The sequence below is a fragment of the Populus nigra genome, chromosome 1 (genome assembly GCF_951802175.1).
Source record: "Populus nigra chromosome 1, ddPopNigr1.1, whole genome shotgun sequence".
Lineage (NCBI taxonomy): Eukaryota > Viridiplantae > Streptophyta > Magnoliopsida > Malpighiales > Salicaceae > Populus > Populus nigra.
This window is the reverse complement of record NC_084852.1, coordinates 28,055,227-28,116,174: the sequence shown is the minus strand read 5'-3', so window position 1 is coordinate 28,116,174 and position 60,948 is coordinate 28,055,227. Positions and strand designations below refer to the sequence as shown.

Sequence of the window (60,948 nt, the reverse complement as noted above, 5' to 3'; positions counted from 1 at the left end):
TATATTATTTCTCATGTATATGGAAAATTATCCACTCACTTGACTCAAAAGCGAACAGGACTCAAAGGCAAATACCGAAGAAAATCCTAATGATGTCCCACGGGTAGAATTTTAGGATTATCTGAATATAAAAGGAGACATACTAAAAAACAACTCGAAAAGAACTTATAACTTATTTAATACACTTAACTAAGGATCTAACTCATAACCTTATATGTTTATGAACCAAACTAGTCATTTTTTTCCAAAAATCAAAAACTTAAACAGTTTTTCCAAAATTTAATTCATAAGGAAATAAATTATAAAACTTGATAATAATTTCAAACAACCCTTGATTATTCATCAAACCAATCTGAAAAGGTTAATATTACAGCTAGGGACCAATCATGAATTTTATCATATTTTTAGGGGTTAAATTGGAGGACCAAACTGAAAATATCATAAATTCATGACTATACTGGAAATTTTCCCATGATCCATCCTCAATTTTGTCTAGAATCTCGAATTTTCTCTAGGGACCATTCTAGAATTTTATCAAATTTTTAGGGGTCAAATTGTAATTTTGTCAAATTAGAGGGCCAAACCAAAAATATCATAAATTCATAACTATACTAGAATTTTACCTATAATTCATTCTCAATTCTATCCAGAATCTCGAATTATGCTCCAAGGATCATTATGTAATTTTTTCAAAGTCTTTCAACAAACCATAACTCAAATCATCATCATTACCTACAATCTTTCAAAATCAACTAAATAACTCATTATCCATAACAATTAACCTATAATATTCAAATCAATTCACCCATTAAACCCAAAACAAAATCTTCAAAACCCTAATTTTCAATAAAACAGAAAATCAAAGCGAAAAAAAAACACATTTATACACATCAAAATATAAATCTTACATTATAAATTTATTTTCTCTAACTCTCTTCTCCTTCCTTTATCTTCTCCTTTTTTCTCTTCTTTTTCTTCCCCCTTTTCTTCTCTCCCACTAGTTCTCACTCTCAATTTTAGATCCCTCTTTCCTTTTCTTTTATCCTATTTATACTTATCAGTTTTATTCAATTATCATAATACCCCTTATTCATTTATACTTACTTTAAGCCTTCATGAGCCTTGTTGCCTTTTCTAATTTATTTTTCAAAATATCATAAATTTATCTCAGCATCCTTTTCCTCTTTAGGTGGCACGTGTATGGTGGTTCAACATGGTTTAGTCCAAAATTGCTTTTCTTTTTTTCATTTCCTTCTTTTTTGTAACATCCCTATAATTATGGCATACTTTAAAAAAAAATTAGCAGAGTTTCCCTGTATTTTTAGATATCAAGTTATCAAATTTTCATCCACATTTTTCAATTATCAAATTTCACATAAGTCTCGAGGACTTTCTTATCTTATCACAATACCATTCTTCAATAATTAATTCACACACACATAAAATTAGGTAATTTAATATTACATATTATATTTAAATGTAATCAATGAATTACTCTACTAATTACAATTTAATTACATTACACCATCAAGAGTTTTGCAAATAGGAACAATGAAAGAAATCATTAATAAAATAAATACATAATTAAAGAAAAATTCATAATTTAAAATTTTGTTATAACATTAGAATTCGATAAACTATTAAAACGTTGAATTTGAAATTTATTTTACAAAACAAAATAACAAATCCATTAATTACAAGATGGTTTCCAAAAAAATATAAAGAATTATTCTACTGCTCAACCTGGTGCAGAAATGTACCGAAAAGTTTGTTTAACGCATAATTCAATTAGTCTAATAAAACATAATATCAATTAATTCTTTCTTTCCTTTTTATTATAAATGCTCATAAAACCATTAAATTAATTCATCCATCTCACAACACATCTTAATTAAAACTTTAATATAATACTCAATAAAAAATAATCAAGATATCAATTTTCAAGTAAGAAGAAATTAAATTCTAAACGTTACATATTAATCAAAAACATAATTCTTTTTAAAATTCATTAACCACGGCACTAATTTTACTCATAAAAAAATATTTTCATACCCACCCATTCAACAAAACACTAATTTCATTAACCTAGGATTTAGTCTATCAACTTGCCCATTCACTCATATAAAAAAATATTTTCATACCCACTCATTCAATATAGTACTAATTTCATTAATCCAGAAATTAGTTTCTCTTTGTGCTCATTCAACATGGCACTAATTCCACTAATTTAGGAATTAGTTCATCGCATCACATATTTGTTTTCCTCAAGAAACAATATAACTAATTGTTAATTAATTAACCACAACTCATAAAAATTAAAATTAAAATACAACTTAACCATTAATAAATTCAAGGCTTCACGTATGTATCTAATGCCTGAGCTCGTGCTGAAGTATCCTATTATGGTAAGGGTCTGGCAATCTTTCCTACATCCGCATGAACATCACATCATTTCTTCTTCTTTTTTTACAAGAAATCTCTAATTTAACTTTTTTTTTAATTCAAGTTCAACTTTTATTATCATTATTTTTGTAACAATCCTGATTTTTCTACATTCTTTTTTCGCAATATATTGGAAATTTTCAGGTTTTTTTGTTGATATACCAGTTCCATCAAAATTTTGTCAGAGTCTCCTCTATACTGGTAGGTCCTAAGTTATCGACATATACCCTGTTTACACTTCTAATATCTCACATCTCATAACTCAAAATCACGACCCAATCATCCTGGGTCTCAACCCAATTTATTATCATCAACACAACACATCTTATTCAATAACATCATATAATGTAGTTCAAATGAAAGATCCAATTTCAACTATAAACATGCATGGTCAAATAGGTACTAAGAGTTTCAACCATTAGATTAAAAACATACATTCAAATTTATGGATTAATATTACATCTCAAGTTTTAGGAGATAAGTCTTTTAATTTACAAATAATTTACATGGTTAAAAGCAAAAGATAACTAAACTAGTATTACCCTTGACGCGACCCTGATGAACCTGAAAATAAAAATTAACATGTACACATAAATAGAAAAGATAGTAACGAGCAATAACAATGGCAGACAATAATCTCTACGGAATTTCTTTTGATATATAAAATTAGGTTTAAACCTCTTTTACAACATATATTTCCCATCTATTACCAATATCCATCTAATATCCTATCTCATTTGCCAAGAATAATTCCATCTTGGAAATCTCAACACAACTTAACGGTTTGCGAACATCATCTCCTTATAAATCAATTCTCACTTGATACCAATATATTCCTCTCTTGGTATCATTAGCTTATCTCATTCTTTTGGAATAATCAATCAATATTTTCCCTTTTCTGAATCTGTTGCTAGAAGGTAATCGCCGAAACTAATAAATCTCATTAATATCATTAGTCTTCTAATATTGGGCTAGACTAATCAATTTAAGAAATACTGGCACCGATGAAACTTCATCGATACCATTAGCAATCCAAACCTGGATACCTAATCAATGCCATTTGATTCTTCCATTCATACCGAACCCCTTTCATTTTTCTTATTAACATCATATGCATTGTAACCACGGTTGCCAAATATCATTTGCACACAATGTTAGTTATTGACATTACGGTCACTAAGCATCCTTCACATACCTTAGTCACCCTCATCACCGTGCCAAGTATCAATTTATGCCCTTAGCCACCATCATTATGGTGTTAAGTATCATTGTAATGTATCCTTAGCCACCAACACCATGGTAACCAATTATCTATCAATTCCCCTCCAATCTCCAAATCATTGTGTCTACTCAATAACCACATTAATTAATTTACTCAATATCTTAGTCATATATTACTTATTTTACTCATAACATTTAGAATTTACTACTTCTAACTTCAATCAATTAATTCACATAATCTTTTCAAAACTTAACTATCCGGCTAACTCATCTCGATTGCCAATAATTCTGGTAATTTCATATAATTACCCACACATTTGATTAACTTTCCTCGGTTACTAGTACATCTGGTAATTCCATACGAATTACCCAGCCTCCAGCTAACTTCTTTTGTTAGTCAATCAATCCTGTAATTCCATACGAATTACCCCATATCCAGTTAACTTCCTTGTTAACCAATAAACCCGGTAATTCTCTTAATTACTCAAGAAATTTGGCTAACCCATCTTGGTTGCCAAAGTCAATCCAGTAATTCCATACAAATTACCTAGTATCCGGCTAACCTCTTTTGTTAGCCAATTAATCTGGTAATTCCATACAAATTACACAACATCCGGCTAACCTTTTTTGTTAGCCAATCAATTCGGTAATTCCATACGAATTACCCACATCCAGCTAACCTCTTTTGTTAGCCAATAAATTCGGTAATTCCATACGAATTACCCCATATCTAGTTAACTTCCTTGTTAACCAATAAACCCGGTAATTCTCTTAATTACCCAAGAAACTGGCTAACTCATCTTGGTTGCTACAATCAATCCGGTAATTCCATAGAAATTATCCAGCACCCGGCTAACCTCTTTTGTTAGCCAAATAATTTCGGTAATTTCTCTTAAATTACCAATAATTCGCATTTGTAATAATCACTCAACTTATTCATTTGTTTCATTCTTTTAACATCAATTAAACACACAATACAGACATTTAAGAAAAACTAATAATTACAAAATAAGATGATGAATCACCTACTTAGAATAGGTGCATGTGCTGTCACTCCATGCAATTGTCCAGTCCCCACAGCTTCCCCTGTACCACTAGGGATTCAATTTTTATCAACAATATAACCAATATCATATCTTCATTTAATTCTCATTCAACTAGTATTCTCAAACCAATCACAAGGAATTTTCTTTAAGATCTCATACTCTTACTCATTTTCATGTTTATATTCATTCTTATAATTTTGTTATCAAAACCATCACTCAACATCAATTCCAAGCAAAGATTAAAAATTGTCTAATTCCGATCAATTTAGTTCAACCAACCCAGAACACTATCTAGTGTCTTAATCATAACTGAAGCTATAAAACTCAGTTTTGGACATGATTTATCTCTATGAAAGGCTAAAACATGAAAATACAACTTTTATGAAGAAACCAACTCCAAATTATTTTGTTTTAAGGCTCAAAATCAACAATCACAATAGCCCCTCCTTTATAGCTAAAATTTTGGACAACGAGGATTTCCATTCCTAGGAAATCCTTTTCAACTTCCAACTTATTTTTATGTAAAAACAACGTCATCCAAGGTCATTTGGCATCATTAAATCACAAATTCAAACCAATTCTAAAGCAAAACATTCAAACAATTTCCTTTCCTCTATAATATAGCAAGATTAGACCAAAAATAAGGAAACTCATTCCTTTTGGGATTTCTCCAATTATTATTTTTAATACAACAAAATGATAAACTATTCATTTTCTTTTGTTTTTCTCCTCGTGCGATTAAACATATGAGGCAAACCTTAACAATTAATATTCTTAGATCATTATCGCAACAACAATTTCACCCTACTAGTTGGAATCCATGACAATGTTCATTAACTAATAAATTTGACAAAAATACTTAGGCTAGCTTTAAATATGTTTTATTTTCCAAATTTCTTTCATTTAAATTTCTTCATGGTTCCATCCCATTTATATCCACACAACCAATAAGTTAGCTTTGTATTCAATCAACATATTCATATAGCAATGTTCCTTACTATTCTTACACAATAATCATTCTTCCCCTCGTATAAAGATACACAATTAATCTATAATAATACTAATAACAAGAACTTATTTTACCATTACATCTTCCATAAAACCTACACCCACACAATTCTAGTTTCATCAAAACATGTATTTAATCAAGCTTACTACATTTTGCCAAAACTAGCAATAGATTCAAAAGGCAATAAGTCATCAACCTCTAATTATTTATTTAAACCCAACGGTCAAACTACATAACATAGAGTTGTGCATAATATATCTTAACATAATAATGATCCAATGGTTATATCTCTCTAGATCTGCATAAAACCGAGCTTACCTGAAAATGGACAAGCTACTATTCAACATGCAAGAAACCTTGCCGGAGAATAAGTTTCCGATCTCCACCGTCCATAATGAAGACAACATCTAGTCACACCACATATCCAAGAATGAGAATGATCAAACGGTGGAAGAGGGAGAATCAGCTGGAGACCAAACTGCCCTGTAGGTGCATTTCCTTTTTGTTTTCCAGGAACTTTCCGATGTTGATTTTTGTCAAATGGATTGTGTTCCTTCCAATCCCTCCGGTTATTTAGTATAAGAGTGTTATTAGAACAACATATCTAAAACACAGCATGATCCAACGGTGGATTCCAGAGATATGGCCACTGGAGCATTATCGATTTTTCTTCAAAATCTGCAGCTCTCTTTCTATCCGCTTTTCTCCTTTTTTTTTCTTTTTTTAACTGGTGGCCTCTTTGTAGTTTTATAGGCACTTTTTTTCCATAATTACAATTTTATCCCTCATTCATGCCTTTATGTATTTTATTTTATTTTTCATGTAAACTATTTGGTTTATTTCTGCTTAAATCGCTAGTCTTTACCAAACTCCGATTAGGATGAGATATGTAACCAAGGTAGGAGAACATATTAATAGACTTCATGCAAAATTTCATCCCGATTCAACAATTGGATTGAGAGCTCTGCTTCCTAATGTAAACTTGTTCAGTTCATGACCTTTCATAAACAATCTAGATTTTTCTTATTCAATCTTCACAAAAAATCATATCAATTATCCTTTTAAACCTCTAATGTCATTTTATTATTTTGAAAAGTATTCATTAATTTCCACCTTTATTTATTTATCGGGCTTATTACCGTTTCAAAATAACGTCACTGATTTTTAATCGGTGCTCGCACCTTCAGTCCTACCCTTTTTATTGCATTATCCTTTATTATAATGCATTCTTTATTACCTCACTTATTTCCTAAAAATATTTTGTCATTTTTCTCATTATTTTATCCATCAAAACACGTTACCAGTTTCTCTGTCCTTATGAATTCTAAACCAAAATTCATTTTACGGAAGTCATCTCTTCCATTATATATCATTATTTATCTATTATTTCTAATCTTGCTTTCCATCACTCATTGAAATATTACCACTTTCAGTCTTACGTTTACATGAGGGTTTACACATCTACATATTTAAATTATAAATTTTCAGGGTTTTCACAATTTTCAAATCACAATTCTCCACAAACTTGTTTTATATACATTAAATTTTCGATTTCCTTATTTACTCTCCATTTTACCGAAAATAAAAACTAAACAGATAACATAGAAGTTTCTTATTCCAATTATCAATTTAATATTATTTCATTACATTTCTATCAATTTCCTTCCATTACATCAAGATTCCTAATTTCCTGATTTTCCCTCTCTTGACCGAAATTATTTAATAGATGGAGGGAAAAATTGTATTTTTCTTTCATTCTCTAATTAATCATTTCTTCAATTAACCAATACTAATGCAACCTCGTGCTTATGAAGGCATCACTTAACAATATTTATTCACAAATAAATTCCCTAAAATCTCCCATCATTGGCCGACCACTAACTCTATTTAATTATCAACATTTTTACTTTAATTACAACAATTTAATCACTTTTCTCTAGTTTCCATATTATAACCAAAACAAATTACAATAAATTTTTATTTTCCTCAAATTTGTTTAAGAACCGCAACAAGTAATTAAATCAATTAAGGACTTTAAGCCATTAAAAATTAGATCAAGACTATTAAGAATGCTTTGCCAAGCAAGTAATTAAACTTTAAACACTTTTCAAATCAAAGCTTTCAACTCCTATTCTTCTTGGCTGAACTTCTTCTCTCCCTCTCTACTCACCCACACTTCCTTCCAATTAATGCTTCCTAAGCCTGTTTAATGTTCCCTCAAGATATCCTTTTAAGATTTTATGTTTCCTTTAAAATTTCCCACCTCTTTCACATGTAAATGGTGGGTTTTTTTTTCTTGTTGCTCGGGCACACATATACACACTTACACACACACACACACAAACTTTTTACCAAATTCTTTCCATATCCTAAATAGTAAATCTCATATTTTTGGGATAAAATTCTTGGATGTCAACCCTACCTATATGAAATTTTTTACTAATAATTCTCGGATCCCAGATCCCGATGAATTCAAATTTCATTAAGTTACGTACTGATGATTTTATTTACAGGTAATTCACCCCCAATAAAATTTTATTTACATTTATTTTTTTCGAGTATTTTATGTATTTTATTTTGATATTTGCACAAAACATTTTACTTTGAATTCTCAATTCATCATCATTCTTGTAATTTAATTATCATTTCCCCCATTTTTTATAATATTTTCTTCTATTATCATCAAAGATTTTACTCGGGGTTTTACATCTTTTTCCTTGGATTGCGTGTTGGTCATACAATAAATCATACCTACCCTTCAATTTATTTATTTTTCTTGATTCAGTTTTTTTTCTCGTATTTGTAATTGTTTAATTTACATTTATTATTTCTAATTAAATTTTATTTTTGATTTCATCCATCGTCATTTAATTTTTTTAATTTGTTTTCAAATATAGTCGTTATTCTTTAAATTGCTGTTTGTTTTGTTTTGAATCATTTTCCTTGATTGATATGTTTTTTTAGTTTCAATTCCACCACTAGGTATTCATTTTCATTTAATTTTTATAACAGATTTGGTCCTAATTCTTTTAATTGGTATTTGTTTTTTTTTTATCATTTTCTTAATGTATTTATTTTTTACAATTTCATCCCTAAACATTTAATTTCATTTGATTTTTCCTTAAACATTTAATTTCATTTAATTTTTAAGTTGAATTTAGTTCTAATCCCTTTAATTGCTATTTCTTTTTTTCTTTTTCATTTATTTAATTTTTTTCTCAATTTCATCCCTCAATATTTGTTTGATTAAGAATCTTGCTTTTTTTTTTTTCAGGTTTTAATGGGGTCACTTTGGTCTCATAACCCGGGTAATGGATATAAAGGATTACCCCCAAGTTGACTTTCATCTTTTTTAAATATTTTTTTGCCGGTATTTTTTTCGCTTTTCTATTTATAGGGCCATCCAATTTTTTGTCCTAGGTCATGTGTTTGATTTTCTTACTCAAGTTGGTTGTCGGGTTCACTAGAGGTTTTTTTTGTTATCTTTTTGTTTATTTAACAAGTTTTTAAAATTTATATTTTTAAATTGGCTTATAATAAAATTCTTGATAGTACCAGGATCCAGGTTTTTATAGGTTATAAGCTTTTTAAGATTTGATCATGTTTAAGATATTTGTCCGGGTTTGCTTGGTTTTTACAGATGTTTTTAATTTTACCCCTTATGATTTTTTTAATCTTTAAAATTTGATCTTTATTCTTTTAATTGATATTAATTTTATTTGGGATTATTTTTTTTATTTTTTTCATTAAATTGCATCCTCCTTGGGTTTTTTTCTATCAGATTTTATCTCAATTTTTTTTGTTGCTTTTGCAGGATCTTTTATTAATATTTTTCTACCAATCTCATTCTTCAAAATTAAATTGGTTGATAATTATGCTTCTTGATCAAATTTGAATCAAAACTTTTACGGGATGCAACTTTTAAAGATTATACTATGTTTTTTTTTGCTTTTGCTGGTTTTTTATTAGTATTTTTCTACCAATCTCATCTTTCAAAATTAAATTGGTTGATAATTATGCTTTTTAATTGAATATGGATAACAAATTTCACGGTGATGCGCGGGCAATATATCTATTATTTAACTATTTTTGTTCCTGTAATTAGATGACTTCCTTGAACTAAAAAAAATTTTATTTTACAATTTTGGTGAATTACTGTATCTATTTTGGGGTATGATTCTTTAGCAGTATGGTACTTGTAATGGAAAATAAACCAGAGATTGTTCTCTTATACTTGAATATTTTAGTTGCTACTATTTAAATAAGTGTAAAATTGTGTGGAATGATGTTGCCACTATCAATATTATTTTTTGATTACTAGTTTATTTGTCCGCGCTCCACCGCAGGCTGAACTATGTTCTTAAGAACATAAAAAATATCAAGAGCGCGGAAATTTTTTTGCAGTGCCATAAATCCGAGCAAGAGGATAAATCTTTAAATCTCTTATCTTAGATCTTTGCCTAATGCAAGTTTCTAATAAAATATATAAAAGAAACCTGGATGACTGTTTTTTATTTAAAAAAACTAATGTTGGACAATAAAATCATGAAAGAAATAAATAATAATAAAAAATAAAAGAGAATATAAAGCCACGTAAACTTTTTAAACCAATTACCTGGGATATTAGATGGAAAATACAATACATGAAAAATCAATGAAACTCAATTCCCAACAAATCTAACATTGAATGATGAATTGTCACTATTATTGTTCTAACTGCTATTACCACCACCACCATTATTACAACTATCACAACTATCATAACTACCATCACCACTACCACTACTACTAATATCACCCCCCACCACTACTATTGAAATAACAAAAATCATAAACTTGTTATTATTATGACTTGCTATTGTAAAGAGAGCTGGTCAGGGGGCTGGCGGTTGTTTAAGAGAGATGAGAAGAAGATGAAAAATAATGGGAGCTAGGTTTTTTTTGTTTATATGATACTCTATTGTGTTTTGAAAAGAAAATTTTTTTTAGTTATTATTTCAAATATAATATAAGTCTTGTAAATAAATATATATTTTTGTTGACTTTTTTTTCTAGCGTCAACTTCTAAGAATGTAAAATGTTATCTGCCTTTAAATTTCAGGTTGTAAAGTGAAAAAATGACAAAACTAAAGGATGCTCAGAGTAATTTATGAAAAAAAAAATTGATAATTGAGTTTTATAATTTGTTTAATTTTCTTTTTATGTGGTTATTATGGTCTAAAAAAATCCTAATATTGGTTTGATGCTTGATTTTACAAAAAAAAAATTATTTTATTTTTTTGTAGGTGCTCTTTTAGGTCCTTAATTTTTTTTCATTTTCATCATTCAACATCGCATTGATTGGAGATTGGATTTCATAATTTATCTCAATTTGCTTTTGATGCAATTATTGCAATCTCAAAATAATATTTTTTAAAGTGTGGTAATGATTGTTTTTTAAAGTGTTTTTTACTCAGAAATGTATTAAAATAATATTTTTTATTTTAAAATAATTATTTTTTACATCAGTATATTAAAATAATATGAAAATATAAAAAAATTAATCTAGAAAATATATATTTTTTAAAATACCTTTTAAATATAAAAACAAACAAGTCTTAAAAAGAGGAGGATTAAAACAATCTGGACTACCCCTTTCACTTACTGCCATTGAAATTCTCCCAAATAAATCAAACAAGGCTTTGCATCCAATATAGGCACGGGTGATAGGTATTTTTCTCTTCTTATAGACATTACAACCTTAAGAACAAACCATGACTGACTCGGGTGGTAGTCATGAGCGGAGTTGAGATTATTTGATAGGTGAAGCTAAAATTAATATAACAAGATATAATTTTTTATATGTAAAGAAACTAATATATAAAAGTAAATCTAACATAAAAAATGAGATTATTGCTTCCTAAAGAAAAATACTTACACTGAATTAAAATTAAGTATGTGCTTTTCAAAGAACTCAATTTGGTTAGAAAGATTTTGTCTAATTGTATATGGGACCTTGTGATAATAAGGTACATATGAGAAAAAATTGATAATTTTAACAGCTCTGTTAAAAACAAAACATAAAAAAATCCAAGTATAATCGAAACAAACCCATAAAATATATCAAATTAATTAGAAAAAACCAACCTTCACTATAACAAGAAATTAAAAAAATGGTAAAACTAGTAAATCTATTAAAAAAAAGAAAAAATAGCATATATATATATATATATATATATATATCAAATTTTTAACAAACATAAAAAAACAAAAGATTTTAAATTTGGGTCATAAATTACCTTGTTTTGATAAACAATGAATTAATTGACAGCTTTATTTTAACCTTTTCGTATTGTTTTGTATTATTATATTTTTTAGTTAGGACTCTAGAGAAGGAAGACAAAGAAACGGTAAAGAAATGTAATTAAATTAAAAAAAATTATTTGTTTTCTTTTCTACTTATAAGGAGAGATAATTTTAAATTTAAAGATAGGTAGTAAAATAATAATTTATTATTAAAAAGTTCATTACTTGTTATATTTAAATACTAAAAAAAATTAAAATATTTTGTAAAGATGTTTTGCAGGAACCCAGACCCTATTGACCACTCCTTGATTCTGCCTCTGGTGGTAGTCATGATAGTGGTAGAGGGATAACACCAGGTTCAACCTCCTATCTATCTAGATTTCCATGATCTTAAGTTTTGGATGAAATGAAATTTCTTGGATTTGGCTAATATTTAGGGTTTTTTTAGTCTATTTATGATCAATTTATTTCAACCATAACTAGATAGGTTCTCTGGTTTATATATTTTTTTAATCACGCAAGTATTTAAAAATTATTTTGGCAAAATGATCCACGAATAGTAAAAGGTGTTAATCAATTTTAATACATATTTAGTATTACAGTAGTTGTTCTATTTTTTAAAATGCTTTTTATTTTAAAATATATTAAAATAATATTTTTTAATTTTTAATATCAATACATAAAATTATTTAAAAATACTTTTAAAAATATATAAAAACAAAAGCAACTTCACTTCTAAATATAATATGTTATACACTTAACTTAAAAATTTAAAATATATTCAAACATAAACTTATTACTATATGCAAATTACACAACTGATTTGGATGGCCTGACACGAGAATCTTGTTTGAATGATAGATTAAGGTCTTGTTATTTGGCATGATAGTTTATCCGTGTTTTTAAAAATTTAATTTTTAATTTTTAATTATTTTTTTAAATGATTTTGTATTATTTTAATTTGCTAATATCCAAAATAAATTTTAAAAAATATAAAATATTATTATTTTAATACATTTTCAAATAAAAATCTCATTAAAAAACAACCTATATACCTCCAACCCTAAAAACTTAATTAATATACAATATTAAAATAACTCAATCACGAATATAATTACATGTTCGAAAAATACCCATCATATGACAATAAATCAAGCCATTAACCCGAGGGTTAATAAAAAATAATTTATTCTAAAAGCGTATTAAACAAAGACCAATTTTAAAAAAAGGAAAACCCCAAATAGAAGGAACATTTTTATTCCAAACAGAAACGACCCTTGTCCGAGCTGAGTTGATAAAAAAGTAAAACAATAGACAGGTGGCATTCATAAGTCGTCATCACTTTTTTGTTGCCTTGTCAATTAATAATTAAACTAGAGTAAATTATAACCTAGTCTTTTTAGTTTTATTAAACTAACAATTTAGTCCTTCTAGTTTTAAAAGTAATTGATCAGTCATTTGACTATGTTTGACTTCAAGCTAGGATGTAGGAAAGGAAAACGGTGCCAAACTCTGTATTTCCAAAGCAAGTTTACGTGCATTTGTTTTTAAAATAGCCAGGTTATGGTTTTAAAAAAATATGGTTATGTTTGGTTAGTTAAATTTAAAAATTATGGTTGAGGTTTATGTACAATAAAAAATATGTATAAGATGTTTGGTTGTGGTTGCTTTTCAAAAGTGTTTTTTACTTGGAAATGCATCAAAATAATTTTTTTTATTTTTTAAAAATTATTTTTTATATCAACGAATTAAAATGATCTGAAAATAAAAAAAATAATTTGAAGTAAACAAAAAAAATAAAAAAATTTTAAATTTTAAAAAAAGTGATTTTGAAACGCAAAAATAAATAGAGTTTTACGAAACTCAGTTAAAAATACATGTACAAACTATTTTATAAAAACTACATTTTAAACTCAATTTTTTGATAAATCCCACGGTATAAAACATAATTTAGTGTATTATCAAATATCTAACTATATTTTTTATACCGCAAACACAAAAACTAAGACTAAACAAAAACACTAGAGGTACAAAGAGTCATATGTTTTCAAAAAATAATTTCTCATATTTAACGAGTTTTGCAAAATATAGTCAATATAAAATCACTTATAATCGGACCATAACAATCATCATGCTCCAACATTTACGAGGACTGCATCAATAAACTAATTAAAAAAATACTTTTTAGTAACTTTTTAAAATTTTATATCTAAATAAAAAAAACATAGCAAAATTTATATTTAAAGAACTCAAAACCAAAATATATTTATCATATAATTATAATTATTATTCCTCGTAATATCTAATATAATCTTGTGTTGATTTTTAATTTAAATTTGTTTGTATTTTTATTTAATATTTGAAAAAGATTAGATATTAAATACTTGATAACTTCCATCTACATATCATTTTATAGAAAATTATTTTCCAAATAAAGATTAATTAATCAAGGGATATATTAATTACTTGTTAAACTAAAGGGACTAATTATCTGTGTTTCAAGAGTTTAGTGACTATGTTAAATTCACCTCTCAACTCCAACTGTTATAACCAAAAAGATAAACAGCACCACCATCTTCGACACAACCCGAACACACAGATCTCTATCTCAATCATTGCTTCTTTCCTTTCTTTTCTCTTCAACACCAGCCCTAAAATCCTCCAAATGACTCCAATTACGTCGGAGAATGGCGTCGATGGCGACGACGAGCGAGAAGAAGAAGAGGAAGATGATGATGATGATGAAGAAGAAGAAGAAGAAGAGGAGGAGGAGGAGGAGGAGGAGGAGGAGGAACCAAGACTCAAGTACCAAAGAATGGGAGGTAGCATACCTTCTCTTTTATCCAATGATGCGGCATCGTGTATTGCTGTAGCCGAACGCATGATTGCTCTCGGCACTCTAGACGGCACCGTTCACATCCTCGATTTCCTCGGCAACCAGGTCAGACCTCACTACCGCCCTCTCTCCCTCGCTCTCTCTCGATTTTTCATTAATTCTCAAATTTTTGCGTTTCAGGTTAAGGAATTTGCGGCACATACAGCGGCGGTTAATGATCTTAGCTTTGATATAGAAGGAGAATATATAGGAAGTTGTTCAGACGATGGCACTGTTGTAATTAATAGTCTTTTCACCGACGAGAAGGTTTTGAAGTTTGAATATCATCGGCCGATGAAGGCAATTGCTTTAGACCCTGAATATTCTAGAAAAATGTCTAAAAGATTTGTTGCTGGTGGTTTAGCTGGTCAATTGTATTTTAACTCCAAGAAATGGCTAGGCTACCGTGACCAGGTATGTACTAGTATGGTTATGGTGTAGGTGCTTGAGGTCCCGGATTTTGTTATTGAATGCTGTGAATTATTTTGTTTGATTAGGTTTTGCACTCTGGGGAAGGTCCGATACATGCTGTGAAGTGGAGAACGAGTCTCATTGCGTGGGCTAATGATGCGGGTGTGAAAGTTTATGATGCTGCTAATGATCGAAGAATAACTTTTATTGAAAGACCGCGAGGGAGTCCGCGTCCGGAGCTTTTGCTCCCGCATTTAGTTTGGCAGGTTAGTTAAAGAGTTGATCCCATCATTTGATTGAATAGCTTGAACTGTCATTTTTGTCATTGTTATTAGATTTTTGAATGTTGCTGTCTTTGAAATCTATGGCTTTGTAACATTCCATCACGTTCAGGATGATACTCTCTTGGTTATTGGGTGGGGAATGTCTGTAAAAATAGCATCGATAAGAGCAAATCAGCAAAAGGGAGCTAACGGGACATATAGGGATGTTCCGGTGTCTAGCATGAACCAGGTGGATATTGTGGCTTCTTTTCAAACCAGCTATTATATTTCAGGAATTGCTCCATTTGGTGATTCTTTGGTTGTTCTAGCTTATATTCCTGTGGAAGAAGATGGAGAGAAGGAATTCAGTAGCACCATTTCATCAAGACTGGTATCTTCTCTTTCATACTATCCGGACTTTGTTGAAATATAAACTTTTGACCTGCCTCTTGCTACTTTTGAAGTTAATCTGATTTGAATTGAAAATGAATTTTTATATCTATTTATTATGAAATTAGGTGTTCACCTGTTCAGTGCCATGATAACAGGAAAAACATTTATTAGAGGAGTAAATTCAAAGTTAGTATTCTATCTGTTGAAAATGCTAGCAATAGCCCTTTTTTATGTCATAGAATTCTTTTCTTCCATGGGCTCAAGGGTTATGCTCTTTTGGATCCTTTCTTTTTTCTTCTGAAAAATATTTGTTTTCAGGAAGAGACTTATTGTGTTTTCTACAGATGTTTTATCACTTGAACAAGTTTTTTTCTTTTTTTTTTCTCTGAATTGATCTTGTTCTCCTCTGCTCCTAATGTTTGCTTTTCTGTGCCTGTCTCCATTTTCGTTACATTTCATTTATGTTTTCAGCATGCTTATGATTGGATGTTGATTAAAACATGGTTCTTTTCAATGTGATCGAGCTGCTTTCTGCCAATATTTTTATTTTTAAAAGATGAAAACATGCTTGCAAGTCTCTTTAGTGGAAATAAATAGATACTTTATTTGCTGAATTATCTTTTTTAAGCAGGGCAATGCACAGAGACCAGAAGTACGAGTAGTTACATGGAATAATGATGAACTTGCAACAGATGCCCTACCTGTACATGGTTTTGAGCATTACAAGGCGAAAGACTATTCCCTTGCGCATGCTCCTTTCTCAGGTTAACATGTTGGATTATTTGAAATTCATGGTCTTTTGGACTTGAGAACTACATTTAAATAGCTTGATACTTTTTCCATGTGAATACAGGTAGCAGCTATGCTGGTGGTCAGTGGGCTGCTGGTGATGAACCATTATACTATGTCGTTTCCCCGAAGGATGTGGTGATTGCAAAGCCTAGGTTATTATTGATTCTTACTTGTATTTTAGCTTTTAAATAGAGTCGTTTTATTTCTTTGCTTGCATTATGAACTCCCCGATATTGGTGGTTCGGATGGTGTTCTGAATTAATTTTAGAACACCTTCTAGTTTGAAGCTTGAAACAATTTTTTTTTTTAAAAGGGCTGCTTGAAGAATAATTCTCTTCTCTAATGTATCAACACTGTTTTAAGTGCCTACTTCGTTCATTTAACACTGCAAACTCAGTCACCCCTCCAAGTTGACACCTTATGACATGAGAACTTAAAAAGCACGAACTTATCATGGACATTATGTATTAAGCATCTGAGTTTGCATGTATCAAAACAATTAAAGTTTTACAACCCTCCCCTGTTCACCAGCCTGGGCATGCACTTGTTTATGTATTCTCTATTGGTTTTCCAGAGAAATTAAGGCTGGTGAACTTATCATGGACATTATGTATTAAGCATCTGAGTTTGCATGTATCAAAACAATTAAAGTTTTACATCTCTCCCCTGTTCACCAGCCTGGGCATGCACTTGTTTATGTATTCTCTATTGGTTTTCCAGAGAAATTAATGTAGTGGGCATGCGTTTGTTTATGTATTCTCCATTGGTTTTCCAGAGAAATTAATGTAGTGGGCATGCGTTTGTTTAAGCATCTGAGTTTGCATGTATCAAAACAATTAAAGTTTTACATCTCTCCCCTGTTCACCAGCCTGGGCATGCACTTGTTTATGTATTCTCTATTGGTTTTCCAGAGAAATTAATGTAGTGGGCATGCGTTTGTTTATGTATTCTCCATTGGTTTTCCAGAGAAATTAATTTATTTATCTCTGTTAGGGATGCTGAAGATCATATTGCGTGGCTTCTAGAACATGGTTGGCATGAAAAAGCGTTGGCAGCAGTTGAAGCAGGCCAGGGTAGGAGTGAACTCGTTGATGAGGTATTTTGGCTTGTTTATCTGGTATACAGCTTTAAAAGATGCAGAGGTGTGCCATGTCTCGCACAACAACTGCAACATTGAACTTCTGTTATACTTAAATAATGACAATGTTCTGTCTGAACTTGATTGTTGAGGAACATGTTTGTGCTACAGTAAAGAAGCTAAATTTTTTCCAGGTTCTTTTTCGTTAAGTATTCCTTTATGAATTACTAATTTCTGGATATAATTTGGTGTTTCTTTTTAAAAATACTGCTCCCCCTCCTCCTTTTTTCTCCCTTGTCAGCGTACAAATGATCAAAAGAGTTTTGTTTCAGTTATCTTTATGGTTATAGATCTGGTGTTTTTTTTTTCTTCTGCATATGCTTGTAAGTTTCAATAGTGACATGTTATATGTTACACCAAAGCATTCAGTTTATGTAAGTGCATGGTTTTCAAGATTTTAAAGATCATTCAAAATTGATTAGTAAATGGTTCTTGTGGATAATGGTTTCTTCAGTTTGTGTAGTGCATGTAGTATATAAAGACTTAAGCATTGTTGTGCTCCTGTCTTACTCATCCAATTCTTTTCCTCAATGTGTTATTTCAATTTATGGCTATGAAGTTTCATGCTGCAGTTACATGTAATGATCATTTTCCATTTTAGCAAAAAAGAAAAAGTATGCTTAAGTGGTCCTCCTTTGAGATCCATGTTATTTTAAATTAAGTAACGGCTTAACTTTTTATGCTATAACCACAGGTGGGATCCAGATATCTTGATCATTTGATCGTGGAAAGGAAATATGCTGAAGCTGCATCTTTGTGTTCCAAATTGCTGCGAGGGTCTGCTCCAGCATGGGAAAGGTAAGAAAAGCAACTATTTTGATATCTTCTCTGCATTCCTTGTTAATACTGACCAGATGCTTTCTTTTGCAGATGGGTTTTCCATTTTGCTCATTTGCGTCAGCTTCCTGTGTTGGTCCCTTACATGCCAACAGAAAACCCTAGACTTCGTGATACTGCTTATGAGGTTAGCGGATTGAAAATGTCTTCATGCAGTTTTCCTTTCATAACTTTTCTATTGTAGTGGCTCATGATCAAGGCATCTTGTTTGTTTTTGATTCACAGGTTGCTCTTGTAGCTCTGGCAACAAATCCATCTTTTCATAAAGATCTCTTGTCAACTGTTAAATCTTGGCCACCTTTGATTTATTCTGCATTGCCTGTTATATCTGCTATAGAACCTCAGCTAAATACTTCTTCTATGACGGATGCACTCAAGGAGGTTAGTCAAAGAACTGGTGTGTGCTGTTTGATTTCTGAAATTGATGGCACATATCACTAATCGGAACTCCTTTCTATATCAGGCACTAGCAGAGTTATATGTAATTGATGGGCAATATGAGAAAGCCTTTTCACTTTTTGCTGATGTGAGTATTTTCTGGTACACCATGTTCAAGTGAATCTGCACACAAAGACAAGCACTGTTTGTTTAAAATGATTCAGGAAACAAGTTGCTGTATTAATTTTATTTGACATATCTTTCTTATTTGTTTTTGTTGTTGGCTTTTACCTTTCAGCTCATGAAGCCAGATATATTTGATTTCATTGAAAAGCACAGCTTACATGATACCATACGTGAAAAGGTATGACTGCAGGATAAGGTGAAATAGTTGTATGTTAGTTGCCTTTTTGTGGTTTTCTTTCTCTTTTGCCATTGTTACTTAAGATCAGATTTGTATCTCCATTTGAAATGTTAAGTTTCAACCGAAATTTAGTCTTTGAAAACAACATTTTAGATATTTGCTATTTTCCAGTAGTTCTGCTGACATTTAGACACTCTCACGAATATGTATTGCAAGTAAATTGACCTCAAAGGATCCCCAGTATTGATATTTGGAATCTGAAATTTCATGCTTTGTCCATGTTATTGCAAAATATAGATGGTTTTTCTTTTTGCTTCAAGGTTCTGTACTATTTAGGCAGTTCCATTTCATCATATGATTGGCCCACTCTTAATACTGTTGCTTGTGCTTGTTCAATTACAGGTTGTCCAACTGATGTTGCTTGATTGCAAACGCACAGTTCCTCTATTGATCCAGAACAAAGACTTAATTTCTCCACCTGAAGTTGTCTCGCAACTGTTGACTGCCAGCAATAAGTGTGATTCAAGATATTTCCTACACTTGTATCTTCATGCATTATTTGAAGCAAATCCACATGCAGGAAAGGATTTTCATGATATGCAAGTATGGAGAAGGCTGACTACATATTTTTTTTTCTCTGTTTCTTTTTCTATCTACAATTTGTTAAATTCATGGGCAGTTCCTTCTGTAAAGGTTTTGGTTTCCTTTGCTAGTAGTAGTAGATAAGGACATAATAACACTGTGACCTGGAGTGTCAAAATTGAAGTGACATGAACACAGATTTACTTTTACTCTCATTAAAGTGGTTTTTACATCCTAACATTCCAAGAAAATGTGTTTTGGATGCCATGGATGCATGTACGCTGCACACACCCATTTTCACAATATCATTGCTGTCTTAGCTGTTTTGTCAGCTAATTTGAATTTACCTGCCATCATGATCAAGTCACTCATCTAAAAGGAGCCACTTGTTATGCCTTTTGTTTCGAAGCTTCAGTTTAGTAAAGGTTATATTTTATTCTTTCTACTATAAGATCCATTTTTAACTGCTGAGAGGAACCATAACCGGGGTTTCTCCCCAATGATCCATCCTGTTCACCTTGTTGACAATTATTTTGGTCGCAAGCTGCTCAATAGCTCATGTCTGGTTTTTGCCTGTGTGCATATCTCTGCAGTCTTCAATATATAATGATTGCTGTGAGCTTTATTTTCATTGAGACAGGTAGAGCTTTATGCAGATTATGATCTGAAAATGCTACTACCTTTTCTCCGGAGCAGCCAACATTACACCCTTGAGAAGGTTTGAACAGTCAATAAATGGTCAATTATGACGTTTCAAGTCAATGTATGTCAACTCTTCCTTCAGTAATTCACTAATGAATTGATCGGTTGAACTCTTACATCTCAGGCATATGACATTTGTGTCAAAAGAGATCTTTTAAGAGAGCAAGTCTTCATACTCGGAAGAATGGGAAACTCAAAAAAGGCGCTAGCTATCATCATAAATAAATTAGGGGACATTGAAGAGGTATTTATCATATTTGGTTGAAACCATCGGATTTATTTTTATGTTGGGAGTATTGGCAGAAATAAGAAAAGTTTTATTGTGGGTGCAGGCTGTAGAATTTGTAACCATGCAGCACGATGATGAGCTATGGGAAGAATTAATTAAGCAATGTCTTCACAAACCTGAAATGGTACATTTTGGACTCGTTCTACTGATTGCTGTTCTTCTTCAAACATCCTGTGATTCAACATATCCATATGTTCATTGAGTTTCCTTCTCTTTTCTGCAACATGGCAGGTGGGGGTATTGTTGGAGCACACTGTTGGCAATCTTGATCCTTTATACATTGTAAATATGGTGCCCAATGGCTTGGAAATACCCCGGTTAGTATGTCTGATTACTTGTTTTGTTTAATTCCTTATTAATCCTCCCCTGTTCTTAAATGAAGGTTTTGCAATCTAGTTGTTTTGAAAAACACAATGACAACATTTAATAATCCAAGTTATTTGAAAGTAATTTATCCATGGCTTAGAATCCATGAGATTAGTTTGCAAATAACCTTGTTAGGAAGAAATAAGAAGGGGTATAATTGAAGTCCGAATTTTGTTTGTCTGAAGTTGGTCACCAAAAACATATTTTACAGTCTGTGGGATACATGGCTAAACTTCCAACATGTTATTACTGTGTCTCCTAGTGAAAACCGATTCCAATAGACCTTCCTAATAAAATCCAATGTGAAACAGCCCACCCAAGATTGCCAGTTCTCTTAAGTAGAATTTAAGGAACCACAGTCCTAATCAAATTAGAATACTATCTATTCTCCTTTTTTGGTTGCAAAATTCGTTATAATTTAATCAGTGTTACATATGAAGTAGCCTAGATACATTCTAGACTGCAATGTTTTTTTTTATTTAGCATTAACCACCAAGCTCTGAGTGACTACCAATAAGTAAGCTGTATTTTTGCCCATCATGTTTGATGATATACTACTTCCTAGCTTCCTTATAGTCTGTCCTGGTATGGAGATGCTACTTTTTCTGTAAATGCTAATTAGATTATGCTTCAAGATGACATTTTCCCAGAGTTGCAGAAAAGTTGCAAATGTAACTTATGAATTGGTTATTGTTCGTTGTGTAATTTCTTATCTTTATACAATGTTATTTCAGGCTTAGGGATCGACTAGTAAAAATTATCACCGATTACAGAACTGAAACATCTCTGAGACATGGGTGCAATGATATTCTTAAGGTATCATGCTTCATGTGCCCTTTCTTTTCATCTAAATAGAGACAATATTTGCTAGTTGTTAACATTCTGATGCTGTTTTGAGACACACAGGCTGATTGTGTAAATCTTTTGGTCAAATACTACAAAGAAGCGAGAAGGGCAATTTGCTTAAGCAACGAAGAAGATGCTCGAGCAAAAAGGGATGGCAGTAGGGATTCACAAGCAGCTGGGAGAACAGCAAGTGCAAGAACCATGGAGGTTAAGTCAAAAACCAGGGGAGAAACAAGATGTTGCATGTGTTTTGATCCCTTCTCTATACGAGATGTATCAGTCGTCGCATTCTTTTGCTGTCATGCTTATCACATGTCTTGTCTTATGGATTCTATGCACACTGTTAGCAGCAGAAAAGGGAGTGGAGCCACTTCTGGGATATCGGAATACGATAGCAATGACGAGGATGAGGAAACCGTTTCTGGTGTTCCTCGGCTGAGATGTATCTTATGTACTACTGCTGCTAGTTGAGATAGTGATTTTTCCTTTTCTCAATATATTTTTTTTTCTCTGGGTGGGTGGTGGGGGGCTGGGGTGTTTTGATGATATTGTGCGAGTCTTAGCTTTCTTTTTCGAGGCGGTTGTTTCTTGTTTTATTTTCTCTTGTTCATTCATTTATCATATATTGTGGCTGTTCATCAATTTTTCATTTTCGGCTGAGCTTCGTTTGTCAACATATGTATCATACGGATCACAATTATATCAGAAAAGGTTAAATTATTTTTTGGCCGTTTTGTGGAGATTTGCTTCTTCCTTTTCCAAGTACATTATTATTATTATTATTATTATTATTAAACTTACATACAAAAATGAAATCGGATAAATTCATTTCTTTAAAATTATTGTAATCCGTGAATTGTTGATGAAAGATTCTGTTGGGGGTGGCAGGGAAAATTATGCCATTAATGCTAATTTTTTTTTTAAATATAGAACCTTTTTTAAACTGTTTGATCATATGAATTAAAGAGTGAGATTTATTATTAACTCTACTAATATATTTTTGTTTTTTTTCCATATTTTATTGATATTTAATACTACTCTTTTTTATAGAACTAGTAAAGGCCTGTTTTACTCTCTTTCTCTCTTATTTTAGACAGATCTTGTTGGTGTGATAGCCATCACAAAAAATAAAAATAAAAATATCAATTAACAAATTTTTCTCAAAACCCTAACCTGATAAGGTGTGATTGACGTTTTTTTTTTTTTAATTTTTTTTGGGATGAATCATTGCACGATATTACTTCTACTGCAGGTTTTAAAAGAAGAGAGAGAGAGAAAAAGAAGAGGAATTCTATCCTTGACCTTGGTTAGAATTAGAATTCTGATTTGAGTAGTTCTTATTTTAATCTTCATTTTGGGAATTTCTTGTTAAACAGATGATTGGTGTATATTAACTTTGGGTGCTTTTGAAGAATGGCTGTTTTAGCCGGCTGCCTTGTAACACAATCTCCTACCTGTTTCAACATCGCTATTATGGAGAATTATTTTCATTTGGATCTGAAGATCAAGCATTCCAAAATGCTTGTGCCCTGGGATATCTGAGTTCGGAACAAGCTTCGGCAGATTATGCACAGTTGATCACAAATATCAAGAAGAACCCGTCGGCAGAAAACTGCCCATTTATTGTGGTTGGAGAATCTTATGGTGGGAGGACGTAAAACTTCAAGGTTAACATTAAAACAATGTTGAATTCTTACTAACCTTTTCCTGATAATTTTTTTGGTGCTTGCCTCGTGGTTTCGTCTAAAATATCCTCATGTTACCATCGGTGCTCTGGCATCGTCGGCTCCACAGATGCATACCATGTTGTGGTGACCAGAGATTTTCAGGTAAGAAATTGCTTAGAGTTTAATATTTTTTTATGGTCTGATCACTTGAAGAACGTACTTTAATGCTGCCCTGGTGGTGCAGGAAACTAGTGAGAGTTGTTACAATACTATAAGAAATTCTTGGTCAGAAATTAATAGAATTGCCTCTGAAACCAATGGTCTTATTTCCCTTGGCAACATCTTCAGTTCTTGCAAGTAATTCACTATAACAGCTTCTTTATTCTTTCAAACTTCAATTTCCCAGCTTTACATGTCCAATGCATAACAAATTGTTTTTGTTTCTGGTCTCTTTCGATGATTAAGCCCTTTGAACTCATTGCAAGAGCTTAAGGACTACCTAGAATTGATGTTTATGATCTCAGCTCAATTCGACAATCCTCCAGATTTTTTTTTCGAAAATATGTGCAATGCCATTGATGGAGCCCCTGAAGGAACCAGTATTCTTGTCAGAACTGCTGCTGGTCTCAATGCCAGTATTTTTGGAAATCAGTCATGTCATGATGTATATCAATTTAAAAAAGGGAAACTAGCATGGCCATGGCAGGTATTCTTAAAGCATAGTGTTCTCTTATGTAAATGGATTCTTCATCACCATGTTCAAGTTTATTAACCATTCAATTTCGATGTCTTCTCTAAAATGCATTAGCTTTTAAGTTACAATAATGTCTTATCTTGGAGGATAATTTCTTGTCGTGAATATGGCCAGTATGTCTTTCAGACACGTACAGAGATTGTAATACCAATGGGGACTGGTGGTAATGATACAATGTTTCAAGCATCTCCTTTTAATCTCACTGAATAAACGGAAACATGCATAGAAGTTTTTGGTGGCCATGTAACTTCCCCTTAATATTTGTTCTTTCTGTCTTTTCTTTTTGGATAAACTCTTTGTTCCTTCTTCCTGTCATTCAGAGAAGAACTATGGCTGATTCAAGATATGCAACCTATTTGGTTTGTTATATTTACTTTTTCGAAGAGAAAGCTTATGTTCTATTATGCAGGACAAAAATCTGCACTCAGAAATTTTGCAAGCAACATCATCTTCTCCAATGGACTTCGGGATCCATACGTTGCTGGAGGTTAAAGATCATGATTTCCGGATCTCTTTTACTGATGTTAATTTCCTCCTATGAACATTTTATTTTTCTACTTCATTAATTTGTAGCAAATTGTCAACATTTGCAAATTGTCAACATTTTTCTCAACCACTATCAACCACCACTACAAGATTTCACAGTTTTACCGAAGGATCAATTCCGTCGGTGTGTGATTAGAAGTTTGTCGGTGATTTTTTTACTGACGTCATCACCGACGGATTACGTCCGTTGGCTTTACCTTTGTCAATGATTCCCCCTTCCGTCGCTATATCAGTCGAAACAACAAAAAAACCATTTGCCGATGGTTTTACAGAAGGAATTTGCGCGCAAAAAAAAAAAGATTCCCACTTGAAATATACCGACGGATTTTTATTCCGTCGGTGATATTGTAATTTACCGACGGACACTATCCGTTGGGAACTACGTCGGTGAGTGTATGAAATACCGACCGAATCTGTCCGTCTGTAAATTCATCGATACTGGTGGAAGCTACTGTTAAATGCCGACGGATTAATTCCGTCGGTAAGTCTGTCGGTGAGTGTTTAAAATACCAACCAAATTCATCCGTCGGGAAAATCCTTGGTAATTGTTTTTTACTTAATTTGTTTTTAAAAAATTATTTAGGATATATAATATAAAACTATATAAATTAATTGTAATACAAACCAATTATGCAAATAAAATTTATATTAAACATAAAAAAAACAAAGTTAAATAATATTAATTACAAACTGAATATGTTTCAAGAAAAACATTAAATGAAGTTTTAAAGGTAAATAATGTTGATTACAAATTAATATAAAGATGGAGCTAGAGGAGGAGGAGGAGATCCTGGAGGAGGCTAGTGGTTATACGACCAAAAAAGATGAGGCACACATGTTCCACTATTTGCCATGTTCATAATCATTTCGCGAAGCTGTTCATAAGCCGCTTTTTGTTGTTCATGAGCCGCTTCATACTCCGCTTTTTGTTGTGCTTGAGACGCTTTGAGTTGTTCAGACTCCGCTCTTTGTTCCGCTCTTTGTTGTGCATAAGACGCTTTGAGTTGTGCGTACTCCGCTTTTAGGTTATCGTATTTCTCGGTGAGATGAGCCGTGTGTTGCTGCAAGGCCACAAACTCCTTAGATTGGGAGCTCAATATTGATTGGGAGCTCTCAACGGTTGAAACACTACGGGTCGACCGCAAGTTGTCGGTCGTAGTATTGGAGAGCCCGTAAACCCGATTTTTATCAGGTCCACCTGACGAGCCAACCTCCATCCACAAATCCGGATTGAATTCCGGATGCGTCAAAGTATTGTCCCCGTATCTCTCACTCAACCGATTATTATAGGTCTCCTGAAAATAAAATAAAAAAGTAATCATCATATTCAATACAATAAACATAATAACTTACATAATAACTTACAAAATAAAATGGTTGAACAAACATACCATGAAATGCTGAGCAAGGTTATCAACGAACTGTTGCGCCCCCTTCTGGTGGTCTTGACTCCGCACGTGCGTCTCCACAAACAGCTCCATCGGGCTCGGCTCACGTCCAAGAGACGCAGCTTATAATGGAAAAAGATATATTAACAACAACTGAATTTAATGATATATTTCATTTAAATTAATCTTACCATCCGTTTCACATGTGCAGCAAACGAAACGGAGCCGCCAGTGTGCATTGTCACCCCGCCATGAATTGGCCGATTCCGGTTGCCAGCACCGGACTGTGAGCATCGTGTGAACCGCTCAGACATCACGTGCTCAAGATAGTGCGGCCATATATCTTCCGGGATGTATATCGGTTTGAAATCCCTCCAAACCGCAACATCGTTCCAGCCTTGGAAACCCCTATTGTGCTCAGACATCAGCGGTTTTTTTTGCTTTTTTTTGTGCTTCATACCAAAAATCACGCAACCTACTTCACGCAACCAAAAATTACATTTTGAAACATAAATTTTTGTCTGAAAAAAATCATGTATTGTTTTCAATCTTACCTAGTTGCCGCGTGATTTTCCCACACCCTCCTCACAACAGTGTTATGCTCACTGTCCCAGCAGAATTTGTGCTGTGTATAAATAAACAAGTTTAAATAAAAACAATAATTTATTTACAATTATATTAATAATTTATTAGAAATAAGCTGAAAATTATAAATTAACACCAACATGAAATCTGCCAAACCATGCATTGATTTGAGGCATCCATTCAGGATGCTTGGATATCTGACTCCATTGAAATAATGGAATCTCCATCGATGATTTAAACACCGATGATATTACTTGGGCGGCTTCAATGTTTGTGAACCTGAAAATAAATGAAATAAATTCAATAGTGATTACTTCATAAATTATGTTGTAATTTAAAAAAAAAAACTAAAACCGTAACAAACTTACATTGAAAGGTCGTCCTTTCACTGTGCCTCGTACTTGCGGGTAAATTGATTCCGCTGCAAAGGCACGCCGCCTCTGCGTTGTCAAGTACCGTTGGAAGAGGTAGCATCGGTTGATGGCGCAAGTGGTGTAGGTGCCTCTTCTTGAGCGGCACCTAAGGAAATATCATCCTCGCTGCTAGACGAACTAGCTGCGACCGCACTTGAGCGACTAGCTCTGGTTTTCGTTCTACGCATCTACACAATTTGATACAAATAATTATATAATTAAATTCAAATGTAAAAAAAAAATTCGACAGCACCTCCCCTATACCGGATACTACCCAAATCCACAAACCTGCACATATTAACAATAGCCACAACCAATTTACCCAATCTATACTACTTATTCCAACATATTCAATTACTAATCCTAAGGTAAATTCAACATTAAGAATTACAATTCAAGTAATTATTCAATAATTATGCCAATACAACAAAACAATAAATTAAAAAAAAACTCTAGAATAACAATGAAAATAAATGGTAACAATGAAAATAAATGGAAAAAATTAAACACAAAGCATGCAATAATAGAGTAAAACTAATAATTATTCCAACATATTCAATTACTAATTCTAAGGTAAATTCAACATTAAGAATTACAATTCAACAAATTATTCAATAATTATGCCAATACAACAAAACAATAAATTAAAAAAAACTCTAGAATAACAATCAAAATAAATGGAAAAAATTAAACACAAATCATGCAATAATAAAGTAAAATTAATAATTATTCCAACATATTCAATTACTAATTCTATGGTAAATTCAACATTAACAATAAATATTCAACAAATTAACTAATAATAATTATGCCAATACAACAATAAAAAATATTCAATAAATTAAAAAAAAACTATTGACTTTAGCAATGAATTATGCAAAAAAAAACTATAGACTTTATCTACATTACAAAACATACACCAAAACAAAAAAAATAACCAAAAAAATAGCAAAAAAAAAACCATTAAAGTAAAATGAAATAGAGAAAACACTAACCTTTTAAACTGATGAAGATGATGAAGAAAACTTGCTAGAGATTGGAGGTGAAAGCTTTGAAGAATGGAGAGGAAAAAAATCAAAATCTTAAGGTGAGAAACGAAAGAGAAGAAAAAAATGAATTGAATGGGCGGTCACTTGAACTTATATGGCAGTTTTACCGACGGATTCACCGACGGATATAAAATTAATTATTATTTTAATTTATTCCGTCAGTGAAGTGTCAAATATCCGTCGGTAAATTTTGAATTTCGCACCAAAATTTTTAATGACCCTCCATATTTTTCGTGGTCCGTCGGTAATTCCATCGGCAAGATAACACGGTCAGAGGTGCATTTAATGCACAACCCTTTGAAATTCATGCAGTCCGTCAGAAATTTTGTCGGTAAAATTGACTCGCCGACAACTTACTGACAGATATAAATTCGTCGGTGTAGCCGTCGGTGATGTGGTGGCATTTCAAGTAATTATGTTTGAACTCTCTGTGAAATGTCGACGGACTGAAGGCCGTCGGTGATGTGGTGGCATTTCAAGTAATTATTTTCGAACTCTCTGTGAAATGCCGACAGACTTAAGTCCGTCGGTGTTGCCGTCGGTGATGTGGTGGCATTTCAAGTAATTATTTCGTGTTACAAAATATATCATCCATGATCAATAATTATTTCAAGTAATTATTTCGTAATTGTGGTATTTCAACTAATTATTTCAAGTAATAAATATTTTGTGTTTCAAAATATATCATCCATAATCTAAATTACATGAAAAAAAGGGTTTTACATAGGGCTTCATTTTGGTAGTTAGTCAGAATTTTCTTCTTCTTCGTCATCAATTGAATTGTCATCACCTTCATCGCAATCTTCAATATGAATATCATCTTCTTCATCGATATTTGCTTGTTCGCTAAAGCTCAAAACAAAATTCAACTCTTCTGCGTCAACATCAACAAGACTATCATCGAAAACATGAAAATTTGAATTTTCTTCCAATTCAATCGAAGGAGCAACTCGATATGGTTCAACCACCTCACTAACTTGAAAGACTTCATCTCGCACACTTGTATCTTCGTTCTCATCCTGAACAACCTCGACACGACCCCGGGGTTTTGTTTTTAAAACGGACAACCAATCCACTCTTGATCGATCCTTTCTAAATGAAGGGGTGTATGTGTAATAAACTTGTTGATATTGCTTTGTGAAAACAAAGACATCGTTTATGTTGCGAAGTTTAGCTTTTGAGTTGATTTCGACCAGACCATAGTGCAGATAAACTCTGATTCCTCTGTCAGTCGTGTCATACCAATAGCATTTGAATAAAAACACTATATTCTGCTTGTTATGATATTGCAGTTCAACGACCTCTTCTAATCTACCATAGTCGTCAACTTCTAACTCACTACTAGTGGATCCCTTAACACAAACACCGTTGTTGTATGTCTTTCTTCCTTGCCCGTATTCTTCAGTATGGAAAACATATCCATTGAAAAAATACCCATTGTAGCACTTACATTTTCTTTCAGGCCCCAGGCTTAGTGAAGACAATGGCTTAGGTGCACTCCTTCCCATTTGATAAACCTTGTATGTAATGTACATCAATAAACAGTAAATGAACGAGAATCTCGTAATGACATGTATACGTACAGTAATTTTGCAAGTTAGAATGAGTTTGTGATAGTGCTAACATATGTTCTGAATCACGTGGCAAACTGCTCATCTTGTAATTGAAAGATCTGGGATTCGGTCAGCTGTGAGTTATTAGAGAGCAAATATTGACGATGTTGCCTGCAAGTGATAATGAGTGTATGATATTACAATATATAATTAATAGTATATTACTAATACAGTTTAATTAGTATAAACTTACTGAATAAAAGGTCTCAGCTCATCACAGTTAAATAGAACATAATTGTGTGCTTGTTTGAACTCTATTTCCGACAAATATCTTCCTCTTATGGCATTTTTAGGTGTGGGTCGTCTAGTATTGGAGAATATTGACAAGTTTCCACTGGAAGGCATTTCACCGCCATCATCATGCCGTGAAACGCGATTCATTCTCGTTCTTAGATGAGGTTCAAAATAGTACGAGATAAATGTTGAGATCTCCTCAACAATATAGAACTCACATATCGAAGCCTCAACATGCACCTTGTTCTTAACTTTTTTCTTGAGATTAAACAAGTACCTGCATTGAAATATTAATCAAGTATTTTCAATTAAGAAAAACATATAAAATACTTTTATATGTGAATTACATTGCAACTGTAATATCTAACCGTTCGAATGGGTGTATCCATCTATATTAGACCGGTCCTCTAGCTTTTGCCTCCAACGGTAGATGTATAGGGAGATGCTCCATTGAGTCAAAAAATGATGGAGGGAATATCATCTCAAGTTTGCATAGTATCTCGATGATATTCGTTTGAAGCCTCTCAATGTGATCAACATTCAACTTGCTGGAGCATATATCTCTGAAGAAATGACTGATCTCCGTGAGTGCATCCTATATTCCCTTTGGCAACAAATCACGAAAAGCTAATGGGATGAGTGTTTGCATAAACACGTGGCAGTCATGACTCTTCATTCCATACAATCTGCAGTCCTCTATATTAACCAGCCTTGATACGTTCGATGCATGTCCATCCGGAAAACGCAGACTCTTAAGCCATTTGTAGACTAGCAGTTGTGTGTTTTTCTCTAACACGAAGCTTGCTCTTGGTTTTGCGACCCGTGACTCATCATAAACCAACTCCATATTTTTATGGTTACAATATAAAACTATATCTAATCTAGCCTTGATGTTGTCCTTCGTCTTCCCCTTCACATCCATGACGGTGTTGAAAATGTTCTCAAACATGTTCTTTTCGATGTGCATGACATCAAGGTTATGACGGAGCAGATTGGTCTTCCAATAAGGAAGCTCAAAAAAGATACTTCGCTTTACCCAATTATGGGTCAAACCAAAACCAGGAAACTTTTGCTTACCTGATTGAAGGCCAAACACAATATCACCGTACTCTGAGACAACATCATGCAATTCTTCACCAGAAAGACGCGGGGATGCAACATCCTTTTCAAATCTGCCAACAAAGAAATCTTTTCTATTCTTTCTGTACCTGTGATGAAGTGGCAAGAAGCGACGGTGACAGTAAAAAAAAGAAGCTTTACCTCCATTTGCTAGCGTGAATGCCTTGTTGTTTTCCATGCAGTATGGACATGCGAGTTTCCCATACGTGCTCCAACCAGAAAGCATTCCATAAGTTGGAAAATCATTGATAGTCCACATTAATGCCGCCCTTATAAGGAAATTTTGTTTCCTCGATATATCATAAGTCAGAGCTCCGGAGGATCACAACTGCGCCAACTCATCAATCAACAGGCTTCTTGGACCGGGTATGACAATAGATAAAAACATAAACTCCGGCCTTATACACATTCCCGGTGGCAAGTTATAAACTATGAGTATGACCGGCCAACAAGAATAAGGAGCAACAAATAACCCAAATGGGTTGAATCCGTCTGTACACAACTCAAGACGCACATTCCTTGATTCAGCTGAAAAGTGAGGATGAACACTGTTAAATCGTTTCCACGCTTCGCCGTCAGAAGGATGAACCATCACTCCATCAACCGCATGGTGTGCTTGGTGCCATGTCATGTGCTCAGCAGTCCTTGGTGACAGGAATAACCTCTGTAGTCTAGGTGTGATCGGGAAGTATCTAAGTTTTTTATATGCCACTAGAGTCTTTCCCCTGCCAGTTCTAGGTTTGTAACGGGAATGCCTGCATGTCATACACTCGGTCATCTCAACATTTTCAAGGTAGTATAACATGCAGAAGTTAGGACACATGTCAATTTTTTGGTATCCTAAACCGAGGGGTTTCATCATGGACTTCGCAGCATATAAGTTCTCTTTCAGTCTGTTCCCTTCAGGTAAAATGCTTCTTGCCCATTCAATAATCTTGTCATACCCGGCCTCACTCAACCCATGATCTGACTTGATGGTGAACACTTGTGCTACGGTCGATAATTTGCTGTGGTTCGTGTAGCCATCCCATAATGGTTCGTCAGAATCTTTCAACAAATAAAAAAACCTAGCTGCATCTGCATTAGGTTCTTCTTCTACGATTGGACATTGACTGCCATTACTTTGATTCATTCTCATTGCATCCATAACCATATTTCTGTAAGGATTAGTGTTGTCATTTGCCGCTTCATGCACGTTGCTAGCACTAGAAGTAGACCCAACCACCGTTTCTTCCATTCTCCTCTCACTCTCACTAACAAATACTTCTCTATGTGCATACCAACACTGGTAATTCTCCATAAACCCTTTGTGTAGAAGATGCATCATTACAACATCTGGATGCAGATACTTTTTATTTTCACACTTCCTGCATGGACACCTAATACCGCCTCCAGTAAAATTTCTAGGAATATGTTGCGATGTCGCGGTCACACAAATTAATTACCCTAGCTTCAAACACAACACACAAGATAGTATAGAGCAAGTAAGGGGTCGATCCCACGAGGAAGATTCAAGTCAGATTTTTATGCTAGATGATATGCAATTTGGGGGGGGGGGTTGGACGTTATCTAGGCTAAAGCAAAAGAAAACAGAAAACTATCAAACTAAATTTAATAAAATCAGAAAATTATCAAGAGAACAAACCTGGGTCACAAGCACACATCCACCTACAGAAATCAGAACTGATCATGGAAACGAAACATCAATTTATATTCTGAATATTTATCTCTTCTTAACATTGGTTAGTTAACGGATCCGCCGTATAACTAGCCCTAACCATCAAACAACCACAGTGTCCGCACTAGTAATTTAATTCAATGGCAGCCTTAAGAACTAGATAAGTTGATTAATCAAGAAAACATAACTGTCCGCAGTCTATGTTTGATTTGATTGAATGTTCTCCCTAAGATTAATAACGTAGATCCGCCACAATTATTAAACTCAGTTGCTTCACAAGTTCATATACCACAACTCCGGTTTTGATATCAAACTTAACAATAGATTGTCTACAATAATAACTTAGAGTCCGCTCTAGCAATTAAAATAAACAATCATAGGAAAAATAAGCATAGGAGAACAAACATATTCATCATATAAACTGAAAAGAAAAGGTAAAATAAATCTCACAGTTCTTGAAATCCGAAGGTTTCCGTGTCCTTGCAACCAAGAAAAAGTGTTTAGCCTTGCATGTTTGTTGAACAACTAATCAAAAAGAAGAAAGAATGCATAATTTAGGGTTTCTTAGAGGAAGGGGGCGTTTTTCTCTCCTTGGCTGGCTGCTCCCCTTCTCTTCTCTCATTCTTTTTATATCCTAGGAAACCCTAGGTCTCTATTTTACAAAATAGTCCTCCATTAAGTAGACTGTTTACATTTAAGTACTTTAATAACTATTTTCCTAAAAAGGGGAAATAGCCTTGCATGAAATCTTCAAGCTTTGATTTAGAGGAGCTAAATTGCTGAAATAAAAACTTGGATATCGGTTTAAATGCTTCGGAATGTCATTTGGACTCGTTTCTTCACGAAACCTGTTTGCTGGCAGAATTCAGATGTCATCTTTGAAAAATCATATCTCCCTCATATGACATCGTTTTTGGCTGAAATTTTGAGCGTTTATATAACTTTGAGTCATGAATCCAAAAAAATTGAGTTTGCATCAATTGGACTTCTGTAGCTCCAGATATTCAAGTTGGAATGGCCAAAGGTCAACACTGGCAGATTGCGAGATTTGACTTTGAAGGCTGCGATTTCCATGCTCTTCCTTATTTTATTTTCTTGCCTTAGATGTCCAGAAAGGTATGGATGTTACCTTTTTAATTCCACTGGAATCACTTCATTTCAACCTCTAGAGCTCACGCTCTGCACAAAACATCGACTGAAGGTCAAATCTGCCAATTATCTCCAATTTACTCCTTTTTGCATCTTTCATCCAAAAGTGCCTTCAAAACATAAAACAAAGAATATCAAGGCATTTTATATATAAAACATAGGCAAAACACTAGTTAAATGTGGGTGAAACTATTGAATAATATGGTTGCATCAAATACCCCCACACTTACCTCTTGCTCGTCCTCGAGAAAGGATAGGTAAAACCAAATTGAAGTTAAATTAAATGAAATCACTATGACTAATCTTCTAATCTCCCATCAATATCCAAGAATATATGCATTATAAACAAGAACACAATTAAGAAGGATAAAGAGTATAAATTTTCATGAATTTATTTACATGCAAACTTCAAAACTTAATTAATCGTCGGGATTTAAATGAAATCTATGCCATGCCAAAGTGATAGGTCCTCTCATTGATATACACTCCAACACTCACGTGTTTAGGGCTTATGTGTTTAAATCTCTCAAATTCAATCAATGAATATGTTCTACTATAAGCTTGCTCTTCAATCTCATCTCCATTAATAACATATTACAAACAATTTAATAACATATTACAAACAATGCATGAATCAAAAGGTCTTATTTTCTGGTTGTAATGGGGCTAAGGTAAAGGTGAGGTAAAAGAGAGTAAAAGAAAAAGGTTCAAACCAAAGAAAGTAGAGCATTCTGAAAAATGATATTTCAAACAAGATATTCCATCGAAGCACATAAATTTTCCATCTTTAATCACCAATGCTTAACTTCTTTTGATTTCAAGCTTTTTCAATATAAAATCTTAAGAACATAAAGGAACACTTTTTTCTTTTTCTTTTTCTTTTTTCTGTTTTTTTTTTTTTTTTTTTTTACCTTTGGCAACTTTGCCCATCTTTTCATCAAACATCACTTCTTCTTTCTTTTCACATAATTTCCAACCATAATTCCATGAAATATCACTAGTATATGCTCTACTAATCCTTGGCCAAGGGAAAAGGAAAACATATATAAAGTTAAGGCTTATACATGGATAAAGCAAAGAAAAGATAAACAAGCTCAAAAGGGGTTTACTAAGGATAATATGCTTTAGGTTGGCTTTTTGGCTCAAATGGTTAAAATTCCTAATGCCTTTATCATCTTCATGTATGTATGTAATATGAATGTAATCTCAACAAGATATGAAGCAAGTTCTAAAGATACATATCATTGAAAGAAGGCACAATCAAAGAATATAATGTTAAAGGCTCAAAAGCTTGCATTGGTATAACACTATAAAGTCAACATGACATATTCTCAAAGTCAATCCCTAAACCAATTAAACCTTAAAACTTGCATGCACACTCCTTCATTCGATTTATATCTTCATCTATCTCAACTAATTCTCATACATAATACTCATATTCTCAAAAACCAATGGGAGTTCAAAAGATCAAACATAATTTTTTTTTATTTTGAAAAATAACAAAGAAAACCAAAATTAGAAAACCAACATTCTCCCAATACCCCCACACTTAAAACATAACATTGTCCTCAATGTTAAAATAAAAGAAAAGGAATATTGGAGAATGACAAAAATAAAGTAAAATGCAAAAAATAAAAGACAAGGGAAAAAGAAAGCAAATCTGTTTTTTTTTTTGTGCTGGGTTGCCTCCCAGTAAGCGCTTTTGTTTTCTGTCATTGGCTCGACATGTTGCATGCTTATTCTTCATAGATTGGTTCAGCTAACTCCGCAGAAGCGGTGAGTTCTGTCGTCCAACCTTCATAGAAAGGTTTCAAGCGATGCCCATTGACCTTGAGTACTTTGTTGGTTTCTAAACTTGTAATTTCAACTGCACCATAAGAAAAAACATTAGAAACAACAAATGGTCCAATCCAACGAGAGCGTAACTTTCCAGGAAAAAGTTTCAAACGCGAATGATAAAGAAGGACTTTGTCTCCAACATTAAACTCTTTTCTTGTAATCATTCGGTCATGGAGACTCGTAGTCTTTTCTTTATAAATCCTTGCATTCTCGTAAGCATCATTTCGAATCTCTTCCAACTCTTGCAATTGCAACTTTCTTGCAATCCCAGCAGCATCATAATCCATGTTACATTTTTTAATGGCCCAAAAAGCTTTGTGTTCAAGCTCCACCGGTAGATGACATGCTTTTCCATAAATCATCCTATAAGGTGACATTCCTATAGGTGATTTGTAAGCAGTCCGATAAGCCCAAAGTGCATCACCAAGTCGTAGACTCCAATCTCGCCGGTTAGGTTGCACTGTCTTCTCCAAAATGGACTTGATTTCTCGATTTGAAATTTCAGCTTGGCCATTCGTTTGAGGATGGTATGCTGTGGAAGTTCGATGAGTCACATGATATTTGCGTAACAATGCTTCCATTGAACGATTGCAAAAATGAGTGCCACGATCACTAATGATAGCTTTAGGGATTCCAAACCTGTCAACTATGTGAGTCCTGACAAAATCTAAAACAACCTTAGCATCGTTAGTTCGTGTGGCTTTCGCCTCAATCCATTTGGACACATAATCAACAGCAAGAAGGATATAAAGATTGCCAAAAGAAGAAGGAAATGGACCCATAAAATCAATACCCCAAACATCAAAAATTTCACTCACAAGAACATTTGTTAAAGGCATTTGATTCTTGTGAGTGATATTACCTGTTTTTTGGCATTTTTCACATGATTTGCAAAAATGATATGCATCCTTAAAAATAGAAGGCCAATAAAAACCACTTTCAAGTACCTTGTGGGCCGTTCTTTTTGCTCCAAAATGCCCACCACAAGAATGAGAATGACAAAAGGTAAGAATGGAATGAAATTCATCTTGTGGTACACATCTCCTAACTACTTGATCCACACAAAATTTCCACAGATAAGGAGTATCCCAAAAATAATATTTAGCATCAGCTCGTAACTTGTCTTTTTGGGATGTAGACAAACCTGGAGGGAATTCTTTGGTGACTAAATAGTTCACCAAATCAGCATACCATGGTCTTGTAGAGGAATGTAACACATATAACTGCTCATCGGGGAATGTCTCTCTTATTGTTTCGGTTTGTATATCCTCAGTCCTTAGTCGGCTCAAGTGATCAGCCACATGATTTTCGGCACCTTTTTTGTCTTTGATCTCAAGATCAAATTCTTGTAAAAGCAAGATCCACCTAATCAATCTTGGTTTGGACTCCTTTTTCTTCAAAAGATACCTTAAAGCTGCATGATCAATAAAAACAATGACTTTTGTACCAAGTAGATATGACCTAAATTTTTCAAGAGCAAACACCACTGCAAAAAGTTCCTTCTCAGTTGTATGGTAATTGCATTGTGCACCGTCCAACATGCGGGAAGCATAGGCGATAACATGCAAATTCTTCCCAATTCTTTGCCCAAGGACAGCCCCTACCGCATAGTCACTTGCATCACACATTATCTCAAAAGGCTCATCCCAATTTGGTGGTTGGATGATAGGGGCAGATGTGACACGCCTCTTAAGCTCATCATGGGCATCTTTACATGCTTGATCAAACACAAAATCCACTTCTTTGGCTAATAGTTTGCACAAGGGTGCTGTAATCTTTGAGAAATCTTTAATAAAGCGTCGATAGAAACCTGCATGGCCAAGAAAAGAACGAATTTCCCTCACGCAGGAGGGGTAAGGCAATGATGAAATAACGTCTATTTTAGCTTTATCAACCTCTAATCCACGTGAAGACACAACATGCCCAAGAACTATTCCTTGTTCTACCATAAAATAACACTTCTCATAGTTTAAGACAAGGTTAGTTTCAATGCACCTTTTCAAGATCAAAGATAAATTTTCTAGACATTTATCAAAAGAATCACCATACACCGTGAAATCATCCATGAAAACCTCAATTATTCTTTCAACATAGTCAGAAAAAATACTCATCATGCATCTTTGAAAAGTTGCAGGTGCATTACAGAGACCAAAGGGCATTCTCCTATATGCATATGTACCAAATGGACATGTAAATGTAGTCTTTTCTTGATCCTCAGGATTAATAACAATCTGATTGTATCCACTATATCCATCAAGAAAGCAATAAAAAGACTTACCTGCTAGGCGTTCAAGCATTTGATCCATGAATGGTAATGGAAAATGATCTTTGCGTGTAGCAAGATTTAGCTTTCTGTAATCAACACACATTCTCCATCCACTCGAGATGCGAGTAGGAATGAGCTCATCATTTTTGTTTTTCACCAACGTGATTCCGGTCTTTTTAGGCACCACATGGATTGGCGCAACCCATTTACTGTCCGTGATGGGATAAATGACTCCTGCATCTAACAGTTTTAAAATTTCAGCTTTCACTACCTCCATCATAGGCGGGTTCAACCTCCTTTGCATTTCCCTTGTTGGTTTCACATTGTCCTCCAATAGTATGTGATGCATACACATTGAGGGACTAATGCCCTTGATGTCAGCTAAAGTCCATTCAATGGCCGTCTTGTGATCACATAACAATTTCACAAGTTTTTCCTCTTGCGTATTTGTCAAACCTGATGCTATAATAACGGGAAGTGTATTGTTGTCGCCAATGAATACATACTTCAAATTATCGGGCAAAGGTTTCAATTCTAACTCGGGTGCCTGTAAAATAGATGGCAAAAGCTTTTTATGTGAGAGTACTAAATCAACAAAGACATTACCATGGGGAACAATTTGCAATGATTGCAAAGCCAATGCTGATTCGTGCACGTTTTGGGGAACACATATGTGCCTCTCCATCTCTTCTATCTCGGTAAAATCATAGCCATAGCTCAAAGCTACGCTTAATCCATCCTCACAATCAAAATCAAAAACTTGCTGCACACACTTATCAACTTGGTCATAGCATGTGATAGAATAAACATTGCTATAAGGATATTTCATTGCATCATGAAAATTAAATTCAATCTTTTCATCTCCTACTTCCATAGACAAAGTATCCTTACCACAATCTATCCTTGTATTGGCAGTTTTCAAGAATGGTCTCCCAAACAATATAGGAGTGCTGTTTGATGAATCACAAGAATCATGTTCCATATCAAGAATATAAAAGTCGCATGGAATGACCAAACTATCAATCTTAACTAGGACATCTTCTATCACACCAAGTGGGTAAACAAAACTACGATCCGCAAGTTGTATTACAATGCTAGTTTTATTCAAAGGCTCAAGACTAAGAGAATCATAAACATGTTTGGGCATAACACTAATGGATGCACCTAAATCGCATAAAGCTCTTTTAAAACTAGCATTACCAATAACACATGGGATAGTAAACGCACCTGGGTCTTTTTGTTTCAAAGGCAGATTCTTTTGAACAACGGCAGATACAACTTCACCCATACTTACCGTTTCATGACCTTTCAGTTTGAAAGCTCTCTTAGTAGTACACAACTCCTTCAAGAATTTTGCATACTTGGGAATTTGCTTGATAGCATCAAGCAAAGGAATGTTGAGTTCTACTTTCTTGAAAACCTCTAAAATCTCTTTTTCTTTGTCCTCTTTCTTTGACCTAGAAGAACTCACAGGAAAGGGTGGAATTGTTTTAAAACTGGAAGTCATTGATTGAGGACTTACCTTTAGAGTGTTGGTCGTGGTTTCAATTTGTGAAGGAGAAGGATGTTTCTTTTTTGTACTCAATTCAGTTTCTATCTCTTCTTCTTCCTCCATCTCAATTTGTTTCGACCTTTTCTCTTCAAGTTCTTTCCCACTTCGCAGCATGATCGCACTAACATTCTCTTTTGGATTCAATGCTTGGAAGGGCAATTTTCCATTCATTTGTGCTTCCAATTTCCCCACACTTGAAGCTACTTGCCCCATTTGCTTCTCCAAGTTGTGAATACTTGACCTTGTTTCCTGTTGAAAAGACATGACATTTTGTTGCAAGGTCACAGTGTTAGAAGCCAAAGTTTTCATCATCTCACGAAGATCATCACTGGATGACGACCCCATAACATTGGAGTTTGTGAATGAAGGGGGTTGTCTTGCTTGATAATTCTGTTGGGGCTGAAATCCATGGGGATGGAATTGTCGGCCTTGATTGCCTTGTTGAGGCTGGTTCCCATACCGTAGGTTGGGATGATCTCTCCATCCAGGATTGTACGTGTGGGAAAAAGGATCATACTTACGCTGAGGTTGTCCATTGAATGCTCCATCAACTGCATTAGCTTGTTCAATGTAATCTTCTTACATTGTTGGGCACATATCTGAAGCATGTCCTTGTAAGGAGCATATGCTACAAACTTTCACCTGCTGTACATTGCCACAAGCCAAAGAACGCACAAGAGAAGTAAGATCATTAACTTTATTCTCAAGGTTAGAAATACTTATCTCATTTACTCGTTTATTTGCAAAGTCTCCACGAGTGCCACACTGTTTCGAGTTGGCTGCCATGTTTGAGATCAATTGGCGTGCAGCCTCGGGTGTCTTATCTACCAATGCCCCTCCACTTGCAGCATCAATGATACTACGGTCAGTAGGCATCAATCCTTCATAGAAATATTGAATGAGCAGCTGATCGGGTATTTGATGATGAGGGCATTGAATGCACAGTTGCTCAAATCTTTCCCAATACTCGGAAAGTGTCTCTCCATGAGATTGTCGAATCCCACATATTTCTTTCCTTATGTTGGCAACTCGAGATGCTGGGAAATACTTCTCAAGGAAGATCTTCTTCATGCCATTCCACGTTCCAATTGAACCTGGGAGAATGGAGAAAAGCCATACCTTTGCTGCCCCTTTTAAAGAGAAAGGGAAAGCTTTCAACTTAACCTGTTCTTCATCAACTCCATTCGGTTTCATGCCAACGCAAACCATATGGAATTCCTTGAGATGAGTATGAGGATCTTCTCCTGCAAGACCATTGAAAGTTGGTAGCAAATGTATAAAACCAGATTTGAGCTCAAAGTTTACATTATTGTCGATGTTTATGCACAATGGCTGATTTTCCACGTTAGGAGCAGCAAGCTCCTTGAGTGTTTGTTGTCGTGCAACAACCATGGTGTTAAGGCGAGCTTCCTTTCGTAACCTGCGTAAAGTTTTTTCTATTTCGAGATCCAAATGCACTTGAATTTGATTAGTAGAACGGGTTACTGGCATAAATCATCAAGAAAATTCAAAATAAACCAACCACACAAGAGATCGAAAACAATGCAAATTGTACGAAAATCCTACGGTAGAAAACAAAAACTGCCTAAAAACCCTAGAAAACAGCGGAATTTGGCCTCGATAGGGTGGGGCTAGTGGTTACCACTAGTCCTGTTTAGAACGTCGTTTCCCTTCAGGAAACTAATGGCCGATACCTAATTCCACCAAACAATCTGTTTTGAATAGTACCGCTGCCGTAATGAACAGTACCGCAGCAAACAAAAATTCTGTTTTTTTTTTTCAGAAAAAGAAATAACAATCACAGCAAATAAAAATAATAGCACAAGAATCAACTAAAATTACTTCCCCGGCAACGGCGCCAAAATTTGTTGCGATGTTGCGGTCGCACAAATTAATTACCCTAACTTCAAACACAACACACAAGATAGTATAGAGCAAGCAAGGGGTCGATCCCACGAGGAAGATTCAAGTCAGATTTTTATGCTAGATGATATGCAATTTGGGGGGGGGGGGTTGGACGTTATCTAGGCTAAAGCAAAAGAAAACAGAAAACTATCAAACTAAATTTAATAAAATCAGAAAATTATCAAGAGAACAAACCTTGGTCACAAGCACACATCCACCTACAGAAATCAGAACTGATCATGGAAACGAAACATCAATTTATATTCTGAATATTTATCTCTTCTTAACATTGGTTAGTTAACGGATCCGCCGTATAACTAGCCCTAACCATCAAACAACCACAGTGTCCGCACTAGTAATTTAATTCAATGGCAGCCTTAAGAACTAGATAAGTTGATTAATCAAGAAAACATAACTGTCCGCAGTCTATGTTTGATTTGATTGAATGTTCTCCCTAAGATTAATAACGTAGATCCGCCACAATTATTAAACTCAGTTGCTTCACAAGTTCATATACCACAACTCCGGTTTTGATATCAAACTTAACAATAGATTGTCTACAATAATAACTTAGAGTCCGCTCTAGCAATTAAAATAAACAATCATAGGAAAAATAAGCATAGGAGAACAAACATATTCATCATATAAACTGAAAAGAAAAGGTAAAATAAATCTCACAGTTCTTGAAATCCGAAGGTTTCCGTGTCCTTGCAACCAAGAAAAAGTGTTTAGCCTTGCATGTTTGTTGAACAACTAATCAAAAAGAAGAAAGAATGCATAATTTAGGGTTTCTTAGAGGAAGGGGGCATTTTTCTCTCCTTGGCTGGCTGCTCCCCTTCTCTTCTCTCATTCTTTTTATATCCTAGGAAACCCTAGGTCTCTATTTTACAAAATAGTCCTCCATTAAGTAGACTGTTTACATTTAAGTACTTTAATAACTATTTTCCTAAAAAGGGGAAATAGCCTTGCATGAAATCTTCAAGCTTTGATTTAGAGGAGCTAAATTGCTGAAATAAAAACTTGGATATCGGTTTAAATGCTTCGGAATGTCATTTGGACTCGTTTCTTCACGAAACCTGTTTGCTGGCAGAATTCAGATGTCATCTTTGAAAAATCATATCTCCCTCATATGACATCGTTTTTGGCTGCAATTTTGAGCGTTTATATAAATTTGAGTCATGAATCCAACAAAATTGAGTTTGCATCAATTGGACTTCTGTAGCTCCAGATATTCAAGTTGGAATGGCCAAAGGTCAACACTGGCAGATTGCGAGATTTGACTTTGAAGGCTGCGATTTCCATGCTCTTCCTTATTTTATTTTCTTGCCTTAGATGTCCAGAAAGGTATGGATGTTACCTTTTTAATTCCACTGGAATCACTTCATTTCAACCTCTAGAGCTCACGCTCTGCACAAAACATCGACTGAAGGTCAAATCTGCCAATTATCTCCAATTTACTCCTTTTTGCATCTTTCATCCAAAAGTGCCTTCAAAGCATAAAACAAAGAATATCAAGGCATTTTATATATAAAACATAGGCAAAACACTAGTTAAATGTGGGTGAAACTATTGAATAATATGGTTGCATCAGAATAGATGTTGCAAAATTAATAAAACCCTGAACCCCGTTACAATAATCCTTCCTCCGCAATCCTTGGGGTGAATCTCGATACATCCATGAACGATCATCCATGACTTATATCGAACCTCTATAAAATTATGATGACATCATGTATTAATTAACTAAGTTAGGTAAATAAACTTGCAAAAATATTACTTTACCTCGAAATTATCCAACAAACCAATCACAACTTCTCATAAATATTAAATATTCATTATCATTTATCAACGTCCATACGAATTAAAATATATAAATTTACAGAAATTACCACTTCGCAATACCATTGATAAAACTTTAAATGGACCCATTAAGCAAGCTATTAATTATTTCAAAATAGCACATGTAATTCGGTAGTTCCATAAAGTTTTAACAATTTACAAACAAATACAATCTTACAAAATCTAAAACAAACCATAACAGATATAAAATTATACATTCATATACTACAAGTTTGTTTGAGAAATAACAATAAAACATGTACATCTACGAACAAAATACATATACTAAAAAAATAATAAAATTGACATTTAATTAAATGTTAAAATTTAAAAAGATAAAATTACTTACAAAAATTGATAAAATCCGTCGGTAAATCAGAACTCGGATGCTGTGACCACAAAACTTCAAGAAATATAACTTGTTGTGCTGATATGAGGAAGATTTTTTTTTTGGGGGAGAGGGGGGGCTGGTTGTTTGGAGATGGGGAGAGTTGGGATTAGGAAGGAGAAATAGGGGAGGAGAGGGTCGGCAGAGCTGACATATATTAACTTTTTCTGACGGTTTCACCGACGGAAACTCTGTCGGTGATTCTGACAGAAACATAGATACGTCACCGTACGGATCTGCCATTTCAAATCCCTCGGTGAGTCCGTCGGCAATTTAAACGGTGAACCGGTCACGTCACTATACAGGCACTGCACGGGCTGTCGTTTTGATTCCGTCGAAAAAAATAACCCGCCAAAACCTCCACGCCAGCGCCTGCCTTTTTTTTTTAATTCGAAAAAGTGTGTGTCGGTAATTTCAACCTCAAATTACCGACAGAAATATTCTGTCGGCAAATCCGTTGGTATTTAGCGAATTTCTGGTAGTGCACCCTCTCCACCATCAACCACCTTCTCCTTTTCAGCCACAATATTTATGCTTCCATTTCTCCTGTAAAGAGAGACAGAAACGAGAGAGAGATAGAGAGTGCAAGTGAGTGAAGTGTGCAAAGGAAGTGTGGTGAGTGCAAGACAGTGCAACTGTGAGAGTGAGTGCAAGTGCAGATTTGAGAGAAACGAGTGTAAGAGTGAAACACTGAGTTTTGTGGGGTTGTATTGGGTTGAGTTGAGTGTTTGTATCATTCCTCTAATAATATACAATCTGCTGCCTCCATGGACGTATCCGGTTTTGGGGAACCACGTAAAATCTGCTTGTTTGTGTTTTATTTGTGTTTGCTTTCGGTCCAGTATGCATAACAAATTGGTATAAGAGCATTAGGGAAGCTTAAACACAGGAAACACGTTTTTCAACTCTCTGTTCAAAGTTGCAGAATTTTCAAAGTTCTCAGATCTTGATTTTGACCAGCTGCGGAGATTCCTCTCGTTGATACGAGTTCGACGATATAAAGATCATCGAAATAGGAGTTGAAACGAGCCCTGTAGAGCTCGCTGAAGTTTCGCCTGAAATCTGCCTGAAAAACCAAACAGTGCCGGAATTCTCGCATGAGAAGACAGCCACGTCATCCGACACGTAGGCGCCGAGTCATCATCCACGTCATTAACAGAGGGTCCACATCGCCCTGTCATCAACCACGTCATCTAATAGTGACAGAATATTCTCTTGAGAGAATAAGAATATTCTGTTAACAGTAAAGGAATATTCCTGTGACAGAATATTCTTTATCAGAGACAAAATATTCCTTCCTTGAGTCAACTCGGTCAGATTGGTTTTTTGGCCAACTCAGTGATTTTTTGACCCGTTTTTGGCTGAGTCAAGCTTTTTCCTAGCATTTTCAACGATTCCGGACGCAACCGTGGTGTCCGTTTTGTGAAACAGCACACCAAAGTTACTGTTTTGACTCTTTTGAGCATAAAAATGCATGTTTTAACAATTTCAGGTGTCCATTTGTAATCCAAAGACGTTCTAATGGCTGATATTCCAGAAGAAAAATCAGCGGGGAATGCTAGTATACCTCCACAATACGTCCCGGTATCGAGTACCAAATTTGAGGTGAAGAAGTTTGATGGGAAATGAAATTTTGGCATGTGAAAATGTGAAGTCATGGATATGCTTGTCCAAATGAATTTGGATTTCACTCTAAAAGATAAATCGGAGGATCTGGATGATAAAAGCTGGGAAAGGGTAAATCAGCTGGCCTGCAGTTCCATCCGACTTTGTCTTGTAAAGGATCAGAAGTACGCCTTTTCAGAACAAAATTCTGCAAAGGAATTATGGCAAGCACTGGAGGACAAGTTTATGAAGAAGAGTATAGAGAATCGTCTCTACTTGAAGAAAAGGATCTTCCATTTTCAGCACAAGAAAGGTACTTCCATGAATGAGCATCTGAATGATTTCAATAAAATGATAGCTGATTTGAAGAATTTAGATGTGGAAATCGATGATGAAGATAAAGATTTGTTGTTATTGAATTCACTGCCTGACATATATGAACATCTCGTCACCACTTTATTATATGGTAAAGAAAAGATTAAATTCATTGATGTGTCCAATGAGTATCGAAAGAAGGACCAAATTGTTCACAAGGAGTCAACATCAGAAGTATTGACTGTTAGAGGCAGAACAAACCCTAGAAAATTTCGAGGGCGAGGGAGATCTCGCTCAAAATCCAGAGGAGAATCATCAAACAGATGATATCTTGCAAAAGATGAGTGTGCCTTTTGTCACAAAAAAAGGCACTAGAAGAAAGATTGTCCAATCAAGGGCAACAAGGAAAAAGACGAACCAACTATGAACGTTGCACAATATGAGGATGAACAAGACTCTGCATTCATGGTCTCATCACCAGAAAACCATTTTGGTGAATGGATTCTTGATTCTGCATGTTCCTATCACATGTGCCCTAACAAGAACTTATTCTCGAGACTCGAGGAGTTCGATGGAGGAGTTGTGTTGATGGGTAATGATGATATTAGTGAGATCAAAGGGATTGGGACTATCCATCTGAAGATGTATAATGGGGTAGTCAAGACACTAACAGATGTATGGTATGTACATGATTTGAAGAAACATCTCTTCTCACTTGGAGTCCTGAGAGCAATCCATGGTGCGTTAGTTGTCTTAAGAGGCACGAGGATAGGAAACTTATATTTCCTAGATGGATCTACAGTTACTGGTACAGCAGCTGTCTCCAAGAGCATAGAAGATGATGAAGCAGATAATTCCAGACTTGTGCACGTGCGCTTAGGGCATGCTGGTGAAAAGGCTTTGCAAGGATTAGTCAAGTAAGGTCTATTAAAAGGCGCCAAGACTGGGAAGCATGGGTTCTGCGAGCATTGTGTTCTTGGAAAATAGACAAGGGTCAAGTTTGGCACTGCGGTACACAACACAAAAAGGATCCTAGATTATGTTCACACAGATGTATGAGAACCTTCAAAGAATGAATCTCTTGGAGGTAATCGTTGGTTTGTTACTTTTATTGATGATTTCTCAAGACGAGTATGGGTGTACATGATGAAACACAAGGATGAGGTCCTTGATATCTTTCTGAAATGGAAGAAAATGGTGGAGACTCAAACTGGAAGGAGGGTTAAGACTCTTAGGTCAGATAATGGTGGTGAGTACACTTCAGATCCTTTATTTGAAGTTTGTTAGAATGAAGGGATCAAGCGACATTTTACTGTTCGCAAAACACAACAACAGAATGGAGTAGCAGAACGCATGAATGGCACATTGGTGGAGAAAGTCCGATGTATGCTATCACATTCGGGACTAAGCAAAGTGTTCTGGGGCGAGGCATTAAGCTATGCTCGTCATATTGTTAACCGGTTACCTTCAGCAGCATTAGATGGAAGAACCCCCTTAGAGGTATGGTCAGGCTCTTCTGTAAATGATTATGACTCTATGCGTATATTTGGTTGCTCAGCATATTATCATGTTACTGAGTTTAAGCTAGATCCTAGAGCCAAGAAAGCTATATTTTTGGGCTTTAGTGGAAGAGTAAAAAGTTACAGACTCTGGTGTTCTGAATCAAAGAAAGTGATTTTGAGTAGAGATGTCACTTTTGAGCATGTTACAACAAGAGAAATCACAAGAGAAGAAAAACAGTTTAGTGATGCACAACAGGTGGAGTTGGAGACTTCAGTTATCCCTATAAAGACTGTTCAGACAATCCCTACTGAAGGAGATTCAGATGAAAGTTCAGATGAAGAGGATGCAACAACTCCAACAACCACACAACAAGAATCCATTGCAACAAGTAAACCAAAAAGAGTTATCAAGAAACCTGCTCGGTATTGTAACATGGTGGCTTATACACTTCCGGTGATTGATGATGGAATCCCCTACACCTACAAAGAAGCAGTACAGAGTTTAGAAAGTGCAAAATGAAAAGAGGCAATGGATGAAGAGATGAAATCTCTCCACAAGAATCAGACTTGGGATTTGGTACAACTCCCTAAAGGAAAAAAGACAATTGGTTGCAAGTGGGTATATGCCAAGAAGGAAGGTAATCCTGGAAAAGACAACATTCGTTTCAAAGCAAGATTGGTAGCAAAAGGCTATGCTCAGAAGGAGGGGATAGATTATAATGAGGTATTCTCTCCAGTTGTTAATCATTCATCAATCCGTATTCTGTTAGCCTTGGTTGCACAGTTTGATTTGGAGTTAGCCCAACTTGATGTGAAAACTGTCTTTCTACATGGAGATTTGGAAGAGGAAATTTACATGTCTCAGCCAGATGGTTTCAAAGTCACTGGGAAAGAGAATTAAGCTTGTAAACTGAAGAAATCATTATACGGATTGAAACAATCTCCTCGCCAGTGGTATAAGCGATTTGATAAGTTCATGACAGAACATGGATACACACGGAGTCAGTTTGATCACTGTGTATATTTTCGCAAACTTCTTGATGGTTCTTTCATCTATTTGCTCTTATATGTGGATGATATGTTGATCGCATCGAAGAGCAAGGTGGAGATTGATAGACTGAAAGCTCAACTGAGAACTGAGTTTGAAATGAAGGACTTTGGAGAAGTTAAGAAGATTCTTGGCATGGAGATTCAGAGAGACAGAAGAAAAGGCACAGTCTGTTTGACATAGACCCAATACTTGAAGAAAATTCTATAGAGATTTGGGGTAGATGGTAAAACCAAACCTGTAAGCACACTTTTAGCTCCTCATTTTAAGCTAAGTGCTTCAATGTCTTCACACACAGAGGAAGAACGCAAACAGATGGCTCCAATTCCTTATGCAAATGCAGTTGGTGCATTAATGTATGCAATGGTTTGTACGAGACTAGATATTTCACATGCTGTCAGTATGGTGAGCAGGTATATGTATGATCCGGGAAAGGGTCACTAGCAGGCAGTTAAGTGGATTCTACGGTACATTCATGGCACAACTGATATTGGTTTGAAGTTTGAGAGGGATGATAGACTCGGACAAAATTTAGTTGGTTATGTGGACTCGGACTATGCTGGTGACTTAGACAAGCGTCGTTCCACAACATGCTACGTGTTTACACTTGCTAAAGGGCCTGTAAGTTGGAGGTCAACATTACAATCAACAGTAGCTTTGTCAACAACTGAGGCAGAGTACATGGTAGTAACGGAAGCTTTCAAGGAAGCTATTTGGTTACATGGGTTGATTGAAGATTTGAGAATTGTTCAAGAGCACGTGGATGTCCATTGTGATAGTCAAAGTGCTATTTGTCTTGCAAAGAATCAGGTTCATCATTCCCACACCAAGCATATCGATGTTCGATTTCATTTTGTTCGAGAAATTGTGGAAGAAAGGGATATTCTGCTACAGGAAATTGGTACCGTAGATAATCCAGCTAACATGCTCACAAAATGTGTCTTAGGGATCAAGTTCCAACATGGTTTGGACTTGGTCAACATCTCTCGGTGTTGAGCACCTTCAGGGTGCAGCGCCATATGGTGCGTTAGAGGCAACATTGATTGATCACAAGGATTGAATGGAAAAATCTTGCCAAGGTGGAGATTTGTAGCAAATTGTCAACATTTGCAAATTGTCAACATTTTTCTCATCCACCATCAACCACCCTCTCCTTTTCAGCCACAATATTTATGCTTCCATTTCTCCTGTAAAGAGAGATAGAAACGAGAGAGAGATAGAGAGTGCAAGTGAGTGAAGTGTGCAGAGGAAGTGTGGTGAGTGCAAGACAGTGCAACTGTGAGAGTGAGTGCAAGTGCAGATTTGAGAGAAACGAGTGTAAGAGTGAAACATTGAGTTTTGTGGGGTTGTATTGAGTGTTTGTATCATTCCTCCAATAATATACCTATTAAAACAACTAATGCACCACGGATTGCTCTCAGGACTCCACCATGCATGATAATCTTATAACCACTGGATTCTAGGACTCCAAGTGAGAAGAGATTTTTCTTCAAGTCAGGTATATATCGTACATTTGTTAGTGTCTTAACTACCCCATTATGCATCTTCATATGGATAGTCCCAATCCCTTTGATTTCACAAACATCATCATCACCCATCAACACAACTCCTCCATCGAACTCCTCGAGTCTCGAGAATAAGTGCTTGTTAGGGCACATGTGATAGGAACATGTAGAATCAAGAATCCATTCACTAGAATGGTTTTCTAATGATGAGACCATGAATGCAGAGTCTTGTTCATCCTCATCTCATGCAACGTTCACAGTTGGTTTATCTTTTTCCTTGTTGCCCTTAATTGGATAATCTTTCTCTTAGTGCCTTTTTTTTGTGACAAAAGGCACACTCATCTTTTACAAGATATCATTTGTTTGATGATTCTCCTCTGGATTTTGAGCAAGATCTCCCTCGCCCTCGAAATCTTCTAGGGTTTGTTCTGCCTCTAACTGTCAATGCTTCTGATGTTGATTCCTTGTGAACAATTTGGTCCTTCTTTCGATACTCATTGTTCACCAAAGCATTGGACACATCAATGAATTTAATCTTTTCTTTACCATATAGTAAAGTGGTGACGAGATGTTTATATGTGTCAGGCAGTGAATTCAATAACAATAGAACTTTATCTTCATCATCAATTTCCACATCTAAATTCTTCAAATCAGCTATCATTTTATTGAAATCATTCAAATGCTCGTTCATAGAAGTACCTTTCTTGTGCTGAAAATAGAAGATCCTTTTCTTCAAGTAGAGACAATTCTCTAACTCTTCTTCATAAACTTGTCCTTCAGTGCTTGCCATAATTCCTTTGCAGAGTTTTGTTCTGAAAAGGAGTACTTCTGATCCTTTACAAGACAAAGTTGGATGGAACTGCAGGCCAACCGATTTATCCTTTCCCACCTTTTATCATCCAAATCCTCCGGTTTATCTTCTAGAGTGAAATCCAAATTCATTTGGACAAGTATATCTATGACTTCACATTTCCACATGCCAAAATTAACTTTCCCATCAAACTTCTCCACCTCAAATTTGATACTCAATACCGGGATGTATTGTGGAGGTATACTAGCATTCCCCGCTAATCTTTCTTCTAGAATATCAGTCATTAGGATTTCTTTGGATTACAAATGGACTCTCAAAATTGTTAAAATACGCACTTTTATGCTCAAAAGAGCCAAAACAGTAACTTTGGCTTGTTGTTTCACAAAAGGGATACCACGGTTACGTCCGGAATGGTTGAAAATGCTAGGAACCAGCTTGAATTGGCCTAAAACGGGTCAAAAAATCATTGAGTTGGCCAAAAACACCAATTTAACTGAGTTGACTCAGGGAAGGAATATTCTGTCACGAGAATATTCTCTTACTGTTAACGGAATATTCTTATTATGTCAAGAGAATATTCTGTCACTGTTAGATGGCGTGGCTGATGACATGGCAATGTAGACCCTTTGTTGATGACGTGGATGATGACTTAGCGCCAACATGTCGGATGATGTGGCTGTCTTCTCAGTCTTGAATTCCGGCATTGTCTGGTTTTTCCGGCAGATTTCAGGTGAAACTCCAGCGAGCTCTATAGGGCTTGTTTCAACTCCGATTTCGACGATCTTTATATCACCGGACTCGTATCGACAAGAGGAATCTATGTAAGTGGTCAAAATCAAGATTTGAGAACTTTGAAAATTCTACAACTTTGAACAGAGAGCTGAAAAATGTGTTTTTCAGTGTTCAAGCTTCCCTAATGCTCTGATACTAATTTGTTATGCATACTGGACCGAAAGCAAACACAAATAAAATACAAACAAGCAGATTTACATGGTTCCCCAAAATCGGGTACGTCCACGGAGGCAGCAGATTGTATATTATTGGAGGAATGATACAAACACTCAACTCAACCCAGTACAATCCCACAAAACCCAGTGTTTCACTCTTACACTTGGTGTTTCTCTCAAATCAGCACTTTCTCACTCTCACAGTTGCACTTGCACTCACTGCACACTTCCTCTACACTTCTCTTGCTCTCTCTTTGTCTCCTTTTATAGAAGAAATGAGAGCCTTGACAACAACCCATGTGCAACTCAATAAATACCAACCAACTACTACAATAAATATAGTGGTTAAAAGTCATGGTGGTTGGAAAAATGTTGATAAATTTGCTACAGAATCTACAGAAACAGGATTCTAGGTCTTCAATCCAAACGAATTCTCGAATAATTTGTGGGCATATGGACCGAGGAGCCATGAAATTGGCCATCTTTTCATGGACATTGTATAAAGTATATGATTTTTGTATAATAACTTTTTAATCCTTAGAGAATAGTTTTTTGATTTTTTTTTATTCACGTGGGATGTCCTGGCCAGTTTGCGCGCACCTCGACTAATTCCCACGGGCCCTGAAGTTAACGACCAGGTAAGTCTTCAGTGACCATCAATATTAGCAACATCAGGGCTCGAACCTGAGACTACAAGGGGAACAAACCTCTTGATCCCAAACTTTTACTACTAGGCCACCTACTACATAATTAGTTTTATGATTTTTATGTTTAGAATATAAATGTAATGATGCAAGAAAATCCTAGAATTTTCAATTGTATATCATTATTTAGAATGAAGAATAATATATAATTTGATATATATATCTTTTTATTATCGAGGAAGAAAACTTATTTTCAAGCTATTATAGTTTTTTCCATTATAGCAAAAGTTCTTAAGTTTTTAATCGATAGTTAATATGTTATAGAGAAATTAGGAAAAGAGATTGAATTTTTATGGAATGAAAAGTGTAAAGATGAACTTGTTGGTAAAAAAAACAAAATATATTCATTAAAACTAATTTGATTATTTTTCTTATTTCTTAGATTGGATTTTGAAATCATAATAATTCTATTAAAATATTTTTAAAACATCAAATTGATATAATAAAGGAATTTGCTTTTGATTAATACACAAACTAATTAAAAAATACCACTAACTATTGAATCAAGAAAAAACATTTCCTAGGATAATTGAATAAGGAGATGCTAGAAAGGGTCCGGATTCAAGTTCAATCACCCATGGTATGCATATTTCGACTCTTTTTTATAAATTGTTTTTCCCGAAAACTTACTATAAAAGAGTAAAAATTGATTTGATGATTAAGAAAACATGTTTTTTTTCTCAGTTTTCAAATTTTGAAATTAAAAGAAATTCCTGTGAATATATAAATAATACGATGAGAAAATTTGATTCCAATTAAAATACAAAAAATCATCTCTAACTATTGAATCCAAAAAAATAAAAGTCTCCACGATAATTAATATTAGAGATGGTTTATGTTAAATTAAATACAAGTAGCATGTTGGGATAATAATTGTTTTTAAAATTATTTTTATTAAAAAATATAGTTTTTATTTTTTAAAATTTATTATTATATCATCGTAACAATACAATCTAAAAACAAATAAAAATTAAATTTCAAACAAAAACAAATTTTAACTTTGTGCAGAACCCACCAAAACAATCATTGCCTCTGCAACCGTGGTTACAGATGTCGTCCTTCTTTAATGAAAAGCTAAATTGGTTAATATTTATTATTATATATTGTGTATCCAATCAAAGACAACTTGGGTCCTTAGCTCAGTGGTAGAGCATTTGACTGCAGATCAAGAGGTCACCGGTTCGAACCCGGTAGGGCCCTTTTTTCTCCCCCCCTTTTTGATGAAAATGTTTTGAACCCCAATTTAGTCCTTGTATTTGTGTCAATATATATGTCAAGTCATTCCATGTAAAATATTTTTATTATCAAATTCACCCCCATATTACTAACATCTCTTCAATTCAACCCAAATTAACTAAATTGTAAATAAGCTATGAAGAATTTACCCCGTATAGTAATCTGGTAACTTTCCTTTATTTATTCCTTTAATTTTTTGTTCCTTGCAGCTACAAACCTAACGAAACAGCTAGTGCCATATGAACATTTCGATCTTCACGTATAGCCCTTGGATTACGAGAGAAGTTGATTTTCATCTCTCTAGAATTCATGATAATTATTGTACGCTTGAAAAATAATTATTTGCTGCACATGTTTTTGCTGCACGTGTGGTCCTCATATTTGCTGTACCTGTTTTTGCTGCACAAGTGGTCCTCATATTTGCTGCACATGTGGTCCTAAAAAAAAAGGAAAAGAATTAATTTCTGCACATGTTTTTGCTGAATACATGGATATTGTTTGTTTTTGTATTTTAAAAATATTTTTAAATTTTTTTATTTGTTTTAAATTAAAATTTTAAAAAAGGAAAATAAACTTTTTTTATATAAAAAAACACCTTTGTATTTATTTGGTGCATTTACAGAAATTAAATAAATTCTCTTATTACCATTATATATATATATATATATATATATATATATATATATATATATATATATATATATATATATATATATATATATATAACCACAGAATAATAATTATGCTGCCTTCTATGACATATAACTAGATTTTTAGCATGTGCTCCATTATGGGTCCAATTAATTTTTTTTAAAATATTTTGAAAAAGCATTCAAACATTATAAATGTTTTTCTAATAATAAATTTTTTTAAAACTATATAGAGATCAACCTGATATGACTTAATTAATTTGATAAGTTAAAAATCAACATGAATGACCGGTAGAAACATGGTTAGACTAATAAAAATTCAAGAAAACATATATATTATTTTTAAAAATATTGATATGACCACACATTAGATAGACTCGGGTCAACCAGGATTAACCTGTCAAATTTGCAATCCAGATCATGATAACCCCAAATAAAGCAAATTGAAACAAATTATGAGTTCAATTCCCAATCAATTCGATTTTGAAAAATGAAATTAAAAAAATAACAAAAACAATGACATGAGTTAACCTGATAAACTCATGACTCGGGTAATAAGACTGGAATAACCCATAGAAAATAGACCAAAAAAATGACCAAAGTCAACTCGGGTTAACTTGCCAAAACCGCAACCAGGATCATGAGACTAAGATGACCTCATAGAAATAAAATAAAAACAAATTATAAAGCTCAACTTTTAATAAACCCAGCGTCGAAGGGTGAAATTTAAAAAAACAAATTAATCTAAAAATAGGACATAATAAAACGAATCAAGTTTTCCTGGCTTAACCCGCAAAACATATGACCCAAGTCATGAGACCGAGATAACTTTATAGAAAATAAATCGAAATAAATCATGAAACATAATTCCTAATCAATCCAATATTAAATGATGAAATTGAAAAAAAATATTAATTAAAAAAAATCTCGAGTCAACCTGGTTAATCCTCCAAACTCGTGACACGGGTCATGTGACCGAGTTATCCATATAAAAAATAAATCAAAATAAATTATAAAGTTCGATTTCTAATAAATTAAATGTTGAATGATAAAATTAAAAAAAATAGATTTAGAAAAAAAAACAAAGGCAAAAAAAAAATATTGAAATGAATAGTATTTTGTGATGTAATGAACAGTAAATGCACTATACTTTTAGTTTTTTTTTGTTAATATTATAAGTAATGTCATTTAAAATCTTTAATTTAATACACTAGAATTTTAATTATGTGGGATTATATATAAACCTCCCACTCCCTGTCAATTAATTATCTCCCCAGCGAGGTTAGTATTTATTTATATTTTATAGTTTGTGATAGATCAAGCTTATCTATATATTATTCATCATTAAGGGCAAGGTCTTGAAGGAAAATAAAATAAAATTAAGTCCTTTCTCACTAGAGGAATGTCTCAATAATTTCATGGACAGCTTCTATAAAATTGAGTAACATGACATTTGTTTTTATCATGAATTATATATAGCAATTTCATTGAATCAAAATTAAAGCAACATACATCACTATTTTTAAAATTCATTGGCTGTGTAAATTACAACTTAATCAATGAAAATATATTAAGAAAAATAACCAACAAAAATAGTGAAGTATGGCCTTTAGGTCACTGCTAGTCTTTTTGTTGACGGTAAATCGCAACTTCTAACCTCTTTTATCCATATCTTTTTTTTGTTTTAAAAAAAGATTATCAATACAACATCAAGTCATGCATACCATCAAATTCAATCATTTTTTTTATGATAATAAATTGCATGTTAATTTTTTTGTATGAATTTTTTTTATTAAAAAAAGTATGATAGGTGCGTGAATGAAATTGCATTATTTTAGTCTTAAGTTAAATAAAAAAATAATTTATTTATAACAAAGAGAGAAATTGTTTTTTTTTTAAATTGATGGACAAAAAAATACATTTGAAAGGAAAGGCCCAGACATGTGGGCTTCGCTTTTGGGCCTGTTAAGATTTTTATTTTTAGGTTACTCGCCCTTATTTTCTTGGAAAAAAAAATCAATGACATGTTATTTGCTGTTGCAGACAATATGTCATTCACCAATCCATATTTCGACCACCACCGTGCTGGCTAGAAAATTAGAGCGATAGAGTTTTTACCTAGAAAACTTGTTTTTGAACCCATTTCAATCCAAAACACCCTACAAACACATTTAGAACATTAAAAAACTAACTTATCAACCTAATAAATAAAAAAGGGTACGAACCACAAATTAAACTAAATAAAATATCACATCCTCGACTTAAATCTGGTTTTTAGGCTATATTAAAGCTTAAAACAATCATCATAAGACTCTTCTCAAATTAATAGTGGAACATGTTGACACCAAATTTAACCATTTTATGGTTGGAATAGGTGTCGACAAGGATGAACTTTTTCTTTTTATGCTGGAATCTGACGAATTCTCTCTCTTGAACTTTTTCTTTTTATGCTGGAATCTGACGAATTCTCTCTCTCTCTCTCTCTCACTCTCTCCCCTCTAAAAAAATAGAATTGAAAATGATAAAAATAAAATTTAGCATCAAAATTGAATTTTAGAAAATCTAAGGAACTGATCACCTATTAAGTTAAAAAGATGAAGGACTTCAACATTAGAATCTTCCACCTATTTTGCTTGTGTTTTTCACTTTGATCCTTTATTTTTCAATTTCATTATCTCTTCAAAAAAGGAAACTAATTGGCTATTAATTTGGGCTTAAAAGGGTTTAATTGTGCAAAACAAAAGATTGAAGATCAAATTGAAAATTTTAAAAGATCACTATTTCAATCCACAATGATTTTTGAGAGAGTGAATAGTAAATAAGTGCATAGTAAAATCACCACCCCTTTTAGGTTTTTTTAATAATCTATATTTTTTAAATTCTTTTAATAAGTTTTATTTTTGCATCCCCATAAGTTTTTTTTTTCACCCCCCCTCTTTTTCATCATTCTTCTTTCATTTTCATTATTTAACATTTGGCTGATTTTGAATTTGTTTTTATAAAATATTTCGGTTTGCTTTCTATTATCGTAGTCTCAAACAAACATCCTGATATTTGGTTTGTGTTTGACTTTACAGGCATTTATTTTTATTATTGTATAATTAAATAAAAATGTTTTTAAATTCAGTGGATTTTATTATTCAGATCATGAATTTAACATGTTAAGCCGCAAAACTCAGATCGATCTAATATGTTTGCGTCTCAATATTAAAAAAATATCATCTTCATTTTATTTTTTTAAAGCCAAACCATGTTTTTTTACTAGTTATCCGAGTTACTATTAAATTTATCAAGTCAATTGGGTTACAACATAGCAACTTTTATATAATTTAATTTTAAACTCGAGATAGAAAAAAAGTTAAATAAAAAAATTTCAAAATCTTAAATAAAATTTAATAATAATATCAAATAATTTTTTATACTCCAAATAATTTTTCTTATTTATGTTAAAAAACTGTGATTAGCACGACCAGTAAACTAGTGAAACCTGTAAAATCAACCGCCGGGTCTACCATGTTCTGATGTTATCGAAGGTGCTGAATATTGATCACAAAATACCTTCATTGATGTGATACATCGATTTTTCCAAAACGGTATCCATACTATCTTCGAACAAAAACACAGTTTTTTCCCAACATTTTTATTTTATTTTTCCAAAAAAAATCCTGGCAACTCATTATTTATCAACTTGATGCTTGATTAATAATTCTTAGCCGTGACCTGGTGTTGCTCAATATCTACAGCCATCCATCCATGGCCGCAAATTAATGCCTTCTACAGCCATCCATCCTGTTTTTGACTCTTCAAGAACGCATCAAGACCCCGTTAACATGTTTTACAAGTTCCAGCCAGGCGGGTCTAGCTGTGACTTCGTCCAGGGTAAGTTTGTAAAAAAAACTTGTATGATGTAGACAATGGCATTCGGACTAGCGTGTTAAATGTGTCAAAATAAATTTAATGATGTCGACAGACATCAATACAACATTAATGATGTCCAAAATCTAGATATCCGATTAGTTGGTAACATTAAATATTAACAAAATATGATAAAATAAACTTTAAAAATAGATATATAACATTGGATCAATGGGACCGATTTGTAGATCCACACTAATCCAACAATATACAAGAATGACTTGGGAATTAATTAGTAAAACTCGAAAGCAAACCTGGATTTTCATAAAGATATGGCGCCACACCCCTGAAGCCAGACTCTTGCAATTATTGTGATCCTCTAGTGCAATAAAGTGTGGGGGTGTAAAAGTCAAAGTCCTCCCAAAGTAAAGGGGGATCTTATTATTTAAGGATGGCTCTGATACAGGCTTTGGATCACCAGAGAAACCTCAAAACAACAAACCTAGCTAGCCGCTGGACACATCTTGCCATGATGTTTCAAAGGCTATTTCTTCTCCAGTCTTTCTTACTGTTTTCCTTAACCACTGCAACTGCAACTGCAAAACGTCTTAATACTATTCCAAGGCTTAGTCCAATAGGGCCAAGAGTTTGGCGAGACCAGCCTGATAAAACTACTTCGGGTGAATTTGATGTAGAAGATTTTGAAACCTTTTTTTACAACCAAACACTTGATCACTTCAACTATAGGCCTGAAAGCTATGACGCATTTCCGCAACGATATTTGACCAATTCTAAGTATTGGGGTGGTGCGAATGCATCAATCTTAGTATATCTTGGTGCAGAAGTATCGATTGATGAAGATTCTGCCGCTTTTGGATTTCTAGTTGATAACGCTGTTCAGTTTAAGTCTCTCTTGGTGGTTATTGAGGTACGGATACAATTAATTCACTTAATTTAATTATTAGGCTTGCCTATACTTGTATTTGTATATATGTTGTTTTTGGTACGTTGAAAAAGAACCTAATGATTGGTGAAAATAATTTTATATATATATGACATCGATCAGCACAGATATTATGGACAATCAATCCCACCTGGATCAAGGGGGAAACTAGGGTATTTCAACTCAGCCCAGGCTTTAGCAGACTATGCAGCCATTATCATTCACATAAAGGAGAATCGAAGTGCTCAATATTCTCCAGTTATCGTCATTGGAGGATCATATGGTGGAAGTAGGTGGATACGTACTATAACGTTCTCAATGAATATTATTGATGAAGACTTTGATTCCTTAATTCTTTTTCTCTCCATGTTTGTTAATTAGTGCTGGCTTCGTGGTTTCGGCTCAAGTACCCTCACGTTGCCCTCGGAGCCTTGGCTTCATCAGCACCAATTCTTTATTTTGATGATATCACACCACAGGATGCATACTATTCTGTAGTCACCAAGGAATTTAGAGTAATATATTTTAAGTTTTCACCTTTAATTTTCTCATTTTAAATTAGTTTTCTTAATCGATCCAAAGTATATAAGATAAATAACATTGTTTTATACGCGGGAATCTTGCGAGTGCAGGAAGCTAGTGAGACTTGCTACCAGACTATAAAAACGTCATGGTCAGAAATTGATGAACTTGCTTCGAAACCCGATGGTCTCTTAATGCTCAGCAACATATTCAAGACTTGCCAGTAATATATATATATATATATATATATATATATATATATATATATATATATATATATATATATATATATATATATATAACGTTGCTTGTTCAACTGAATATATATTCAATATAATCTTACATGATAATATATAGCCTTGTTATATATTTTGATCTATTAACTGTACTACGTGATTTTCCTTGCTGCAGAAACTTGACTTATGCCAGTACGCTCAAGGATTACTTAAGGATACTGTATGCTTATGCTGCCCAGTACAACAGGCCACCAACAAATCGAGTTAACGAGGTCTGTAAGGGCATAGATGATGATGCTTCTGGAGATGATATTCTAAGCAGAATATTTCGTGGTGTTGTTGCTTATAATGGAAACCAGAAGTGCTACGTCAATCAAGCCATCCAATCTGAAACAACTGTGGGGTGGAGTTGGCAGGTAAAATAATTACTCTTTTGGTAAATTAATCCGCATGACAATTATTTCTTCACTTTATTTCCATTCTTCCCTCCATAATTGCTTGAGGTTTTTTATACAATTTAAGATAACGTAATATTTGATTTGTATTACAAAATAGTTTTCTACAAAAATATTTTCTTATAAAACAAACACAGCTCTAGATAGTAAAAAAATATTTTCTTATAAAACAAACACAGCTCTAGATAGGGGTGAGCATTTCCGGTTTGGTCCGGTTTTCACCCAAAAAACTAGCCAAACCAATTTATTTATTCATTTTTAAATCAAAACCGAAACCGAACCGAAACCGGTTCAAACCGAACAGTTTCGGTTCGGTTCGGTTCGGTTAATTGAAAGGAAAAACCGGACAAAACCGATTTCATCTTGGCCAAGCATATCAAGCAGGTTTTCT

At 33.9% G+C, this 60,948-nt stretch overlaps 2 protein-coding genes and 1 non-coding gene across 3 annotated transcripts in view; all 3 read left to right on the top strand.

The window, feature by feature from the left end:
• The first annotated feature begins 14,569 nt into the window (after window positions 1-14,569).
• LOC133669037 (vacuolar protein sorting-associated protein 41 homolog) lies at window positions 14,570-22,979 on the top strand. Its single transcript, XM_062089050.1, has 19 exons — window positions 14,570-14,944; window positions 15,020-15,292; window positions 15,376-15,555; window positions 15,683-15,943; window positions 16,577-16,709; window positions 16,799-16,889; window positions 17,731-17,833; window positions 18,570-18,673; window positions 18,746-18,839; window positions 18,938-19,093; window positions 19,176-19,238; window positions 19,389-19,454; window positions 19,857-20,057; window positions 20,677-20,754; window positions 20,863-20,982; window positions 21,071-21,151; window positions 21,259-21,344; window positions 22,128-22,209; window positions 22,300-22,979. Exons 1-19 carry the CDS (start codon window positions 14,669-14,671, stop codon window positions 22,708-22,710), a joined length of 2,859 nt encoding a protein of 952 aa, XP_061945034.1. The 5' UTR covers window positions 14,570-14,668; the 3' UTR covers window positions 22,711-22,979.
• A 30,809-nt stretch (window positions 22,980-53,788) lies between these two features.
• Window positions 53,789-53,860, top strand: TRNAC-GCA (transfer RNA cysteine (anticodon GCA)). The gene has a single exon. It is a non-coding gene; the product is annotated as a tRNA-Cys (tRNA).
• A 4,964-nt stretch (window positions 53,861-58,824) lies between these two features.
• Window positions 58,825-60,948, top strand: part of LOC133697064 (uncharacterized) — a 4,830-nt gene continuing 2,706 nt past the window's right edge. Inside the window, exons 1-5 of the mRNA XM_062119407.1 lie at window positions 58,825-59,329; window positions 59,468-59,633; window positions 59,726-59,859; window positions 59,977-60,089; window positions 60,278-60,518. Of these exons, the coding sequence (XP_061975391.1) occupies window positions 58,853-59,329; window positions 59,468-59,633; window positions 59,726-59,859; window positions 59,977-60,089; window positions 60,278-60,518 (1,131 nt within the window). The 5' untranslated portion in view covers window positions 58,825-58,852. The remainder of the gene's footprint in view (window positions 59,330-59,467; window positions 59,634-59,725; window positions 59,860-59,976; window positions 60,090-60,277; window positions 60,519-60,948) is intronic.

What these genes read in the sequence shown, in the direction of transcription:
- LOC133669037 (XM_062089050.1), top strand. Translation starts at nt 14,669, where the DNA reads ATGACTCCAATTACGTCGGAGAATGGCGTCGATGGCGACGACGAGCGA. An exon ending in TCGATTTCCTCGGCAACCAG is followed by an intron (nt 14,945 to 15,019) that starts GTCAGACCTCAC and finishes TTTGCGTTTCAG; the next exon opens with GTTAAGGAATTTGCGGCACA. An exon ending in GGCTAGGCTACCGTGACCAG is followed by an intron (nt 15,293 to 15,375) that starts GTATGTACTAGT and finishes TTGTTTGATTAG; the next exon opens with GTTTTGCACTCTGGGGAAGG.